General features: G+C 31.9%; 7 protein-coding genes and 1 long non-coding RNA gene across 12 annotated transcripts; 4 read left to right on the top strand and 4 right to left on the bottom strand.

Moving 5' to 3' along the window:
- The first annotated feature begins 3,765 nt into the window (after window positions 1-3,765).
- On the top strand, window positions 3,766-11,081 carry B73 (molybdopterin biosynthesis CNX1 protein / molybdenum cofactor biosynthesis enzyme CNX1 (CNX1)). Its single transcript, XM_028084738.2, has 12 exons — window positions 3,766-4,232; window positions 4,547-4,677; window positions 4,861-4,962; window positions 5,103-5,186; window positions 5,755-5,982; window positions 6,167-6,345; window positions 6,429-6,533; window positions 6,744-7,052; window positions 9,075-9,232; window positions 9,328-9,434; window positions 10,032-10,088; window positions 10,717-11,081. The coding sequence occupies exons 1-12, from the start codon at window positions 3,953-3,955 to the stop codon at window positions 10,927-10,929; spliced, it is 1,953 nt and encodes a 650-aa protein (XP_027940539.2). The 5' UTR covers window positions 3,766-3,952; the 3' UTR covers window positions 10,930-11,081.
- Window positions 11,082-12,918: 1,837 nt separating this feature from the next.
- On the bottom strand, window positions 12,919-14,135 carry LOC114193797 (uncharacterized). The gene is made up of 2 exons (XM_028083738.2): window positions 13,963-14,135; window positions 12,919-13,667 (listed from the first exon to the last, which is right to left on the bottom strand). Exons 1-2 carry the CDS (start codon window positions 14,063-14,065, stop codon window positions 13,039-13,041), a joined length of 732 nt encoding a protein of 243 aa, XP_027939539.2. The 5' UTR covers window positions 14,066-14,135; the 3' UTR covers window positions 12,919-13,038.
- Window positions 14,136-16,009: 1,874 nt separating this feature from the next.
- On the bottom strand, window positions 16,010-17,299 carry LOC114195153 (HSP20-like chaperones superfamily protein). The gene is made up of 2 exons (XM_028085544.2): window positions 17,136-17,299; window positions 16,010-16,912 (listed from the first exon to the last, which is right to left on the bottom strand). Exons 1-2 carry the CDS (start codon window positions 17,233-17,235, stop codon window positions 16,182-16,184), a joined length of 831 nt encoding a protein of 276 aa, XP_027941345.2. The 5' UTR covers window positions 17,236-17,299; the 3' UTR covers window positions 16,010-16,181.
- A 2,876-nt stretch (window positions 17,300-20,175) lies between these two features.
- On the top strand, window positions 20,176-27,483 carry LOC114193305 (abscisic-aldehyde oxidase-like). 2 transcript variants are annotated; one of them, XM_028083038.2, is made up of 10 exons: window positions 20,180-20,539; window positions 21,156-22,850; window positions 23,322-23,581; window positions 23,692-23,901; window positions 24,061-24,279; window positions 24,399-25,364; window positions 25,543-25,638; window positions 25,831-25,929; window positions 26,658-26,847; window positions 26,966-27,483. In XM_028083038.2, the coding sequence occupies exons 1-10, from the start codon at window positions 20,392-20,394 to the stop codon at window positions 27,190-27,192; spliced, it is 4,110 nt and encodes a 1,369-aa protein (XP_027938839.2). In that variant the 5' UTR covers window positions 20,180-20,391; the 3' UTR covers window positions 27,193-27,483. The 2 variants fall into 2 exon arrangements, with proteins under 2 accessions (XP_085521463.1, XP_027938839.2); XM_085665337.1 differs by lacking the exons at window positions 26,658-26,847; window positions 26,966-27,483 and having other exon boundaries at window positions 20,176-20,539; window positions 25,831-25,938.
- Window positions 27,484-31,608: 4,125 nt separating this feature from the next.
- On the top strand, window positions 31,609-39,697 carry LOC114194658 (abscisic-aldehyde oxidase-like). 2 transcript variants are annotated; one of them, XM_028085010.2, is made up of 10 exons: window positions 31,609-31,932; window positions 32,303-33,997; window positions 34,660-34,919; window positions 35,029-35,238; window positions 35,350-35,568; window positions 36,515-37,480; window positions 37,871-37,966; window positions 38,154-38,252; window positions 38,640-38,829; window positions 39,282-39,697. In XM_028085010.2, exons 1-10 carry the CDS (start codon window positions 31,785-31,787, stop codon window positions 39,497-39,499), a joined length of 4,101 nt encoding a protein of 1,366 aa, XP_027940811.2. In that variant the 5' UTR covers window positions 31,609-31,784; the 3' UTR covers window positions 39,500-39,697. The 2 variants fall into 2 exon arrangements, with proteins under 2 accessions (XP_027940811.2, XP_085521464.1); XM_085665338.1 differs by having other exon boundaries at window positions 31,617-31,932; window positions 32,217-33,997.
- A 1,875-nt stretch (window positions 39,698-41,572) lies between these two features.
- On the top strand, window positions 41,573-45,582 carry LOC114193047 (uncharacterized). The gene is made up of 10 exons (XM_028082743.2): window positions 41,573-41,727; window positions 41,878-42,117; window positions 42,298-42,502; window positions 42,803-42,893; window positions 42,979-43,124; window positions 43,474-43,717; window positions 43,873-43,977; window positions 44,069-44,251; window positions 44,334-44,538; window positions 44,950-45,582. The coding sequence occupies exons 1-10, from the start codon at window positions 41,607-41,609 to the stop codon at window positions 45,432-45,434; spliced, it is 2,025 nt and encodes a 674-aa protein (XP_027938544.2). The 5' UTR covers window positions 41,573-41,606; the 3' UTR covers window positions 45,435-45,582.
- Window positions 44,011-48,645, bottom strand: LOC146884469 (uncharacterized). Its single transcript, XR_014984234.1, has 2 exons — window positions 48,479-48,645; window positions 44,011-46,080 (listed from the first exon to the last, which is right to left on the bottom strand). It is a non-coding gene; the product is annotated as an uncharacterized LOC146884469 (long non-coding RNA).
- Window positions 48,646-49,886: 1,241 nt separating this feature from the next.
- Window positions 49,887-58,296, bottom strand: TSL (Protein kinase superfamily protein). Of its 3 annotated transcripts, none has more exons than XM_085666010.1 (17): window positions 57,923-58,296; window positions 57,555-57,800; window positions 57,136-57,225; window positions 56,713-56,919; window positions 56,119-56,169; window positions 55,804-55,911; window positions 54,859-54,903; window positions 54,227-54,339; window positions 53,902-53,968; window positions 53,280-53,346; window positions 52,491-52,585; window positions 52,242-52,421; window positions 51,693-51,903; window positions 51,271-51,535; window positions 51,033-51,087; window positions 50,740-50,901; window positions 49,887-50,297 (listed from the first exon to the last, which is right to left on the bottom strand). In XM_085666010.1, exons 2-17 carry the CDS (start codon window positions 57,780-57,782, stop codon window positions 50,172-50,174), a joined length of 2,070 nt encoding a protein of 689 aa, XP_085522136.1. In that variant the 5' UTR covers window positions 57,783-57,800; window positions 57,923-58,296; the 3' UTR covers window positions 49,887-50,171. The 3 variants fall into 3 exon arrangements, with proteins under 3 accessions (XP_085522136.1, XP_027940922.1, XP_085522137.1); XM_028085121.2 differs by having other exon boundaries at window positions 49,887-50,267; window positions 57,923-58,284; XM_085666011.1 differs by lacking the exon at window positions 56,119-56,169 and having other exon boundaries at window positions 57,923-58,287.
- Window positions 58,297-60,948: the final 2,652 nt, after the last annotated feature.

Below are 60,948 nucleotides of genomic sequence, written 5' to 3'. Positions count from 1 at the left end.
ATGTTATTGTAACAATCGTTTAATCATTTGTTAAGGAGTTAAATTTTATTTTATAAATCAATTTTATTTTTTGAGTTAAAGTTTAAGTTAACTTTTTAAAGATATTATATTAAAATTATCCAAAATTTACTGTAAATAAAATATTGCATAGAAGATAATAGTAGGCATAACTATCCAAACAAGATATTTGATGTACAGAAGACTGAACAAGATACAACCAAGATTCTTCAACAACAATTGAACTTTGAGTTGTGTCAGAAACAGAACAAAAATATTACAAAAAACACAACAAAAAGAAAAAAAAAATTAACAAATCACAGAATGAAGGATCTTTTGTGATGGAAATGGAAAGAAATTGGGACCATAACAAAGATCAAGACCATGGGTTCTCTTATTTCAGTTTCCATTTATGAACACATGAAATTCGGGGCCGAAAACTACAAAGAAAGTTATTTGTAATACCTTATTTACATGCTTTATTCACAAATTTTACACTCTTCTTCCTCCTTTTCCTTATTCTTCCAGAAGTTTTGTTTATCTCTGTGTTTGGAAATATGATCTGAATTGGGGTAGTAGAGTCTAACAAAATCTTCCCACACATTGTGCAAGACCTGCAAATAGCACATTACAAATTCAGTATGATGGATTAATTGTAAAAAAAAAAGTAATATTTTTTTTTGCCAAAAGCTTTGAGAAGAAGGAGAATAGAAAAAAAATAGTAAGAGTGGACCTGCAAAATTTGCCAGAAAAGTCATCCATTATGCTTTCTACATTGATTTGGCAAAACCTGCAACAATGATCGCACCACTCCATCACAGTTTTTTCAATCAATTCAGAAAGTCTTATATACGTACTCTTCTTTCTTGGGAACCAAGTATTCAACTTTGACCACGTATCAACACGTTTATACATACATACACACAACACAACATATATCTATGTCTATATCTATATGTCTTTTATATATATATATATATATATATATATATATATATATATATATATACTAGTGTAAACACAGGCGCTATCGCGCCTGTGTGTATGCATCTTTTAAACTTAAATGTTATTAAGTTAATATATAAGCTAAAATTATAATATTAGTAGATGATAATATTGTAATGTTATTAAGTTAATATATAAACTAAAATTATATTTATTAAAAATAAAGTGAAGTATATCAGAACAGATGAAAAAAATAACCATTGATAAATAAAGAAGAAGAAAAGAAGCATAGATAGCCGATTTTATAAAAAACTTGTAAAAGTAATGGTCAATTTTAAAAAATTTAATAAATTATTATATTTAAAGGGTAAACTTGGTATTTTGAAATGTGGACACAAAAAGGAGAATCCCCTTTATATATTGTTATAGATATATATATATATATATATATATATATATATATATATATATATATATATATATATATTAATTTTGTATACAAACAACATTTTGTTATAGAATATTTAAAACTTTTCATAAAAGTAAATTTTCTTTCTAAAATTTTATATTCGAATACCCTATAAAAAGATTTAAAATAAAAAAAGACTATGAGAATAAATTACGCGAAACAGTATAGAAAAAATAAATTATAAATCGATGAACATAAAATAATCTTCCACTTGTTCGATCACAAACCACTGTGATAAGTTAATAAAACAGATTATAAGATTTAATTACCTGTATTTATAAAGCATTTAGTGGAAGAAACTAAGCAGTAACAACATAAAAGGAAATGGTAGACGATAAGGGTAACTTTGTCTTTTACTCTTGTCATGGAGGTGGAGAAAGAAACCATGGCTTGCAAGAAGAAAAAGCCTACACAGGTCACCCAGTTCTCTCACGCTGCCAAAAAAGTCTATTTGAACACACACTTCATGCTTTTTATTGCAATGAAATTCCGTAAGAACTTTTTGGAGACATTCTTTACTAACATTGCGTAAACACTGAAACCATCTGGCCGTGAAAATCCCTTGTTTCAACGATTTTTGTTTTTGCATTAAATATAATTTTGTTTATTCAATTTTTAGTAGAAATTAAAATTAGTTATTAAAACATTTTATTAAATTTATTAATTTATAAGTTTCAAATATATTTTATTATAATATTTAGTTTATTTATATTGTTCGTTTTCGTATTAATATATTAGTTAAGAAACACATTTAAAATATTAAATAAATTTAACAAAATTAAACTCAATTTAAATATTTTTAAATATGAAGGACAAAAATATATCAATTTTCTGTTTTTGTTAATTTATGTTATTTCATGTCATTTTTCTATTTCATTGAGTGCAGGAACGATTTGTAAAATGGAGAAAACATCTCAATTCTTCCACCTTAATATGCTATTGTTTAAAATTTGAGTTTTGTAGCATTGGAAATGATCCTTTGTAATTAGGTAATTTTGACTCTTACTTCGTTGTTTAGTAATACTATTGTTGTATGAGGTTTCTATTGTTCTTCTCATTCTGTGATGGAGATGAGTGCGTGTCATTTTGTATGGTAGCAGACTCTAACATGTGCGCGTGGTCCTTCTACATCTCTTCAAAATCATTGTCCACCACCACTCACATGATTTGGCTTCATGACTTGATGCCATCAATCGCATGTTTCAATTGCTAAATTTGGTTTCTCCCAGAAAAGAATCGAATTTACTCAAAATTTAAATTGTTTGTTGGAATTTTTTTATTGACTGTCGTGGTTTTAAAATACATCGATATGTATTAATTTTAATATTTTAAAATATATTAAAAAGATTTATACTAATATAAATGTAATGTTAATGTTTCAATAAATCCAATAAAAAATTTGGTTATCTATTCGAGTTTTCAAATTAGTTCATTCATCTTACGAATGTAAAATGACGTGAATATTTATCTTCCGAGAAATGTACATGAATATTCTTCTATTTCTCGATATCAATAAATTGAAAGTTGAAGAAATAATCCAAATTTCTGTTTATTCTTTCTCACTTTTTTAATTGTGTCTTCATCTGTCCCTATTTAGAAGTGGACATTTATCTTTTATAATTTTTTAAAATCTTTAACTACAGAAATTTTGTAAATGATTAAAATTTTGATCGAATCTCAGCGTAAGGTAGATTTTTTTTTTATTTAAATTATCAACTTTCACATCTCAAATTAAGATAATCTGATTATTATAAATTTTTTAATTAAAAGATAAGTACTAGAATGCATAGTCCAGTCAGAGAAAGTCGAAAGCTAACATTACAACCTTGCATTTGTATGATTAGTCGGCAAAAACACTTACAATTAAAAGAAAGATTAATGAAAAGAGTCATAGATATATGACAAAAGAAAAAGTTCTCACGGCCAAAAACATAAGTTATTAAAAGTAAAACAAAGATAAAAGACATTTCAACGTTATTAATAATTTAAATATACTTTTCTTGTTCAACTTTTAAATTCTAGAACTCAATACCTCATAATTTCAAATCACTATACTATAGTGTGAGACACGATGGTGTAATGTGACATGCATGAGTGTGGTCGTTGACGAAGATATGACTAGACCCCGATCTACACCATTCTGATGCTAGTGCTCTAATTATAATATTTAATGAATCCTAGTATATTATTTTAAATAATGACACGTGGTTTAACTATTTTGGATAGGATTTATTTGTTTCTTAATTAGTATCGAAAATAAAAAAACATCACCGCTTTATTTTGTCTTAATTACTATCGAAAATAAAGGTAGGTACCTCTCTGTATTTGTAGTGTAGTTAGTATATAACTAGGCTACAGAAGCACATGGTGTGATGAGTTGGGTGGTGGTGTGTTCATCCGCGACCCTTTGCGCCGTCAAGGGACACTGCTCAATTGGCTGCTATACCTCACAATCCAATTGAATAAGTGGATGAATATAAAACTCTATCTGGTCACATACACCAGTGTTCCCTGTTGAACATAAATCTACTATACGAAACAATGATCCCCGTCACTGACGCCATCCAAATAGTCCTTAACGCATCTAAACGTCTTCCTCCACTCACTGTGCCTCTTCACGATGCCCTAGGCAAGGTCCTCGCGCAAGACGTTCGCGCTCCCGATCCTCACCCGCCCTACGCCGCCTCCGTCAAGGACGGTTACGCGGTCATCGCCGCCGATGGCCCCGGCGAGTATCCGGTCGTTGCCGAATCCAGAGCTGGAGACGACGCTCTTGGCGTCACTCTCTCCCCTGGAACTGTCGCTTACGTTACTACCGGAGGTTCGCCTTTTCCTCTTTTCATTACCTCGTTTTCAAGAAAAAAAATGTAAAATAAGTTGAGCTTCTCTCGCCACTGTAATTTAGTTTCTGAGGAAATTAGATTCTAGAGTTTTAAGTTAATTTAATGGAAGTCAATTGGAGAAATTGATACTAGCTTGCACGACAAGTTCAGTTCAGTTCGTTTTTGTTTTTTTTTTCTCTATTGTTAATGCTTCCAGTATAGTTAATTGGAATAGAGCTTTATATATTTATATCGTGGATTAGTGATTTACGGCTAATCTTCTCTGTCTCGTTTTTTTTTTCTCTTGATTTAGGACCGATACCTGAAGGTGCTGATGCGGTTGTTCAGGTTGAGAATACGGAACTTGTGAACGATGCCTCAGATGGGACTAAGCGGGTCAGGATATTGGTACAAACCACCAAAGGCAATGATATACGCCCTGTGGTATGCTCTTGTCGCTTCTATGATGTAACTCTCATCATAATGTTGAGTGTATATGTTTTATATTGGGTGTCATTTTTAGTGTCGCCAAATTCGACAGGATTCGTTGTTTATAATTTTAAGTTCTGTATAATATCGATGTTTACTAGCTGTTTTTGTTCACTGCTTTTTGGTATTCATTGACAGGGAGTTGATATTGAGAAAGATGCAATAGTGTTGACATCTGGAGAAAGGCTTGGTGCTTCGGAAATTGGCTTGCTTGCTACGGTTGGTGTGACAACGGTTAAGGTATTCTTTTAGCGAGTTCCTGGATTCTGTAACCAAGCAAGCTTCTCCCTGTATTGGCTAATACTTTCTGAACTTTGGTATGTTCTGTCTAATATTGAGTATTGATACATGTAATGATGGGAAATAATGCTTTAGTGCAGGTTTATCCTGCTCCAACAGTTGCTGTTCTTTCTACTGGAGATGAGCTTGTAGAGCCAACTACTGGGCATCTGAGTCGTGGTCAGGTATTGCTATTTTCTGCTAGGGTCCAAGGACTAGTGAAACTAGTTTATGAAAAATGTTTAGCAGAACATTAATGTTTTCAGTTATTAAAACTATCATATGGATGAAAGCTGGTGGTTGTAACTTATAATAGACTAAAAATGCATGTCAGTTTCAGGTGTTTTCTGAAAGGATTATTATATTTGGAATAGATTACTAAGTTCTTATATGAATCAACCTATAGGTAATACCAACATTATATAGGCTGCTTTCTTTGATTTTAGCATTAGTAGTGTCTTGAAGAATGAAGGTTCAGCCAGGCATTATAGTGGACCTATAATGCTCAGTCTGCTCATTTGCAGGGGCTTAAAACATACTACATGAATTCTAGTAAATGTGGTTTTGGATGTAAATTTCTTACTCTGCTGCATAGATGGTGTTTAAGATTTCTTGGGCAATCCAGCACCTTTTTTTTTTACCCCATTATTCAATTAATTTGTAGACTATGTATTTGGGTTTGTGCCATAATTCTCAAGAGTTGCTTGGTAAATGTATTTAAAATGGATGTAAGCTAATGTAGTTGCTTTGCAGATTAGGGACTCTAATCGTGCCATGCTCCTGGCAGCTGCAGTACAACTTCAGTGCAAAGTTTTGGACCTTGGAATTGCTAAGGACGACGAAGAATGTCTAGGAAGGATCTTGGATAAAGCTTTTGCTTCTGGAATTAATATTCTTATAACTTCAGGTGGTGTTTCAATGGGAGACAAAGATTTTATCAAGCCTTTACTTGAAAAGCGAGGAAAAGTACATTTTGACAAGGTTATGCCATTCTTCTATTTGATTATCTATTAATTAAAAATGTTATGATATCCTGTAATTCGTGCCATGGATGCTATGTGTTTGTTGTAGTTGTGGAAGTAGTACTTTTCTGTACAGCCTTTGTATGAGTATAATTTTGTAAATCATGTTTTCTGAATTTAGATTTTTTTTTTTTATCTTTCAGGTGTTTATTAAACCAGGCAAGCCATTTACATTTGCAGAAATTGACTTTCAATCATCAGAAAGTAAAATTCTAGCTTTTGGGCTACCTGGAAATCCTGCCAGTTCTTTAGTTTGCTTCCATCTCTTTGTGGTCCCTGCAATACGCCTCCTTGCAGGGTGGACAGATCCTCATCATTTGAGGTTACTTAATTTCAAAGTAAAATTATTTTTTATGATGATTTACTTGCTTTTTGAGTTGATTCATTTAATTAGTTCGTGTGCAGGGTACAAGCTCGACTTCATCAGCCCATAAAGACAGATTCATTTAGACCTGAATATCATCGCGCTTCTGTTGTATGGACAGACAATGATGGAACAGGCAATCCAGGGTAAGTCGATGATGAATTGTTTGTTTTGGTCTGGGTCTTACTGAGTCTACTGCATATCTGTAGTCTACATGCAGATCCGTTCTCTCTATTGTGTTTGTTTATTAATTTAATGTAGGGAGGGAGGTTGTTATATGGAGGGTCAGAGGTGTTGTTATCTTTGATCTGTTATCTCTTAATGAATGAAATTTTTATCGTGTCCCTGAATCTCAGTTTTGTTGCTGTGAGCACTGGTCATCAGGTAAGCAGTCGGCTACTAAGTATGAAGTCAGCTAATGCTTTGTTGGAGTTTCCAGCAACAGGAAGAGTAGTTCCTGCAGGGACCGCTGTTTCAGCTATCATAATTTCTGACCTAAGAAACATGGCTTTTGATGAGAATCATATGTCATCAGGTGCAGCATTTGCTTTGCCAGGAATTAAATCACAAAAAGTAACTACTGATTCTTCAGGGGATGCTGAAGTCAGAGTGGCTATTCTTACAGTTAGTGATACAGTTGCTATGGGGGGTGGTCCAGATAGAAGGTATTGATATTATATTTTATAGGTGTATGCAAACAAAGAGACATACATACATTTGAAGATCAAAATGACAGTTTTTTTTTTTTTTTTTTTTTTTTTTTTATCTATCTGGATTTGTTTTTTGAATCAGAAGAGCCCTGTAATTGATTTTTCTGCATTTGATCAATCTATGAAGAATTCTCTAGACTAAAGTAGTTTCTGTACTTTCTAGATAAAGCAGCTTCTGGATGCTTCTAACGAAATCTTTCAAAAGCAGAACTGTGACACCACACTTTTTTTTTTTTTTTTTGAAACTTCTACAATACAATACTATAAAAAAATGGTTAATGAAGTGCTGGCCATATTCATCATATCTGTTCTTGATTGCCAATATCAACTAGTAATTTTTTGTTATCAATTGAATGCATCTAGTATACTCTTTATAACGAAAGAATTTTTCTGTAGATATGAGAACAATGGGCAGTGTGGCATTTTTTATTATTAAAGCTAGGTTTTAGTATGCTCAAATGCACAGCATTCACAAGCTGTTGAAAGAGTCAAATTAACCAATGTTGTAATACTATCTCTGTCACCACATATGTACTACTTTTAACCAATGAATGACATTATATTTGTAACATTTTATATTACTTTTCAAAATTACCCCTTAAGATTATTGGACCTCATCATCTCATTCTGTTCTCCTAGTTGGTTAATGTGCGTTTGTAATCTTTTCACATCTGCACAAGAGAGAGAATGAATTTATCTTATCAATCTGTAACTTTTATTCTTTATTGACTACACAAATTATAAAGTAAATAAGTTAAAAAAATAATTAATGCAGGAGACAATTTGAATGCCTTGTAAAAAGGGAAAAACAAATTTCTTAAAAGGCTCTTATATATGGGCACAAAGGTAATAATTGTTGAATCATATTCCCAGTTGGATAATGCTGAAAGGCATCTAGATACACCTCTTTGAATCATTGTTTGAAAGGGGTCACAAAGTTGATGCAAAACTAAAGAGCGAGCTTGATGTTAGTCAATGTCAAAAGGGGCATTAGAACTACTGAGGGTCTTGCAACAGTCCCAAACTTTTAAGTGTTTAAAGATAACATTTCTGTTTTGGGAACTGATCTGTCATAGTGTGGAAGTGTGTTCAGTTGACTGCATAACCTTATCTGCAGTATATCTGGCTGAGGATCATATTATTGATTTTTCACACATGCTTCGTTGGGGTTTGTAGTATTTTATTCATGTAAGGCTTGTACATTTTTTGTGTTGTCTTGTTTATTTCTTCATTCTCTTAATTTGTTGTTTGTTCACTGCCTTTTGAATGAGTTGAGGAGTTGTGAAACCTGGAACTAAAATTCACTCAAATCACAATGAAAGAAAATGGCTGTCCCATTTTTATTTAGTTAGTTCAATAACAAATAGAAATAAAGGGTTTGACCTACCAAGTTGCTCTAGGCATAGTTGGAAAGTGGAAACTTTCTCAGCCATCCTTGGGGTTAGACATTCTTCCTTCTCTGTTCTTCTAGCTGTGCATGTCACTACTTGATTAAAATAGAGTATCCCTCTCTGCTGGGAACACTTAGGTTCAGGTTGAACCCAAAAGAAAAAATGCAGTCAACTTAGAGCTTTGGCCTGTGATTTTATTATCTATGAATTTCTGTACTTAATAAATGAAGTTTTTGTAATAGTTTGTTCCTTCTATGTTATAATAATGTTATTTAAATTTAAGTTACCTGACTTTATGCGGAATGACCAGTTTTTTTAGAGAAGATATTGTTGACATGCATATCTGGTAATGTTTTTAAAACCAAACTGAATGTCAAACTGGCAAGATCTCTAGGTCATGATTTGATGACCTCAATTGATTAAATTAGTGGTTGAACCATGATTGAACTTCCTAATATAATAAGGATAAATCTGTCCAGAGACGTGTCTGGTTCTTGATTCACTTAGTTAAATCAGGCAGTTCAGTTGTGTTTTTAAAACATTGGTGTTAGTGTCAAAATGTGCTGACTCCTTTACAAATAAACAGTGGTCCCAGGGCAGTTTCTGTTATTAATTCTTCATCAGAAAAGCTAGGAGGAGCAAGAGTTGTAGCAACTGCTGTCGTTCCAGATAATGTAGCAAAGATTCAGGACATTCTAAGAAGATGGAGTGATATTGAACAGATGGATCTTATAATTACTCTTGGTGCGTTTTTATCTTACTGTCAGCCTCCCTAAAGTATTTGAAAATTTGTAGTTCTGTTGAGTTGACTTCAGCTTTATTTTTGCTTTTCAATCCAGGGGGGACTGGCTTTACTCCACGGGATTTAACGCCAGAAGCTACAAAACCATTGATTGAGAAAGAAACACCTGGTCTTCTGTATGTAATGATGCAAGAGAGTTTAAAGGTATTGCAACTATTTTTATACCAGTTAGATGAGTAATTCTTGTGTTGTGTTTTGCATTTTTGTGGTTTCTTGTTTTTTTGCTTGTTTAGTTTTTTTTTTTTTAAAACCCTTAATTTTTTTCAAATAAGTGTTAAAAGAGCCTCGACCTAACTGATTTTCCTGGACTGGTCAGTCTGCCGTCAGACTCTGCTATATAGAGGCTATATATGACCTTAACCAGAAGGCAATATATTAGGGTAATGCAATTTTTCAAACTTCTATACACAAGCTTCTTGCTTTGTTATTTGGATGAGAATAATAACCAAAAACATTCATTTGATAACAAAGTAAAGAAATGAGTCGGTAATTAAGTAAACAATGAGTCTGTGAAGAGCTTGCGCGTAGAAGTTTGAGAGTAGCATAACAGTACTCACATTTCTTATATCTATATGTTTAAAGGAAGATCGATTTTTTTAATTTTAATTTTCCCTTTAGACTGTTTGATTAATTATATTTTCTGCATACATAGCTATGCTGATATCAGCTCTGCTTCCTAGGAAAGTCTATAGTTAGTTTTTGTTGATTTCTAAAGGCCATAATTGATTAATGTTTAAATAGGTGACCCCGTTTGCAATGCTTTCTCGCTCCGCAGCTGGAATCAGAGGATCAACCTTGGTAAGGGAAAAATGCCAATCATATTAATATCTACTTTTAAAGACCGTATGAAAGCTGTGCTGTGCTTTGTCTCCTGGAGTTTTTGCTCCTCATTTTAATGTTATAATGGGATTTGCTTTGTGACCGTATCTTTTCATGCATCGTACAACTTTTTTCACAGAACAGTATTCCATGTACGAATGCTTGTCAATCTTCTCTTACTCTTGTCATATGAAAAAAGTAAAATGAAAGCTCACTGGTTTATTAAAAGGGATAAAACTTCCATGCTTTGTTAGATTTTAGACATGAGTTTGATGGTACCAATTGTTTTCATTTCAGTCTTCATTTTTACAGTGTGGTTGTTTTACTTGAATAATTACTATTTTCAGGAAACTCAAATCATCATGTAGATTTTAAAGCATTTTTTCATACGGTCATCTGTTTTTATTTCCAGTTACTTGGGTTTCATTTACTTAGTTTTCATATGCAAGTGCTCTTGGCTTCTAAATGATGCCCCATTAGGATTTGAGGTAAATCTTGCATTAATTTGTTGCTGAAACTAGTACACCCTGAGTCCAGCATGTAATCTCTGTTTCTTCTAGATTTGTACTTACTGGCTCTTTATGGTGATTGATCTGTTGACATTCAGATCATTAACATGCCTGGAAACCCTAATGCTGTTGCCGAGTGTATGGGAGCTTTATTGCCAGCGCTTAAGCATGGTCTTAAGCAGATCAGGGGAGACAAGAAAGAAAAGCATCCTCGTCACGTTCCACATGTCGATGCAGTTCCTGCAGATGTTTGGGAACAGAGTTATAGGCTAGCCACTGCCGATGACGTCTCTTGTTCCTGTTGCAACTAAAGTCAGTTATATTTTCTTCTCTGTTTCAACGTTGTGCCCCGAATGTATTTTTTTTTAACGGAGAAGATGGTTCAGTTAGCAATCAATGTTTGAAAATACTATTTTATCAGAAAACTAAAATTTTGATGGGTGACAATCCAAATTAACTCAAAGATCATTGAAAAATACAGGTACGAAACACGACGAGGAGAATTGAATTATGTTCCGCAGGAAAAATAATTTGGTAGAAAATTTGTTTTTCTTTTACAACATGTGAAAATAACTTAACGACTTAAGCTCTCCTTTTACTAAAAAGATTATAAACACATGCAAGGGAGAAAATGGTCACCACAATATTTGATACTGTTTAACCGTACTATTATTCAATTCTGCGTCGAGTCTTGACACAGACAAGATTTCTTTTGGGACAATTGATAGATTATTGCAGTCTTCTGTGTTTTTGTCTCCTTTCTTTTTATGTGTTTTTAAGATTGTTTTTCAGCAACTAAGAACTACAAAAATGTGATCTTAAACTTCGGAAATAATACTTTCTTTGTTTATTTTTATCTAATTTATAAGATTGTTTTGTAAGAAAGTAATGAGTTACATTTTATTGGTTGTAATGAAATAATTGTGTAATATCTTATTTTACCGTTTTCATCTAGGCAGTAAGTATTTGTAAATTATTTAGAAATTAAGGCAGATAAGATATTACTTTAATTACTGTATTAATTAAAATTGTAACCTTGAATGGTTTTTTATTTACAAGCCATGTTTCAACTGAGTTTCCACTTGTACTGAAATAAATTGTATTACTACCAATTTCGTGCTGCACACATTAAACAAGAATGGGAAGTTAATGCTTTACAATTTTAGAGAACTTAAATGTTTGAAATATAAATTGTTTTGATTATTTTATTATTTAAATGGTTTATTAAGGTAAATCGATTTGAGTTTTTTTTTTCTTTTTAAATTCTTAGTTATGACAAGGTAATTTAAATTCTACTATAAGTAAACAACATATATCTAAAGTTAAAATGTTAACATTAAACATGACTTGGTTTTAAATATTTTAAATAATTAAAATTTAAAATAAGATAATATTTAAATATATATATATATATATATATATATATATATATATATATATATATATATAGAGAGAGAGAGAGAGAGAGAGAGAGAGAGAGAGAGAACTTTGATATCAATTGATGGCGAGAAAATATATAGAAGTGAATGAAGGAAGAGGGAGAAAGAGAAGAAAACAATAAAGAGAGAGACAGGAAAACAAACAAGAGACAGACAAACTGAACAAAATCAGAGAACAGTTAAACAAAAGAGGACAAAAAAAAAGAGTGAAACAAAAGAAGGGAGAGTATCAGAAGGAAATATAAAATGAGAGAATATAAAGAATTTTATGTTCTAAGTTAAAAAAATAAAATAAAGTTCTGTATTTTAAATAATCAAAATACTTATAATTTTATACAATTTCAATGTTTTCTTAATCTTTCTATGTAAACAACATTTTATAGTAAATTATTCTAAATTCTAGAAAAGGTAAACTATTTTATTAAATTTCTCATTAAAACACACGAGGAATGATTTGGTAACACATCATTAAAATTAAATGACACTGTCAATTTTTAAGGACTGAATTTTTTACACGATAAATGTTTAATAGTTTAAGATATACAATAGAAAAATCATATATACTTACACTGCAGGATATATATTATAAAATTCTACCTTTTCTCATTGGATTTTAATAAGCATTTTTAACGGGTATGAAATTAGATTTGTCATCAAAAACCAAAAGATATTCATTATCAATTAATCTTCTTTCATTCGCAACTTCCTTGTGCTCCTCAATCTTTGAAGAGAATTTTGAAGAAGCCAAACCATGGAAAATTAAATTATACGACAACAAAATAGGTGTGCTATATTTAATTGCTGGTGAATTCACGTAAAAGAAACAAAACATAATGAATACAACACAACATACAGCAGATATTTATGAGAAGTCGTATAATGTTTTTGTTTATTAATCATTTATTGAAAGAAATTATGCATTTACACGCAAACGAACACAGTGTTCTCTTTACGTGTACAAGTACTCGATGAAGAAGAAAATCACAGGTCTTGGAAGAATGATTCTGTATCTGATTCTCCATTGGATATGAATGCATTTTTAGCATAAAGGGCAAGTGCTACAATGGCCACAACCGCATAAATCAGCACCATCCATTTCACAATTTTCTTGCGCTTGTTATTCCCTGCGTCAGAATCTCCAGCCACTTCATCATCAACCTGATTTCCAGAACCCAGTGCAAAATCTATGAGCCTAGTTTTGGTTCTCGAAACAGGCCTTGCTTTAGGGGCTGGTGTTTCTTCTTTTTTTGTCTCACTTGAGCCATTATTAGTGTTGGCTTCCTCCTTCTGGGGTGTCTTCTGGTCTGCTGCAGAGACTTCATCACCATTGGTCTTTGTTTCTGGTTTTGGGGTATCTTGTTTCTGCTGTTCGATCTTTTGTGGTGGAGTTGTTGCTGATTCAGTGGGCTTATTGAGTGAGCGTTTTCCAAATTTGATCGATAGAGTGGAACCCTCAAACTTGGCAGTGACATCATCGGTGTCATAATCAGATTGAATCGGCAATTCTAAACTGAAACGACGATATCTGTTCTGATAGATCAGTCGTTCACCTGTTACCCTAAGGGTAGGCTTTGAGGTCACCTGAACCCTCAATTGATCCCTCCTAAAACCTGCTCATAATTCAAAAGCATATCACAGAAAATCATTTAGAAAAAGTGTATTTTAAACCTAACTTGTCTATCTTAATGTTAAGGTGTATAAGTTTCGAGTAATTTGAAAGATCCACGTCAATTAGAGATAAAATAATTTCATAATATATAAGTGGGATGCAAATGTCACTTTACAAACTGATTCGCGGAGATTGAGTTAGACTTAAAAACTTATGATTTTATGATTCTATTGAAAGCATAAGTTGGTGTGATTCTACTGGGTATAAGGTTTGAGAAGATGAGAATGGACATTTACCTGGTAGCATTACATTGACAAGCCTTTCGTCTCTAACCCATTCATAGAGAGGTTCGAAGTCTTCATAGACAAAATCAGATGCTGGCTGTGTCCTTGAAGCCATGTTTCAGCCCTTGTTTACTTCCTCTTTTGGTTCTGATTTTGATTTATGTTTGGGTGTTGTTGATGTTGTTTGCACCTAGTGGTTCTTTTATAGTGATAGGTGATGAGGTAATAAGGAACAATTTGCACGCAAAATGTAGCATTTTGTTTGCTTTTTTAGTTTCTTTTCGTAGGTGCAAAACAGTGTTTGGTTTGTGTGGTGCAAGGAAAATATTATGCTTTAGTAATGAGAGGAGGTGACCTCGTTCCTTGGTGATGCTAAAACCTAAAAGCAAAATTTTGTTCCCACACCAAATCTTTTACCCACAAATTCCAGCTTTTTCCCTGCTCAAGATATACTATTCGCACGTGTAATTCCAATCTAATTTCACTTCTTTTTTGTTTCCCTCTAAAACATGAACAATAAAACTAAAAAACACCTTAGATATCATTCTCTAGATTAACTCAAAGTTTCAAATTTAATCATCAATTTGGATCTGGAAAATACCATTTTTTCTTACAATGCAACAAAATTTGTTGAGTGACAAATACTTTTACATTGATGAAAAGTAGAAATGGAATTTTTTTTCCTACTTGTTTTTTATGTGAAATAATTTTCTTTTTGTTTATAATAATAAGTAAAAGATAATTTAATGTAAATTTTTTTTAAACGTTTTAAGTACTATATTATTTTTCTTAGTTAGTTATTTATTATAAGGTTAAGTTACAAAAAAAAAAACAATCAAGTTTTAAACAATAAAAAAAATTTAACATATTTTCCTTATTCAAATTTATGCATATGGATCTACCCATAATCTTACACTTTAAAAAATGCCATATTTTGGGGGGAGACTCCAATTATATTGAAACTTGATATTTACACTTTATAAAATGTGATCTTAAAGTGCAATATCTTATAAAGTACGCTTTTATATATACTCACACCTATGTAGACATTGAGAAGTACACTTATATAAACTTTATATTAAAATCACTCGATAATATACTTAATTTAGTGGAAATACTGCAATTGTGTGATGATTTTTGGTGGGAGTAACTGAAATTTATCATGTATTCTAATTCTAGAGCACCACAATATAGAAGATCAAGTACAATAATATTATATTATATGTTAATAATTATTTTAATAATAAAATAAATATAAAAGGAAGATTTTTCTCTCAATGTAAAAATCTTTATAGATGATAAAACATATCTCTCTTAATATTTCAATAAATTTTTACATCTTGATTAATTTAGAAAAGAGTATAAACTTCTTTATTTACATTACTACCAAAAATATTTTAACCAAACTTGAATACAACCCCAAATGAATGAGTTGAAGCAGCATTCCCATTGTAATAAGTGAAGTTATTAACTTATATATAAGCCTTATTATGAGTTATTTATTTATATTATATATAAATAACTTTTGAAATATATTGAAAGTTATCTGTCTTCTAACTTTTGTATATTTTTTATTAAATTATATGATATTTTTATAACTAAATAATATGTTGAAAATAATTTTGGAATTAGCATATATCTTTAATTACTTGAATTGCTATCTTAATAACTCCTATGTAATGTTATTGACCTGAATACTTTTTGGTAAGCATTTATCAGTATAGTAATTCACTGTGTATCAAAGAGTTTATACTTTTATTCAGATTCAAGTTATTATACTTCATCTGTTACTTGTAACAGTGGTTTAAGATTTGTTTACTCAAATCAGGGAAATATTTAATTATTGAGTTTACGTATTTATAGGCCCTACTTTCCTACTTCGTACTTTCGTAGTATTGTGCTAAAGCATCTTATAATTTGTCACGTGTTCTCTGACATTATTATATGAACAACCTTTTTGTTAGTTTCATGAAATCTATAAAAGGTGTGTATATTTAGAATACTGCATATTTTCTTTTGTGTATATCACAGGAAACAAACATTGACATCTTCACATACGTAAGGAATAAAAAGGATTTCGTGAGATATACCAATTGTGTGATTAACACCTCTTATTTTACACAGGGAAAATTGGTCCATTTGAATCCAGAGTTATTCAAACCAGACCAGTTTCACACTCCTTTATTCAATCCAATCATGATTTCACAAGCATGAACACATGAACATGAGAATTAAAATTCCTTGAATTTCTCAAAGTCTGTTCCTCCCTCAGATGATGAATACTTGAATGCATTTTTCACATACAACCCTAGCACAATCACCAATAACATCACCAAACCAATGTTCATCAATATCTTTGGCCTCTTAATCAGGTTAACATACTTGTTACCACCAAACCCTTGCTTAACATCCTGGTCTTCCACTGATCTCAAACTCACTGTGAAATCTAAAACCCTTGTTTTCAGTCTCTGAGTTATCTTAGCTTTTGGCTTCTGATCTTGTGCTGTTAATTCTGCCACATTAGTCCTCACCTTTTTCTCAGCAATTTCTTTAGGTACCTCTTCTTCTTCTTTCGTCTCACCCTTTTCTTTTTCATCACTTTTTTCTTCATTCTCTTCAGCCCCTTCTGTTTTCTTCTCTTCTTTTTCATCACTGGTTGGTTCTTTTTCTTTCTGCACTGACTCTTGCTTTTCTGCATGATCTTCTTGTGCTTGTTCTTTCTCTTTCTGAGGAATTGGAGCTATCTGTGGCTGTGCCCTAGCTAGGGTGATCAGCTTTGGAAACTTGATGGTTAGAACACCACCCTCAAACTTAGCACTCACATCATTGGTGTCACAGTATGGAGGAATCGAGAACTCTCTAGAAAAACGACGACGCTTGTTCTCAAGAATCTGTCGCTCACCATTGATCCTTAGCATAGGAGCTGAAGTCACTTGAACCCTCAGTTGTTCCTTTGTGAATCCTTTTCATTTCCAAAGTATATACATACATAGAACAAAACTTAGCATTTTTACATCATGTTCATCCTTTTTAATCAGAATTATATATATATATATATATATATATATATATATATATATATATATATATATATATATATAACTATTTGTGAACATTTTGATCCTTGAGTGACATATTTAAATGTTTACAGAAAATATTTTACAGAAAAAGAAGTTAATTTTTACCTGGCAGCATTACAATGAGGGTGGCACTTCCTTCATCTTCAGACCATTCAAAATAAGGATCAAAATCTTGGTAATCAAAATTAGCTGTTGATTGTGCCATGGTGATTGTTTTTAGTTGATGTTTTTGCTTTTGGGTTCTCTTGTTTTTCTGTCTTTTGTTGCAGAAGTGTGGTTTTATATATGCAGAGATGGAAGATTGTTATGCATTTTTACACGCAAATTCTAGTTCCTGTTATTTCTCTTTTGCTTTATTACTTTCTTTTCGTGCAAACAATATTGTGTCTCTGTTATTAGGGCACTGATGCACGAAAAACTATATGCTTTGGTATGAGAGAAGAGGTAAGTGATACTAAACCTGCAAATATGTTGATTTCACAAAAGTTAAGCATTTTCGTTTCTTTATTGCTTTTTCAAACAAAGATTTGAAAAATACTATATTTTAAGAAACCGACTTCTTCAAAAGAATGATTATGTATCACCAGAAAGAAAAAAAAATTATATGTATATACGATCATTATAATTTACAACACAACACACAGTGCATAAAAGATAAAAGAGAGTAATTTCAAAATATCAAATACATGTATATCAAAATCACATACAAATGTTTTCACAGTTCATTCAAATATTATATATATATATATATATTATATATATATATATATATATATATATATATATTATTTTATGGATACATATGTTCAATTCATTGTACATATACAAAAATAAATAAAGTGTTTAACTCTTAACCGATCTATTTCTCATGTCATCAATCACTAACATATAACATACACTTTAGCACACAACTTTCAGTAAGTTGTCTAACATAACAAAAGCTAAAAAAAAACACATTCACTCATATGACATGGTGAATTTCTGACTTACCAGACACAACCATTTTTTTATAAAGCGAACTAGGTCATAGAAATTTTATTTGATGCTCACCACATTATATTTTCTTCTATGTGAATTTAATATCTGAATAGTTGATCAAACTATCTCCTTTATAATCTCAAATTCAATTAGAGATGTTAAAATGGGTCTTAACCCGTAAACTAAACTAATTTACCACAGGTTTGAACTGACCTTTAGCTTATCAATTTAGTGGGTTAGGCGAGTCAGGCCAAAAGAGGTTAGTGCGTTGAAAATTCTAATTTGACATGTTTTGTTTTGACTGGTCGTCAAACACAACACATTTAGCCACCCATATGTATAGGAGTGACAAAAAAAATTAGCTTCACACGTTTTGCCTGACTTGCCCTTGGCCCACCAATAACGAATTGGGCCGGGTTGACCCGCCAATTGAAAATGGGTCAGGAGTTGCATCTTGCCCCACCATAGGCTGGCGGGCTGGCCTACCACTTTTTTGTTTATTTTTTAATTTTTTTAATTTTTTTAATTTTAATTTTAATTTTTTTAAACTTTTTATTTATAAAATTAGTTTGTATGTATACTTATAAATGAATATTTTTGATTGGATAAATTAAAATAATTATCACATTTACATGTTAAACTCTATTATAACTAATAATTGGAACTTAATTTATAAGTGTTAATTATTAAAATTATAATATTGTTGTATATTTACATCATTACAAAAATATAATGTAAAAAAAAATTAATTTAAAAAATAAGAAAAAATTAAAATAAATAAATAAAAACGGACTAGTAGGCTAGGGACAAGCTAGATGGGCCGAGCCAAAACGAGCTAAGAAGTTGAAAATTTCAACCTGGTCCGTCCTGTTTTGGCAAACTGGTTTATCGAGTTCGACCCACTTTGTCTTCCAAATGTGTAAGGGTGATAAAACAGGTTTGTCCCACTCGTTTTGGTCAGGCTCTCCCTTGGCCCACAAAAAATGGATTGTGTGGGCTGACCTACCAATTAAAAATGAGTGAGGAATTGCATCTTGTTCTGTTATAGGGCAAGCTAACCCACCACTTTTTTCTTTTTAGTTTTTTATTTGCAAAATTTATTTGTAACAGTATTTTATATTTACATTTACACAAAATATCATATAAAAAATAATTTTTTTTAATTTAAAAAATAGAAAATTAAATAAATAAAAATGTACTAACGGACAAAAACAAACTAAAGAGACTAACGGGTTAAAATTTCAAGTGACTCTCTCCATTTTGCGGACTGGTAGACTAGCTCAACCTACCTTTCCACCCATCATATGTACTTGGTTATAAAAATTATGTGAAATTAAATTGGATTATTTTGTTATTCCAAATTCCTATATAAATTTTGTAGTAATATGTTCGGCCATGATCCCTTTGACAGTAACTACAATGCCTACTACAGTTGTTCTACCAGTCACTCAATTATTAATTACATTAATTACTTACATAATCCTCTAAACAATGTTATTTCAATGGTGTAGTTGTATGTAATTAAGAATAATAAATACAATATCATTTATTAAGTTGAAAATAAATATAAGAAAAGTCAGTGTAAAAAAGTAGGAGTAATTTTAACTAAATCCTAATAATCGATGGTAACCTTTAAAATTTTCATCTTATTATTAATAAGAAGAAAAAATAAATTTATAAATATTTTATAAAAAAAAGGGTTAAATATGATTTTAGTCCCTCAAGTTTTAGCGAAATTTGAAATTAGTCCATCATCAAACCTTTTGACCAGTTTAGTCTTTCATCTTTCAAAATGGATGAATTTAGTCCTTTTAACCAAATTTTGTTAAGTTTATCTGACGTTTGAAGCGCATTTCATGATAGTATTTAAATTATTTACACTATTTGACACATTTTTGTTTCAATGTTAATTAAATACTTTTAACCAAACATTTTTGTGTTTGAAACGTCATATAAACTTAATAAAATTTGGTTAAAAGGACTAAATTCACGCATTTTAAAAAATGAAAGATTAAATTAGTATAAAGTTTTGATGAGGGACTAATTTCAAAATTCACTTAAACTTTAGGCACCAAAAACATATTTAACCCTCCAATAATGAAGAATAGTTGTTGTGGTATATTTTATTTTGGGATAATAATTCGAACTTGATCGATGTGGTCCAGAACCTGAGTGCAAGATATGGTAGCATATGTTTCCACGGCAGTGCAGTGTTTTGATAAAGAGAAGAAAGAGGAAGGTCAACAATACTGAATGTTCTCCAACATTTTCGAATTTTACACTGCGATGTGAAGAAAGATATACAGTTACCGACACACACATCATAAGAGTTTAAAGTTCTCTTGTCTTGCTGAAAACTATCTGAAATAGCAGTTGCTGAATTATGGAACTGCAGAAGACTCCAACAAGTTTGGTTTTTGGTGTCAATGGTGAGAGGTTTGAGCTCTCCCACGTGGACCCGTCAACTACCTTGCTCCAGTTCTTGCGCACTCGCACTCGTTTTAAGAGTGTCAAACTCGGTTGTGGTGAAGGTATATCTATCTATATATCTATCTATATATACATATATGGTTATATCAATCTTTCCTTTTTTGTTTTTCAATGGTTTAGTTGAAAGTTGCCGTGCCCTTGTAGGATGCATGCTGTTTCAGTTTTGTGCTTTGTTCTTCCTTTCTGCTTACTGTCACTTTAAGATGAAGAAACAATGGAAGAGTTAACATGTCACTATATAGATTACACTTTAGCTATATCAATTACTTTTCATATTCATTTATATATTAAGTTCCTCAGATCCTAACTCTTTAGTTCAACCATTCAGAGTCTTATAATTCTTTCAACCATTATCAAACATTTGTAATTAAGTAATTTTATAATCAAGGTTTACTTGTGTTCTTCAGAAAGTTATAATAAACGCCAATTTGTATATGATTTAACTAAGTATCAAATACCAGCTTTCAAACTATATAAAATTGTAAACTAGAGCTTTTATTAGTATGAATGCTTGAAATATAATAAATACAAAGAATGACTTTCAAGAGTTATGTGAGAGTAATTTGATATACTCTGTTTATGCACTAGAGTGGCTTTTAGCAGTGCTATTTGTTCTTTTCAACTTGGCAGTTGATGTTTTTGAATTGTTGGTTTCAGGGGGTTGTGGTGCTTGTGTAGTTTTAATCTCAAGATACGATCCTGTGCTTGAACAAGTTGAGGATTTCACAGCGAGCTCTTGTCTCACACTACTTTGCAGCATACACGGTTGTTCAATAACAACCAGTGAGGGAATTGGAAATTCTAAAGAAGGATTCCACCCAATTCACGAAAGATTTGCAGGATTCCATGCCACTCAATGTGGCTTTTGTACTCCTGGAATGTGTGTTTCCCTCTTTGGAACTCTTGTCAATGCTGAAAAGACCGATCGTGCAGAGCCACCAGATGGCTTCTCAAAGGTAACTGTTAGTGAGGCTGAGAAGGCTATTGCAGGGAATCTTTGTCGCTGCACTGGGTACAGACCAATTGCTGATGTCTGCAAAAGCTTTGCAGCTGATGTTGATATGGAGGATTTGGGGTTTAACTCGTTTTGGAGAAAGGGAGATAACAACGACTTAAAGGTTAGTATGTTGCCTCGATATGATCGTAATCAACTGAGTAATAAATTTCCTACGTTTTTGAAGGAAATCAAGCATGATGTGTTCTTGGCTTCTGAGAAACACAGTTGGCACCGACCCATTAGTCTAACTGAGCTTCAGAGTTTGTTAAAATCAAACAATTCTAATGGAACACGGATAAAAATTGTAGTTAGTAATACAGGTATGGGATATTACAAAGATAAAGAAGACTATGATAAGTACATTGATCTAAGGGGAATTTCTGAGCTTTCAAAGATCAGAAAGGACCGAACAGGGATTGAAATTGGAGCAGCAGTGGCAATATCTAAAGCTATTGAAGTTCTGAGAGAATATATCAGAGGTGAGATTCTCTCAGATTATGCAATGATACTTGAAAAGATTGCTGATCATATGAGCAAAGTTGCCTCAGGATTTATTCGGAACACAGCTAGTGTAGGTGGCAATTTAGTCATGGCTCAAAAGAATAATTTTCCCTCGGATATTGCTGTAATACTTCTTGCTGCAGATGCAATGGTTCACATTATGACTGGCACACAATTTGAGTGGCTGACACTGGAAGAATTTCTGGAAAGACCAGCGTTGGGCTTGGAAAGTGTACTTTTAAGCATTAAAATTCCTAGCTTGGAACTCAATCAAAGTGAATCCTCAGAACCAAGAAGTAGATTCCTCTTTGAAACATACCGAGCTTCTCCACGGCCTCTTGGAAATGCCCTTCCCTACTTAAATGCTGCTTTCCTGGTTAAGGTGTCTCCATGCAAGGATTCTGGTGGAACTGTGATAGATACTTGTAGGTTGTCTTTTGGTGCTTACGGGAGTAAGCATGCAATCAGAGCCAAAAAAGTTGAAGAACTTTTAGCTGGAAAACTTTTAAGTGCTAGCGTTCTGTACGATGCTGTCAACTTGACTACAGCCACTATTGTATCTCAAGATGATAACGCATTAACAGCTTATCGTTCAAGTTTGGCTGCTGGTTTTATTTTTCAGTTCTTTAACCCTCTTATTGACAGTCCTGAAAGAATAAGCAATGGTTATTTGAATGGTAATGGTAAAAATTCTTCTGCTGAGGAATTTGAATTAAAAGTAAGTCAGAAGAAGGTGCCTCATGACAAAGTTCCAACTTTACTAATATCTGGCAAGCAAGTGCTTGAAGCAGGCCATGAGTATCATCCTGTCGGCGAGCCAATCGTGAAATCAGGAGCTGCACTACAAGCTTCAGGTGTGTTTTCTATCATTATGTCTTATAATGTATGATGGTTAATTTGTATACATGTGAGCCTCTCTAGATCCTATAAATGGATGAGACTCTGAAAACAACTAAGTTAAAGAAATAACTGTTCTCCATGCTCTTGGTTCTGATGATGAACTGTGTATCCATATTTTGCATCTTATAGTCTCTGGGTACCTTGTAAATGTTGTCGAGATAACTATGCTAAAGGGTCCAATTTCAAGGTCATAAAAACTTGTTCCAAATGCTTTTGGTTACGATGAATTCTGCATCCATATTTTGCATCTTGAAGTCTCTGGTTTCCTTCTAACTATGCTCAAAATTTCACCTTCATGGTCACAGACTAGTTTTTATGTGTCTTATATTCTCCTGTTTTGATGCCTGTGAAATATGACTTTTCATGTTTAGTTGTTTAAATTTATGTTCAGTAGCAATTATATATTTGTGAATAATCAAATATAGGTGAGGCTGTGTTCGTGGATGACATTCCATCACCATCAAATTGCTTACATGGAGCATACATTTATAGTGCAAAACCTTTAGCAAGGATAAAGAGTATAAAACTCACGCCTGAGTTGCAACTGGATGGAGTGAGGGATATCATTTCATGTAAAGACATTCCCAATGGTGGGGAAAACATTGGATCCAAGAGTATATTTGGGATCGCACCTCTATTTGCAGAAGAAAAAGCTAGATGTGTTGGTGATCGCCTTGCATTTGTGGTGAGTTCTTAATCCCTCGTTGTGATCCAACAATGTATAAGCATATTTTTCATTTCTTTGGAGATTGATATGATAATACTACCATTTTAGTCACTGAATGGCTTCTTTAGGTTGCAGATACTCAGAAAGTTGCAGATATTGCTGCAAACTCAGCTGTTGTTGATTATGATACCGAAAATCTTGAGCCACCTATTCTATCAGTTGAAGATGCTGTTGAAAGATCTAGCTTTTTTCAAGTTCCTCCATATCTCGATCCAAAACATGTTGGTGATATATCAAAAGGAATGGCTGAAGCAGAGCACAAGATTCTTTCTGCTGAGGTACATTGCTATATTTTTTTGCTTTTATTTGTTTTCCCTCATTCTCTCATTTCACAACTTTATGCGCCCTGGTTTTCATACAATGCTTAAGCTTGCTCCTGAATAGTTAATGTTCAAATAACATTCATTGTTATCCATCTAATTTAATGTGAAATTCAGATGAAACTTGGGTCTCAATACTATTTCTACATGGAGACACAAACTGCACTTGCTGTTCCAGATGAAGACAATTGCATCACAGTTTACTCCTCGAGTCAATTGCCCGAGTCTGTTCATTCTACAATAGCAACATGCCTAGGAATTCCCGAAAATAATGTTCGTGTAATTACGAGAAGGGTTGGGGGTGGTTTTGGTGGAAAGGCCTTGAAATCCATACCTGTAAGTATTTAGTTATGTTTTAATGTTTTGAAAATCTTATTCATTACTACATCTCTCTCACTTTTTTTCATTATAATTTACCAACAACTATGTATAATACTAACAATTTGATCTTGCAGATTGCCACATCATGTGCACTGGCAGCACATAAATTACAGCGTCCAGTTAGGATGTATCTAAATCGAAAGACAGACATGATAATGGCTGGAGGAAGACATCCTATGAAGATAACATACAGTGTTGGATTTAGGAATGATGGTAAGATTACTGCACTGGAACTTCAGATTTTGATCAATGCTGGAATCGATGTGGATGTAAGTGCAGTTTTGCCACATAATACAGTTTCTGCACTTGAAAAGTACAATTGGGGTGCACTAGCTTTTGATATAAAGGTATGCAGAACAAATCATCCTAGTAGATCTGCTATGAGAGGTCCTGGGGATGTGCAGGGATCACATATTGCTGAAGCTATTTTAGAAAACGTTGCAGCTACACTTTCAATGGATGTAGATTCTGTGAGAAGCATTAATCTTCACACGCACAAAAGCCTTCAGTTGTTCTATGAGAACTATAGTGGTGAACCTTATGAGTATACCTTGCCTTCAATATGGAGTAAGTTAGCAGTTTCTTCGAACTATGACCAGAGAACCAAAATGGTGAAAGAGTTTAACAGGATCAACAGTTGGAAGAAAAGGGGAATTGCTCGAGTACCGGTTGTGATGAAAGTGATTCTGAGACCAACCCCTGGAAAAGTAAGTATTTTTTCAGATGGGTCTGTGGTTGTTGAAGTTGGAGGAATTGAAATAGGTCAAGGTCTTTGGACAAAGGTGAAACAGATGGCTGCATATGCTCTCAGTGCTGTTGAATGTGAAGGAACTGAAGATCTCTTTGATAAAGTAAGAGTTGTACAAGCTGATACTGTGAGCATGATTCAAGGAGGCTTCACTGCTGGGAGCACTACATCAGAGTCAAGTTGCGAAGCAGTTAGGCTTAGCTGCAACATCTTGGTGGAGAGACTAAAGCCTCTTAAAGAAAAACTGCTGGAGAAGATGGGTTCTATCAAGTGGGAGACCCTTGTTCTTCAGGTAGGTGTATTTAAATCGCCTTAGGCCTCAACTGATAAACCAGATGGACGTGGTAGGAACATAAGTTAACACCTTTTAATTAAGAAAAATGTTCAGAGAATTAATTGGAAATGAAGTTGAGAGAAAAGAATATCTTCTTATTTAATTACCATGTCACTGACAATTTATTAACATACAGGCATACATGCAAGCTGTGAACTTATCAGCCTCTTCATTGTACACACCCGGTAATGACAGTCACGGTTACCTTAATTACGGTGCTGCAGTAAGTGAAGTAAGTTGTCTTTTTTCCTATGCATATCTCAGATCAAAATGGTATTTTCTTGAGTACACTTGTAGTTACTACTTCTCTAGAATGTTAAGTGTTTGTTTGTGTCATATTTACGCACAAACCAAGTTACTGAAGTAAATGAACCAACTTGTCTCGTATGTATGCCATGCTAAATAATGGACATTTTTTTCTCAGGTGGAAATTGATCTTCTGAATGGAGAAACCAGATTTTTGCAAACAGATATTATTTATGATTGTGGACAGAGTCTAAACCCTGCTGTGGATTTAGGACAGGTAAGTTGACTACATAAGGAATAAACAGGAAGGCCCAAAATAAGTTTTTAACACAGCCTACCACATCAAGGCTCTCTGGGAGTGGAAAAAGCAGAAAGAATGGGCAAACAATTACCTATGCTATAAGTTTAAAAGGCTAAATATGATTTCACTTCGTAAATTTGGATTCAAAATTGAAATTTGTCCATATTTCAAACTTTAATACATTTTGATCTTCAAAAAATAATAGATATAATCTTTCTAACTAACGAAGTTAATATTTTTTACGTGTTAAACGGTATTTTAAGTTGACATTTGAACTAAAACGTGTCAAATGATGGTGTAAAAAGCTCAAACGTCAACCTTAAATGTTTTACGTGTCAAAGAAATTTAACCTAGTTGAATTAAGAGAAATATATCTAATTCTTTTAAAGTTTTGGATCAAAATATATAAAAGTACATAAACAATTTTTTACTTTGCATCAAAATTAAAAAATTAAAAACATATTTAACTCTAAATTAAATTCTAAATAAGCTCCGATTGATATTTTGTTAACAACCAAGGTAAGAGGTTGAGGAGCCTTGTTAAGAACCAAAGATGCATCAATTCCTTATGCTAAAAATATCTTGCCAAGAACCAACTCAACCAAAAACCAGTTGGAGGTCCTATTAAATTTCTGTGGTCTCTTCCAAGTTACAGTTATTTCATTATGAATGTTTATCCTTCTTAACAAACTTATTTTCTGCAGATTGAAGGAGCTTTCATCCAGGGCTTAGGATTTTTCATGCTTGAAGAATACGAAACAAATCTCGATGGTTTGGTGTTGCAAGACGGCACTTGGAACTATAAAATTCCTACTGTAGACACCATACCTATGCAGTTTAATGTTGAAATCCTCAACAGTGGGCACCACCAGCATCGTGTTCTCTCTTCCAAAGGTATGACAATGAGAAAAAACTGTTCTTGCATTGGTCTTATTTATTGTTCCTCGTGAATTCACGTCACTCATGCATGAAAAGCTTCAGTGTTAAAAAATGAAATTTGTTGTTGGTCCAGCATCTGGGGAGCCACCATTAATTCTAGCATCTTCCATTCACTGTGCCACAAGAGGAGCAGTGAAAGAAGCAAGGAAACAGCTTCTTTCATGGAGCAACCAAGATGGAGCAGATTCAACATTTGAGTTGGGGGTCCCTGCAACCATGCCTGTGGTGAAGGAACTCTGTGGACTTGACATTGTGCAAACATACCTCAAATGGAAAATCACCAAACAAGTAAAAAGGTAAGGAAAATCATAATTTGGACTCCCAACTCTCATCATTTATTTATTCACGTAATTTAGTGTGGGTCCTTAATTTAAAAAAAAAATAATAATAATGATACATTAATCAATGATTTACAATAAAGTTGTGTTTGTATGGTAAGATAGATTTGGGAGAGAGTCTGAAGATAGATTTGTAAGAGAGTGTGAAGATGAATTTGTGTGGATTTAAGAAGATGAATATGTGTGTTTTTTTTGAATAAATTTAAAGGATAATGGAATGGATTTGAAGATAAATTTTATAAAAGTTAATGAATGATTTGATTGATATGATAAATTAAAAAAAAGTTATAGTAGATAAATTTTAAAATTTACTAAAATACCCTTCATAATAAAAATTTAATAAAATTACAATTGAATGAATTAAAAAAAATTAAAATTTAATAATATTTTAATAATATTTTTATATATTAATTATATATATATATATATATATATATATATATATATATAAATTAATAATAATAATTACATATATTATTATTAGTTTTTAACAATATTATAATTATTATTAATTAATAATAGTAATCATTTTATATACATTATTAGTTATTATAAATTAATATATTAATTCTTATATTTTAAATAATATTTTAATTATTAATTATATATATATATATATATATAATAATTAATATAACAATTATTATTAATAATTGAAATATGATGATAAAATAGGAGGATAAAAGAGTAAAATATAAATTTTTGTATTTGTGGTGAGATTTATTTGTGAGATATTCTTTTGAATTTGCCTGCGTCTTTTCATTCTTATTCATTGAAATAAACATGATCTTTTAATTTATTTATCTCTTCAAATCAGTTTAAATAGTGTAATCCGCATAAAAGAACACTAAGTAAATTACGCAGAAAGTAAACGATAAGAATATAAAAATGAAAAGTTATATTATCATTGTTCGAAAAGGTAAAAGGGTTTGAAAGAATTTTTTTCCATGACAAAATCCAAACACGGAATTCTATGTTAATATTAATTTTTACTTTAATAAATATATTTATGAAAAATCAAATACATATTTAATTTATTTAAATCACTAATCAAATTTAATTAAATTAATAAAATAAAATTTTGTACAATTGTTTTTTATTAAACTAAACATGAAATATGACAATGTTACTATTGAACCTAGTTACGAAAGAAATAAAATAAAATTTAATGGAATCATTTAGCCATTATTCGGGGTTAAAAACTCATTCACAATCTTTCATGTTTCTCAAATTTGACTAACCTTGGAAATCACCACCGTTAACTAGCAAAGGTTACATGATACTGTGAATTTGTCTAAAGTTTTTAAACTTCTGGATCTGCTGGGGTTATATATCCGTTAAAATAAACATTATTTCTGGATATTTGTAACCATCGATAATAATAAATCTATTGTCAAAATTAAATTAGTGTATTTATTGAACACGAAGAATAGAAAATAATATTTTTTTAGTTATTAATTTTAATATCGAACAATTTTAGAATTAAAAGCTTATTTTAATCGTATAAAATGGTAAAAAATAAAATAATTAACATTTGGTGTTGACTTGTTCACATTACTAGAAAAATATTAATGATTGATATTAGTGTTAAATAAATGATAATCATGGCAACCTATGGTTAACGAACGTGCTACTAATTAATGATAGACGTTTCTTAAAATTTATATTTAGACACAACTCATTTAAATTTATTTTAAAAAAGAAAAGTTCATTTGCATTATAATTTGGTTGAGTAATTTAATTTGAATTGTATTTGAAAATTAATTTTTGTATCTTAGTTTATATTTCAAATATTTGTTTTTAAATAATTTTATTTATAAAATTTAAGAATAAAATTTAAAATATTCATGGATATCTATAGATATTATGAAGATAAAAAAAATATACAAAAATATTTTTATGATATCCAACTAGCAATGAACGGGTGAGCAAATTTTCTTTTTAAATGAGCAATAAACTTTTGCTATTGATTCGTTGTCATTCATATACACAGATAACATTCTCTCAAATTTAAATATAAAAAAAAACTTTTATACTAATTAAGAAAGTTTCTTAATGTGTGTAATTCTAATAATGATAATTTTTTAAATCTTCTCTTTAAATTATAACGTGATGTAAAGACAAAAGAAGAAATCTCAATTAATTGAAAATGAGTGGTGAAAATATTTAAATTTTGATCACATATGATAGATTAATTGAGAACTCTACTTAGATAGATTAATTGATACTACAAATGTGTTAATTAAGGTGGGGGAGAGAATGAGATTTTTTTCTTCTTTTTTCTTTTTTCTTTATCTGTTTTATAATCCCAAATCCTAATTTCATATGCACGAATTGAACTATAACCACCTCCATCACAAATTTTTCACCAAGGAATTTTTGTATTCAATTTTTTATTTAATTTTGTTTCACATTATTTTTAAAATATTTCGTAATTTTACTTTAATATAAGAGTTTTGTAATATTTCGTAATTTTATTTATAGGATATAGAAAAATAATTTGTATATTTATGATTTAGATCTTATTTAAGATTGGATTTCTTTTATCTCACGTCTATATATTTCGATGGAAATATCTTGTAAGACTTAAATCTTAATTTCACAATTCAACATATGATTCAATGGAAATCGTTTAATCACTCAAACTTTATAAATAAATTTTATTAGAAATAATTAATAATATTTCGATAGGAAGTAGCGCTTAAAGCTAATAAATACTTTACATTTATAACATGATTACAAATAAAAAAGTACTAATGATTCTAAAAACATCTTTATATTGTTTACACTAATTTCTTTTTTTACTTAAAAGAATCTTAAATGACTCCACGTAGTTAACATAGGACCGACCTTTTTTACCTAATATTTTCTTAAAAATTAAATATCTGATAAATTAAATTTTGTAATAAAATTATTTAATATTATCTTTGTCGGTGTCAATGTGTTCTTTTTAAATTGAAACACGTGTTACTATATAAGTGATTTAAAAATATTCACTTAAAACATTAAATTAAATATATTAACATAATAAGAAATATTTCTTTTATGATCTTAATTTTATAATGACTATTAAAAGTAAAAGGATAAGCAATAAAATAATACTCGATTATATAAAATGATTCACGATAAATATGAATAGCGGTTGAGATCAACCAACTTAATTCGAATTTAGTATCTTAAAATCACCTGTAGACTTTTGAATTACAACATACTTACACTTTGATTGATTATATTTAATTCATACTAAACTAATTTCTTTTCTAATTTTGAATAAATAAGATAAAAATATGGATCATTAATAAAAAAAACTTGTGCGTAATTTTAAAATTATTTTTACAATAAACTATAATTTCATGTAATTTATTACAAAATTTTGAAAAAGTTATTATACCAAAAATAGAATTTAAATTTAAAATTTCTTTCAACTTAAATTAAAAAAAAAGTTACTAAGATAATAACATCTTTACTTAGTCGAATAGCAATGAGGTTCAAAATTTAATTCAAAATTAATAATAATATAGTATCTTTAAAAGAATAAAATTTATTTAAGTTTTAAATACTTTATGAATATTAATATTTTTAATTAAGTTTTCAATAAATGTTTAAAATATTTCCACTCTAGTATAAATATATTATTATATAATTTTATTATTTTGTCTTTTGTTTACTGTTAAGTTTATTATTATTTTTTTAATACCTTTGTAGTTGTTAACGCTTAACTCCTTTAGAAAGAGCGAAAAATAATTAATTAGTAATAAAAATATTTATCTGTCGAGCTATTTAATTACTCAATCAATTTAAATAAATTGAGTTGAGTTTCATTTATGATTAAATTAAATTTAATGTAATAAATTGAATGAGTCCTTCTATACTCATTTTAATACTTGTTATGCACACACACTTTGTTTTATTTTTATTTTCTATTAATTTGAACTAAATTATCATAACTTGATTTATTATTGAAATCTTAAACAAACTTTAATATATATTGCGCTATTTCTTCTAATTAGGATAATACTTAAAAGGTCCAAATTTTCAACTTAATTGATTGAACCTAATCCAACTCGTTTAAGAACAAGTTTGTTTGGTTAGAAACAATTTAACATTAAAAAGAAGTATACCGGTCAATATTTTTTTTATGGGTTGAATAATAAATTTATTTAAATTTGACGTAATTCAACTCACGAACACCTCTAGTTCAAGAAATTGAATAACATTGAAAAAATTAATTAATTAAAAAAAATCTTATGATATACAAAATCAAATCTAGAAAAAAATAAAAAATATTTTAAATGAAAATATTTAACGGATAGCGAATGAAAAATACTTAATTTTAATTTTAAGACATATTTAAAATTTATTTAATGAAAAAAAAAACAGGGCATCATAATGAAAAATCCAATGTTGTCACGTCACTCTCAATAGTTGATTATGTTATAAAAGAAAGGTTGATCACCTCGGAATGTTTACTCGCACGACATACGCAGACACTGTAATAGTTTAAGCTTCTCTTCTCTTCTGTTACTGAAAACTGAAACACCAGCACCTGAAATTATGGAACCGCAGAAGACTCCAACAAGTTTGGTTTTTGGTGTTAATGGTGAGAGGTTTGAGCTCTCCCATGTTCACCCGTCGACCACTTTACTCCAATTCTTGCGTACTCACACTCGTTTCAAGAGTGTCAAGCTTGGCTGTGGTGAAGGTACATGCATGACTGTCTTTCTTTGTGTTCAACCATTTTTATATCTTTTGGAGATTGTTGATTCGTTTGTTTCATTGCTGAATTAGTTTTTATAGTTGTTCCCCTTCATGGGTGTTTTTGAATTTCCGATCTTTTTTATTTTTTGCTTTTGCCTTTCAATTTCAGTAAGCTTGGTATTTACTGTAGGGATTCATCTTTTCCCTTTTTTTTTACTCTGTGAGATTAATCTCGGACAACTGTGGTTTTCATTTTCGTCTTATTTTTCTAGTGGTCTACTCATGCAGATGAAGGAGGAGAAGGTGTTGGCTTTAAGTAGTCCTAATTTTATTTTTCAACTTGGTACTTGATGTTTTGAAATGGTTGGTTTCAGGGGGTTGTGGTGCTTGTGTAGTTTTAATCTCAAGATACGATCCTGTGCTTGAGCAAGTTGAGGATTTTACAGCGAGCTCTTGTCTCACACTACTTTGCAGCATACATGGCTGCTCAATAACAACTAGTGAAGGAATTGGAAATTCTAAAGAAGGATTCCACCCAATTCATGAAAGATTTGCAGGATTCCATGCCACTCAATGTGGCTTTTGTACTCCTGGAATGTGTGTTTCCCTCTTTGGAACTCTTGTCAATGCTGAAAAGACCGATCGTGCAGAGCCACCAGATGGCTTCTCAAAGGTAACTGTTAGTGAGGCTGAGAAGGCTATTGCAGGGAATCTTTGCCGCTGTACTGGGTACAGACCAATTGCTGATGTCTGCAAAAGCTTTGCAGCTGATGTTGATATGGAGGATTTGGGGTTTAACTCGTTTTGGAGAAAGGGAGAGAACAAGGATTTAAAGGTTAGTAGGTTGCCTCGATATGATCGTAATCAGTTGAGTAGTAGATTTCCTACGTTTTTGAAGGAAATCAAGCATGATGTGTTCTTGGCTTCTGAGAAGCACAGTTGGCATCGACCTATTAGTCTAACTGAGCTTCAGAGTTCATTAAATTTAAACAATTCCAATGGAACACGGATGAAAATTGTAGTTAGTAATACGGGTATGGGATATTACAAAGATAAAGAAGACTATGGTTATTACATTGATCTAAGGGGAATTTCTGAGCTTTCAATGATCAGAAAGGACCGAACAGGGATTGAAATTGGAGCAGCAGTGACAATATCTAAAGCTATTGATGCACTGAGGGAAAATATCAGATGTGACTTTCTCTCAGATTATGTAATGATACTTGAAAAGATTGCTGATCATATGAGCAAAGTTGCCTCTGGATTTATTAGGAACACAGCTAGTGTAGGTGGTAATTTAGTCATGGCACAAAGGAATAATTTTCCCTCAGATATTACTGTAATACTTCTTGCTGCAGATGCAATGGTTCACATTATGACTGGCACACAATTTGAGTGGCTGACACTGGAAGAATTTCTGGAAAGACCACCGTTAGCTTTGGAAAGTGTGCTTTTAAGCATTAAAATTCCTAGTTTGGAACTCAATCAAAGTGAATCCTCAGAACCAAGAAGTAGATTCCTCTTTGAAACATATCGAGTATCTCCCCGGCCCCTTGGAAATGCCCTTCCCTACTTAAATGCTGCTTTCCTGGTTAAGGTGTCTCCATGCAAGGATTCTGGTGGAACTGTGATAGATACTTGTAGGTTGTCTTTTGGTGTTTACGGGAGGAAACATGCAATCAGAGGGAATAAAGTTGAGGAATTTCTGGCTGGAAAAATTTTAAGTGCTAGCGTTCTGTACGATGCTGTCAACTTGATTACAGCCACTATTGCATCTCAAGATGATAACGCAATAACAGCTTATCGTTCAAGTTTGGCTGCTGGTTTTATTTTTCAGTTCTTTAACCCTCTTATTGACAATCCTGAAAGAATAAGTAATGGTTATTTGAATGGAAATAATAATAATCCTTTTGCTCGTGATTTTGAATTAAAAGTCAGTCAGAAGAAGGTACTTCATGACAAAGTTCCAACTTTACTTACATCTGGTAAACAAGTCCTTGAAGCAGGTTGTGAGCATCGTCCTGTTGGTGAGCCAATCGTAAAATCTGGAGCTGAACTACAAGCTTCAGGTGTGTTTTCTATCATTAAGTTTTAAGTTGATTCACACACTGCTGTCTTTTCTTTGCATTTCTATCAACGTTTCAGGGCAGTAAACTAGAACATTTACCCAACAAAGTTGGTGCCTTTTTGTATTAAATTTCATTTCCTATAAAATGGTCCTTAGTGCTATCATAAGATTATAAGCTTGTGACCCTGGTGATGAAATTTTATGTCTTGGAAACAGCCTCTCTGCTTATGATGGTTAATTTGTATACATCTGAGCCTCTTTTGGTCCTATAAATGGATAAGACTCTCAAAATCAGTAAGTTAAAAAAATAACCGTTCTCCATGGTCTTGGTTCTGATGAATTGGGTATCCATATTTGCCTCTTATAGTCTCCAGTTACCTTATAACTATTGTGGAGATAACAATGCTAAAAGGTCCAATTTCCAGGTCATAAAAACTTCCTCCAAATGCTTTTGATTCTGATGAATTTCGGCATCCATATTTTTGCATCTTGAAGTTTCTGGTTTCCTTTTAACTATGATCAAAAGTTCACTTTCATAGTCACAAACTAGTTTGTATGTGTCTTGTTTTATGCTGTTTGATGCCTGTGAATTATGCCTTTCATGTTTAGTTATTTAAATTTATGTTCCGTAACAAGTACATACTTGTGAATAATCAAATATAGGTGAGGCTGTGTTCGTGGATGACATTCCATCACCATCAAATTGCTTACATGGAGCATACATTTATAGTGCTAAACCTTTAGCAAGGGTAAGGAGTATAAAACTCACGCCTGAGTTGCAACTGGATAGTGTAAGGGATATCATTTCAAGTAAAGACATTCCCAATGGCGGGGAAAACATTGGATCTAAGACTATGTTTGGGATTGAACCTCTATTTGCAGAGGAAGAAGCCCGATGTGTTGGTGAACGCCTTGCCTTTGTTGTGAGTTCTTAATCCCTATTGTGATCCAACAATGTATGAGCTTATTTTTCATTTCTTTGTAGATGGATATGATAATACTACCATTTTAGTCATGGAATGTCTTCTTTAGGTTGCAGATACCCAGAAAGTTGCAGATATGGCTGCAAACTCAGCTGTTGTTGATTATGATACTGAAAATCTTGAACTGCCAATTCTATCCGTTGAAGATGCTGTTGAAAGATCTAGCTTTTTCGAAGTTCCTCCTATTGTCTCTCCAAAACATGTTGGTGATATATCAAAAGGAATGGCTGAAGCAGATCACAAGATTGTTTCTGCTGAGGTACATCAGAATTTATTTATTTATCTCCTTTGTTTCCTGTGCAATGTGGAAGTTTGCTCCTGAATAATTAGTGTTTAAATGGTTATGCTGAATAAAATATGTGAAATACAGATGAAACTTGGGTCTCAATACTATTTTTATATGGAGCCACAAACTGCACTTGCTGTTCCAGATGAAGATAATTGCATTACGGTTTACTCTTCAAACCAATGCCCTGAGAATACGCATTCTGTTATAGCAAGATGCCTAGGCATTCCAGAAAGTAATGTTCGTGTAATTACAAGAAGAGTTGGGGGTGGTTTTGGTGGAAAGTCCATAAAAGCCATACCTGTAAGTATTTATAATTTTTTGAAAATATAATTTTTTATTTTATGCCTGTCATTTTTTTCATTGAATTCCAAGCCCCTTGGCACACCTATGGATTCTAATGCAAAAGCTCAAATATTTACCTAAAGAACTAAGATTCAGGAAGGTTACTCGAATGTCTCTCATTTGTGATAACTAAGTTGCCCTTTATATTTTCTCAAATCTACTGTTCCACGAGATGATCAAACATATTGGAATGTATTGTCACTTCATCCGTTAAAAGGTTTATTTGAAGACATTACTACTCAATTTGTTATAACTCCAATGATCAATTGACAAATTTCTTCACCAAATCAATATGAGAGTCCTAGAATCGATTATATTTGCAATAAGCTTAGTGCGTGTGATTTATATACAATAGCTGGAGGGGGAGTGTTAAATGTATTTCATTGAATAGGCAATGTACATAATATACATAATATGTTCTTTTTGTTGTTTTTAAGATAAACAAGGATTCTATCATTTATTTCTGCACAAATTATTAGGGTAAATTCACTACCAAAGACTAAAAAGGCTTATTTGTATGCAGCCTTACCATCACAAGCAGAGAGGTTTTTTTCAAATTTGAATCTATGGCCTATGGAAATTTCATGTCCAAATACTGCTTGGTTGTTAGGAATTATAGCTACTTCCCCCAAACTTATTCCTAAGTAACCAAGAACAAAGGATGCAATGAAATCTTTATTACCAAATAGGAAGTATAGTATCCTTACCCAGGGAAATCTCCTTCCACTGAGCCTGAGGTCCAGGTTCTCATTTTTACAAAATTTCTAAGTAATGTACAACTGTTTCTCTCTTATTTTTTTAACAGTAGCTACCCCACTTCCTTACTAATTCACTCAAAGTTTCTCTTACATACAAAAGTTTATGTGTCTGCATTGTGTATAGTACTAACAATTGGATCTTGCAGGTTGCCACATCATGTGCACTGGCCGCACATAAATTACAGCGCCCAGTTAGAATATATCTAAATCGAAAGACAGATATGATAATGGCTGGAGGAAGGCATCCTATGAAGATAACATACAGTGTAGGATTTAGAAATGATGGTAAGATTACGGCACTCGAACTTCAAATTCTGGTAAATGCAGGGATATACGTGGATATAAGTGCAGTAATTCCACATAATGTAGTTTGTGCACTAAAAAAGTATGATTGGGGTACGCTAGCTTGTGATATAAAGGTATGCAGAACAAACCATCCCAGTAGATCTGCTATGAGAGGTCCCGGGGAAGTGCAGGGATCATTTATTGCTGAAGCTATTATAGAAAATGTAGCAGCTACACTTTCAAAGGATGTAGACTCCGTCAGAAGCATTAATCTTCACACATACAATAGTCTTCAGTCATTCTATGAGTACTCTCATGGTGAACCTAATGACTATACCTTGCCTATAATATGGAATGAGTTAGCTGTTTCTGCAAACTATGACCAGAGAACCAAAATGGTGGAAGAGTTTAACAGGATTAACACATGGAAGAAAAGGGGAATCTGTCGAGTACCAGTTGTGATTCAATTGATGCAAAGACCGACTCCTGGAAAAGTAAGTATTTTTTCAGACGGGTCTATCGTTGTTGAAGTTGGAGGAATTGAAGTGGGTCAGGGTCTCTGGACGAAGGTGAAACAGATGGCTGCATATGCTCTTGGAGCTATTCAATGTGATGGAATTGGAGGTCTCTTGGACAAAATACGGGTTATACAAGCTGATACTGTGAGCTTGATTCAAGGAGGATTCACTGCTGGGAGCACTACATCAGAATCAAGCTGTGAAGCAGTTAGGCTTTGCTGTGATATTTTGGTAGAGAGGCTAAAGCCTCTTAAGGAAAACCTGCAGAAGGAAATGGGCTCTATCAACTGGGAGACCCTTATTCTTCAGGTAGCTACTGTAACATTCATAGGTTTTCCTCTCAAGGAATTCTCTTTCTGATCATCTTAACTGTTTTTGTCTTTATGATCCACATTGACAGATTATTTATGCTTGAATTTAACTACTGTTTGGTGTGAGGTTTAGAAATATGTTTTTTTATTTTAATTTACATCAATGAATGTATATTGGTATTTGTAATTGTGCATAAGATGTATTATATGGTCTTGTAAGTACCTAGTGTTCTCAGATTTTATGGGATCATAAACTCCTTTCAATTAAGAAAATATTAGGGGAGTAAACTGTGTAAATGGAATTGAGTGTAGAGAATTTCTTCTTACTTTCCTAGTCCATAAGCATAAATATTAATTGCCACATTGCTGACAATTTATTGAAATACAGGCATACATGCAAGCTGTGAACTTATCAGCATCTGCATTTTATGTACCCAGCATGAGTTCCATGAGCTACCTTAATTATGGTGCTGCAATAAGTGAGGTACGTTGGTTTTACTTTTGGTTTTCTATGCACATTTCAAATCTAACTGATATTTTTCAAGTTCACTGATAGTTACTTCTCTTGAATGTAAGCACAAATGTCATATTTTCACATAAGCCATGTTATAGAAGTAATCGAGACAACTTATCTTGTACTGATATTTTAAATGATGCAAATTATTTCTCAGGTGGAAATAGATATTCTGAGTGGTGAAACCAGATTTTTGCAAACAGATATTATTTATGATTGTGGACAGAGTCTCAACCCTGCTGTGGATTTAGGACAGGTAAGCTCACTGCATATTTTGTCATGCAGACTCAACTCTAATCAAGGAATAAAACAATACAATAGTTTGAGGTCCAATAAAGGCCCTCTGCGGGTCAAGGAGAGACTAAGAACTGGCACACTATTCCTTACTAATAAATTACATCAATTATTAGAAATGGAAAAGACACGAATCAACTCCTCATAACTTTCTGATATCTTGTTAAGAACCAAGAGGCTTTGATTCCCTTAGCTAAAAACATCTTGTTAAGAACCAACTCAACCAAAGAGCTTGAGATTTTAGTTGGAGGTCTTGGAATGTTTATGGTCTCTATCAAGTTACAAATACTGTACAGTTATTCAACTATGTATATGTATTCTCCTGATTATATAATCACACATCCTGCAGATTGAAGGAGCTTTTGTCCAGGGATTGGGGTATTTCATGCTTGAAGAATACCAAACAAATCTTGATGGTTTGGTGTTGCAAGACGGCACTTGGAACTACAAAATCCCTACAGTAGACACTATACCATTACAGTTTAATGTTCAAATCCTCAACAGTGGTCACAACCAGCATCGAGTTCTCTCTTCAAAAGGTATGACTTAGTCACAAAAAATCTTTGTGTGCACATCACTTGTCATGAATTTTGTATCATCTTCCATTGATTCATAACAGGTTTATTCTATCTATCAATTCCAAAATATTGGGATGAAGTGAGGAAATATTTGTTAACTATATACTTTCTGTGGCTTAAACTAACTATTTAATTAGTGTAGTGGCTTGAATATGAGATGTATGTTATAGTAATACTTCTAGAACAGGAAACAAAAAAAAGGTTCGGTATCAAAGCTATGGTGGAAGTGGATGATGGAACAGAAACAATCAATTCAATTTCTTCTGCATAATAGTTTGGGGGGAAATTGTGGTTATAACTTGTAGGCATGTTGCAGCTTATTTTTATGTTAGAATGCTAATAAGATTGAGAAAGCTTCACCTAATCCTGTTTGAAAATCTAAAATGAAAAATATTGAAAATTTGTTGCTGCAGCATCTGGGGAGCCACCATTACTTCTAGCAGCTTCAATTCACTGTGCCACAAGAGCAGCAGTGAAAGAAGCAAGGAAACAGCTTCTTTCATGGAGCAACCAAGATGGAGAAGATTCAACATTTCAGTTGGAGGTCCCTGCTACCATGCCTGTGGTGAAGGCACTCTGTGGACTTGACAATGTTGAAAGATACTTGAAATGGAAAATGGGAAGAACATAATACTGTTCACTGGCCTAGATTAGTTAGCAGAATGATTTTGTTCTATCCAATTTTCAGTCTTTCTGGTAAAAAATTAAAATAAGTTGAACTTTTATTATTTTTTTTTTACATGATGATGATGCTAGTGCAAAACTTCCAATTTTTTCATGTGTTTACAATAAGAAACACTGGCTAATAAGAATAAGGTATTTCTGGACAGTAATGTTCTTTAGTTATCCATAAAGTGCTTAAAGTGGTGTTCATCTTACTTTACTATCAACATGAACATGTTTTAATTTATAAAAACTAATTTATGTTGAAAGTAATTTTATTTGAGAAACGGTCTGTTTGTTAAAAGGAACACATTTGCGGACAAAAAGATTATTCTGCAATATGTTATTTTGTAAGGACTAACTTTTTATCACATGTACCAAGTTCACCAAATTCTGCATGATGAGATTCATCCATATTAATTTGAATATAGATGCTGCATATAAATGATAAGCAATGTGTCAAATGCTAGTAAAGATAGTGTTTCTTTTAGTTTATATTAGATGTTTAAAGAGTAATATATAAAATATTACATAATATTCACATACTTTAAACATCCTTTTATCCAATTTTTATCTCAAATATGGGGATTCAAATCGAATTCACCCTAGATCTATGGTTTGGTTATATTTTTAATTATTTAAATCTAAATTATGTGATAGGGTAGTTTTCAAGTTTTTAGTTAATGAAATTTTCATTTTTAAAATTTAAGTAAGTTTATACACTAATCTAAAAGGTGTATTTAAATTTTTTTAACTTATTTTGAACAGATATTACAAATTAAACTATTTAAATTATCATATATTCAAAACTCATCGATGTTATAAATATTTTTATTGAAAGCAGTTAATTTTATAAATATAATCATTTTTTTGTGAGCTTTTTATGATAATTTTAAAAGAATATGTTTATTGCATACTTTTATGTTATTACGAATAAAAGAATTGCGATATAAGCATGCAAATATTGTTAGAATGTGAGTTTAGTTGAGATGAGTTGTTAATGACGTTTAACGTGTGACACTATTCATAATTAAATAATAAATATTAGTTGAAACAAGAAAGATTATTGGACAATGATATTTCAACTAATCAACTTTTAATTTTATTATTTCAATCATCATTAAATTATCTATTTTAATTTTTTTTTAATAATATGATATAATTATTTAATAATGATTAAAATAATATCATTAAATTATCTATTTTAATATTTTTTTAATAATGTGATATAATTATTTAATAATAATTGAAATAATAGATTAAAAATAGATTAAAACATTCGACCGAAATTATTTTCATAAAAAGTACCATTTTTATGTTGTACTTACTGTGAGTAGTTAAGATCGGAATAATATGATTGGCGTAGTATCAGAAACACAGCCTGTAATTGTACTGCAATCAATCACTCACAGCTGCTCTGCAATATCACTTCCTCTCATTTGCCTCTTTTACATCTTTTACAGACAGAAAAAAAAATCATATGCAAATAAAAAAATAAGTAAAAGTAGATAAATAAATAAATGAAAGAGAAATTAAAATTTTTGGACTAAGCAAAGTGTAAAAAGAAGAGAAATAAATAAATAAATGAGAAATAAATATTGATTTTTATCAATTTCAAAATTATTTTTCTTCTTGACTCCCTAAATCAAATTATCTTATCTTACTTCTAGTTACACAAAAATTATTCAATCTCGTAAACCAAACAAAATTTTAGTCTCGAAAAATTATTAAATTATTAAGTGATCCATTATGTTAATATTACTATTTCTATACACTCTCAGTCTACAATAATAGCAGTTTAAAATATTTCAAGAATAACAATAAATATGCGTATTTTATAGAAACAATTTTATTAAAATAATCTCATTGTCTAAGTAAATTATTTTTAAAAAAAACACAAACATTGAGAAATAAAATTAATATTTTATTGAAAATGGGAATATAAGTTAATTTTGAAGGTTAGAAAAATAAAACTACTACTATTTTAGGATAGAAAGAATGATATATTTGAGAGTTTATGTTAATAACATTTAGCTAAGTATCATAAAAAATAAATATCAAATTTATGTGACTATATGATTCCTGAGCCCATGATAATTTATCCTCGGAAGTACACAATACGCACTAAAACACCTCACTCTCAAACCCACTCTGTTATCTGCATTCAACTTCTTCACTTCAGTACCTGGAGTAGAGGTAACCTTTCTTAATGCCATTAACTATGCTCTCATTTCATGTGTTTTGAAAGTTACTTGCTTTTCTCTTGCTTGATATTCATGTCAAATAATGGAATTCATACCTGATGGCTATTGTGAAAATATCTCACTACATGAAAATTACATATAGGTTCAACTTCAAGTGTTGAAATGGGGGCAATTTCAGCACCCCTTTTGGTTGTTCTGGTGTTTTGTTGCCTAGTTTCTGTTTCACAAGCAGAATACTTGAAGTACAAAGACCCAACACAGTCACTGGATGTTAGAATCAAGGACTTGCTGCAGCGGATGACCCTGGAGGAGAAGATAGGTCAAATGGTGCAGATTGAACGAAGTATTGCCACCCCTGAAGTGATGAAGAAGTACTTCATTGGTAAGCTCTCACCCAGACCAAAACTAGTACCTTATATGCTACTACACTATGCATTGTAGTTAGTAATGTTTTTCTTTTCCTTATACAAGTGTATGATTTGTTTGATACAATGGGTATAATCGTGTTTGCAATTAGGGAGGTGACATTAGAAAGAAATGTGATGTGATGATTGATGGGCAGGGAGTGTGCTGAGTGGGGGAGGCAGTGTTCCAGAAACAAATGCATCTGCTGAGACTTGGATCCAAATGGTGAATGGAATTCAGAATGGATCTTTGTCTACACGCCTTGGGATTCCTATGATTTATGGCATAGATGCAGTTCATGGCCATAACAATGTCTACAAGGCCACCATCTTTCCTCATAATGTTGGGCTAGGAGTTACCAGGCAAGTATGCATTGCTTAATGAGTAATCATGGTCATTTTCTTTTGTTATGTTCTGTTTGTAATTTGAGGACCTAGGTTTTCAAATGTTAATGGTGTCGTGTGCAGTTCAAAGACATATTTCAACATGTTGACATTTTCACCACACCCTTCAAATATTATCCTCCATTCAATGATAAACCTAATTGAACTATAGGATTTTATTATTCAGACCTTTTAGATCTTTAAAATGAGCTACAATTTCATTTTTATCTGACCTTGCTGCATAACTGAGTGCATAACCTAATTATATAATGCTAATAGGGATCCAGTGCTGATAAAGAAGATTGGAGATGCAACTGCCCTTGAAGTTAGAGCTACTGGAATTCAGTATGTTTTTGCTCCATGCATTGCGGTAATGTTGATGATTCCGTTCCTTTTAGATCAAGTAAAAGTTTAACACTTTGTCCTAATATGTTGGTAGCCTTTTTCTTCCATAGGTGTGCAGAGATCCTAGATGGGGGCGTTGCTATGAAAGCTACAGTGAAGACCCTAAGATTGTTGAAGCAATGACTGAAATTATTCCTGGTTTGCAAGGAGACATCAGTGGAAATTCCATAAAGGGGGTTCCCTATGTTGCTGGAAAGTAAGATTCTTAACAGGAGCTTGAGTTCAGTGTGAACCATTAGATTAATTGGTCATCCTTAACTTTTTAAATATTTCCATAGTTCCATGCACATATGTTGGATGGTAATAATCACTCAGTTCCTTCTCACCTCTTGTTTATAATTTATTGTCGTTAGAAGATTTGCTGTATTTGTAAATTATGTTGTGTTTTTAATGCAATAGCATTGTATTGTATTTATTTGTTTTTATGCAATTTTCTTTGAGATTTTGGGTTCTGAAATTTCTGTGTAAAATTTTGTGAGTTTTGGAAAAAGGGTCACATTATTAAACTTGAATATTGTTTCAACATTTTAATTAATTTGACACAGGAACAAGGTTGCGGCTTGTGCTAAGCATTATGTAGGAGATGGTGGCACATCCAGGGGCATTAACGAGAACAATACTTTGATCAATTATAGAGGTTTGCTTAACATTCACATGCCTGCATATCATGACTCCATTGTCAAGGGGGTTTCAACAGTAATGGTCTCCTACTCTAGCTGGAATGGCAAGAAGATGCATGCTAATCATTTTCTTGTCACTGATTACCTCAAGAACAAACTGAATTTCAGGGTAACAAATAAAGCTTATTTGATTAGTTCTCTAACAAAGCAATTGAAGGGGAATTTTGGGTTCTTTTAATTTAGATTACATGCGGTTTTGGTTTTTCAAGTTTCTTTTTTGAGTAAACATGCAGTTTGTGATGTAATCCTTTTGGCATTTAGCAGGGTTTTGTCATATCAGATTGGCTAGGCATTGACAAAATTACTTCTCCTCCTCATTCTAACTATTCATACTCTATTCAAGCTGGTGTTGGTGCTGGAATTGATATGGTAAACAAAACAAAGAAATTTGATGACTTTTGTGACTGAAATTTATTATCATGACTTTTCATTTTATTACTACATTTACATTATTTTACAGATCATGGTTCCTTTTAATTTCACTGAATTCATTGATGTGCTGCATTATCAAGTAAAGAACGATATTATCCCTGAAAGTAGGATTGATGATGCTGTGGAAAGAATCTTAAGAGTAAAATTTGTCATGGGCCTATTTGAGAATCCACTTGCTGATCCAAGCCTGGTGAATCAACTTGGTAGTGAGGTATATTTCCAGAAGGATGTACTTTTAATATCTTTCAAATGAAAAGAGTTTTGGTTTTTATGAACTACTGTGCCTTGAACAGGAGCATAGACAGTTAGCAAGAGAAGCTGTAAGGAAATCTCTTGTGTTGCTAAAGAATGGTAAATCTGCTGAGAAGCCTCTACTTCCCCTTCCCAAGAAAGCTGCAAATATACTGGTGGCAGGAACTCATGCTGACAACTTGGGTTATCAATGTGGAGGATGGACAATTACCTGGCAAGGGCTTGGTGGCAATAATCTCACAGTTGGTAAGCCACCGCATTTAATTTTGGTGTAGGACAAAATAAACTCTTCATCTCCTTTCTGTTTCTTCAAAAATTGGCATAACCTTGATTTTCAATGCATAGAGTAACCTATTACAAGGATAACAATGTAATATATTCTTTTGGGTAAGAGGGCATAGGTATACAATGTAATGTGTTTCAAATAATCAACAAGGGTTACTTTGGGTGTTAAAAAGGTAAGAGTGTGGTGTGAAGTTTCAAAAAACCACTGGTGTCAATGTAATTTGGCCAAAACATTAACTCTGAACCATCTAAAAACTGCATGGATTAGGATGTAAAACATTCGAACACACTGCAACTTGGATGTCTGATTACGGTTTTCTTTTTGTAGGATAAGTTAGGTTTATCTGACAAAAAATATCATTTTCCTAACAGGTACAACAGTTCTTGATGCTGTAAAACAAACAATTGATCCTGCTACTAAAGTTTTCTACGAGGAAAGTCCTGACCCCGCCTTTGTCAAGTCTAACAACTTTTCTTATGCCATAGTCATTGTAGGGGAACTCCCTTATGCAGAAACATTTGGTGATAGCTTAAATCTAACTATACCTGAGCCAGGTCCAAGCACCATTACCAATGTATGTGAATCTATCCAATGCGTGGTAGTTCTAATCACTGGCCGTCCAGTAGTGATTCAGCCTTATCTATCAAAAATAGACGCTCTTGTGGCTGCATGGCTTCCAGGAACCGAAGGCCAGGGTGTCGCTGATCTTCTATTTGGTGATTATGGATTCACTGGCAAGCTGGGAAGAACATGGTTCAAGACAGTTAACCAACTTCCAATGAATGTTGGTGATAAAAATTATGATCCTCTATTTCCATTTGGATTTGGGTTAACTACAAACCCCACCAAGCACTAAAACAATATTTGAGATTACTACTCGGTCTCACTGTTCCTTTTCAGCAAGGAGATTCGCAACGTGTATGTTTGTAATGAAAACCTTAGAGAAACTTAGCACTAAAAAAGAAGCCTGTCATTTAAAATAAAATTTACTGTTCTGAATTTAACATTCTAGTGTGTTCGGATAATTAAATAATAGTGTTGATTGCTAAGGATAGAGATGAAACAAATAAATAAATAAATAGCTGTGATTTTTTAACTTAATAGATTTAAGGTTCAGAGTTCTAAGAAGAAGAAAACCTAGGAGACACAACTGCTCATCACAATTTTAACATGTATAGAAAATCTTGCAATTTTCGGTAGAGGTTAATGGCAGCAAATGATTAATAAAATGTGGGATCAAGGATTACTATTGCACAACATATCTGAGATACCAAACCAATTGGAGGAGGAAGATCATATGAATAAAGTGCATAATGAATTCGTTAATTACAGGCATACAAAATTGAATGGAAGTGTAAGAAACCAAAATCCTCAAAATTTGTTAAGGGTTCTAACATAAACTACCACTAAATGTTTGCTAAAGTGCCACGTCCCTAAAAGACGAGCTTTCTAGGAGGAATCACCACATTCTTTGTTTCCTGGAAATGCATGTCGTGATATATCTACCAAGAAAAAAAGAAAGAACTAAGAAAGAAAGGAAGCAAGAAAGAAAGCAAAAATCCAGGAAACCAAGAAAAAACATTAAAATAAAGCAACACAGTAAAGAAAGAAAAATGCAAGAAAGCAAGCAAAAAAACAATAAAGAACGAAAAAAGAAAGTAAGAAAGGAAACAAAGAAATCAAAAAAGGAAGCAAACAAGCAAGTAAGAAACCAAAAAAGAAAGAGAAAAGAAACAAGAAAGAAAAAGAAAGAAAAGAAGAAAGAAACAAAAAAGTAAGCAAACATGAAAGAAAGCAAACAAAAAAGACAAAAAGAAATAAGGAAAAAAAAATAAGAAACGAAAGCAAATAAGAAAGCGAGAAAACAAGCAAGAAAAAAATAAAAAAATAAACGAAAAAAGAAAGGAAACAAGAAAGAACCCCTTTGCTAACTTATCTTATTCTTGTTCAATTTCTCTTCTTTGTTCTTTCTACAATGAAAAACGCGTATTCATCAAATTCCAAACTAATGATGAAGTAAAAAGAAAACCCCCAACCCCTATCATTATGTATCAGACACTGCTCTAACCACCGTGCTTACTCCAACCGTAGATACAAAATTTGATAGATCATTTTTAATCACAAAGCATCTCAAAGTTGTAAACTAGTAAAAAACTGAAGACTAATATGCGCTCGGGCGTTACCTCCACTGACCAAACATTACTTTTACAGACCATGACAAAACATATGTTCTCTCGGTGGCTCGATTTATACAATTTTCAGTCTCTTCCCTACCGTTCACGCAGTTCAAACTTTAAATCGTTAATCAAGTATGAAAAAAAGACATAAATAAATCAATCAAATATGTAAGCCATCACTGCCAGTCTCCCAAAATAGGCACAAGACACACAATGAAGCAAAATTTATTGAAAAAAATTTAAAAAAAAAAATAAATTAAAAACCAGATTGAAAAATAAAAAATCATACCTGTGAAGTATTTATGTTAGATAAAGTTCTAATTTAGTTCAAAAAAGTATTTAGAAGGAGTAGTCAAATTCTAAGGCAGTTTAGAACAATTCACTTACATTCTTCAACCAACTGAACTAGATTTTTTTAAAATAACTTAGTCAAATTCAAGTATTTGTCTTGTAACTAAAAATTTATACTGTTAAAAAAATTAACAAAGTAATTGATATTTTAGTAAGAACGTAAAAGCAAGTGATAAATGTAAAACGGGTCTATATGATTAAAAAAAAACTCTAATATCATCTATCTCAATCTAAAAAAATATGTCGGTTTTAAAAATGAAACTAAATTATTAAATGAAGTTTATTTAAATTTACTATGTAAAGATCCCACGAACTGAACCATTAAATAAAAAAACAGATATGCATATTTAAAAGTTAAAATTCCTAAAATCATAATTCCAATATACCACAAAATAAAAGGAGAGGAAATCATAATTATTAAGTATACAAGATAATCTAACATATTTAAAGTAATAAAACATTTCTAAGATTTTTTAAAATGTAATGTATAATCATTATTCAATTAAATTTATCCAACTAGGTGTTTACAAAAAAAAATTAAAAAAAAAAAAAATATATATATATATATATATATATATATATATATATATATATATATAAGACTCAATTACTTTTGAAAGACTATACTACCATTTGAAACATAACTAATGATGAAAGTTTTTCCAACTTTCATCTTCAACCATAACCAAGATCACTTCAAAACATAACTTCAGTTTCTATTCAATCTCAATGCCCCAAATTTTATAATTTTGTAACATATCATTTTAACAAATAAAAAGAACCCAATTTAACTTATCAAAACAATTTCTATATACACTCCTCACTCAAAATTTCATTCACACCCATGTAATTTACCGAGCAAAAGGCAATCCAGTACAGCAACTTAATCACCAAGAAATTTCAACCGCAATAAGTTACCATTCCAACTCTACAAGGTCCCCCCCTCTCATTCATATGCAAAGATCCCAACATCATCCAAAAATCACGATATGTACTTCTAATTTTATAAATAATATAATTTCCTTCAGAAAACCAAAACCAATCCAATATTTCTGACATGTTATTTCAAGTATCAAAGATGCATCGAGTTGCCTCTAATTTCCTACCCTAATTTTATTGAAATCAACTTTCAAAATTGAATTAGTTTCCCACACCTTAAGTTTCTTGTACCCCACGGAACTAAAATGGTAAGGATATGTTAAGCACACACCCTCGCCAGCTTCTAAATCAATCCAAACCAATTCGCTAAACATCAATCACCACCAAAACAAAACATATAATCAATTTCTCGCGAATCTTCTGAAACCCCAGACACTTGCATGCAAGTCTTTGAAGAGATGTAAGAATAGAAGAAAAGAAGAAAGAAGTTTACCCTAAGCAAGGATACCTCCGACTTATGCTTTAGCTTTCTTTTTGAATGAAAGTATGGAAGAAAATCTCAATTGGGGAAAAGAAGGAGATTTGGTGCTTTTTCACGGGTAAGGGAGAAGAAACGATGAAAGAAGAATGAAAGTTATAAATGTTTCTGTTCAAATTTTGTTGGAGAGGACATCAAAGAAGATTTCGAGTTACACCAGTTTTTTCTCTAAGTTTCACTTTCATCTTTCCCATTGTTTTTAAACTAATAACTCGTTTAGCCCACAGATAGCCCAATTAAATATAAAGACTCAACTCTATCTGCTAACTACACCCTTATTCTTACACATACACATATCCTGAATGAATTAAAATCACTCTTAAAATGAATTTAATTAAAAAATATTTCGTATTTAAACTCACCCACCTATTAATAACGTAAAAAACACAAATTTTGATACGTATACAATTATAAGTGTCATCTTATATAAAAATTTTCATTATTTAAAAATCATTTAGATATGACAAACTTCAAAAAAAAAATGTAATTGTTTAAATATTTATACTCATTAATATAAAGGATTTTTTTTAAACATTTTACATTAGTATACACATGTTATTGTCAATTCTATTTTATTATACCTCATTTCTTATTTTATCCTATAAAATTTATAGTTAATTTTTTAAAACTCAATTACTTATAATAAAAAAAATTATGTATGACAAAATTATCTATTTTGTAATTATTTTTTATGAACATATGAAATCTAATACTGTTTTGGTTTTAATAATTATAATAAAATTGTTTTTAACTTTTGTTATCATAATGAAAAAAAAAATATACACATACACATATTTCCACTGATATAGATATTTATAAATATTCAAATATTTATAAGAAATAAACTCTCAACACAATCAGTTATAAAAAAAAAAATTATGGAACCTTGATTTTCCTAATTTCCAGTTATTAAAAGCTTTTGGCATCAAAATCTATAAATTTTCATTCTCCGGTAAATATTTTTATAAATATTCTTTTCTAACCGAGTAACAAATGACAAATAGTTTAATTTAAAGGGAATATAAATATTTCGAAAAATTAAATTAATTTCACATATTTAACTTAAAACGAAATGTTTTAAGATATGAACGCCATCTTCCCTGTAATCTACCCAATAGACCTAAATTTGATTTTAAAAACCATTTCTTTTTGTGTAATTTTTCTTTATAAGTTAGCTAACAACTCGTCAATTTTTCTTTTAAGATTTTCGTCATCCCATCTAATCAAATCCTAAAAGAGCTATCAGAATCTTCAGGAATCATTATGCCCCCACATTCTTTTGTTTTCTTTTAGATAGTAAGAAAACCAAAAGGATAAAGAAGCCACCAAAAACTGCAGTAAAATTCTATATTGGGGAGCAAAATGTCAAAAAAATAAAAAAAGCTTTATCACTTTCCTGTATACTTCCTGACCCTTTTGAAGGTCAAAAACAAATACACATCCATTTGCTCCCCCCATATCTTAAACCAAAATATGATGTATGAAAACAATACAACTTTCTTTCAGACTGGGGAAAACCCCTTCTCTGCCTCGTTGATAAGGTTACAAAATCTTTACAACCTATACAAAATTTAACAGAACCAGTAACTGACATTAGAAGATGAGATCTTCCAACCTTACTTTGTGGAGTCTGAATAATGAATGCCATTTACTTCTTTGAGAAAGTGAGATATGGGTCTTGAGCAATGGTCAACACATCTGGTCTCTCAGCCTGGTTATATGTTAGACACCGTCGGATAAAATCCTGACAGAAAAGGTGTAGATACAGTACAGACTATTGTCAGGTTGGACAGTATTGTAGATAGTAGGTACATGATACTATAATCTTTCTACAGCAAACCGGATATAAGAAAGTGTATGCATTGAGGTCTTCAAAGGAAACCACAACCTTCCTAGTTCCTTGGGGTCATGTTTGAATATTTTGTTTTGTGAAAATGAACATAACATACATACAACCTTAGAAGAAGCATAGTTGTGTTGTGTTCATCACTGAATAATAGAACAAAATGAAGGCAAATGTGCAAGCTAAGAAGTTAAAAGAGAAGTTTTATTGAGAAATATGATGATACAATTCTTCTGCGATTTTTAATGCACCTCAATGCTGATTCCTCAATCAGTGCATGGCATTCATTTGAAAAATACCCTTAAAAAATTACGCAAGGCAAAAAGGAGAATCAACTATGGACAGAAATTATCAGTAAAAGGGTGCAACTCACCTTTGCCTCGTTAGAAATGGTAGGTTTAGAAGGAAAGTCAACCTTTCGAGCCTTAATAATTGTGTCCTCACGAAGTATTCTCTCTTGAGTTTGATGATGCCCGAAAGGTCGTCGGCCAAAAAGCATTTGATAATACAAAATACCAGCAGACCAGACATCAACCTGTCTTCCACATGCCAGAAAATATGAGCCAAATGATAAAAATATGTCACGTGATTTTCAAAGAGTTGGTTGTTTGCATTGCATATAAAATAAAAATTATCTACATATTCACAACTTAGAAAGTCATTGACCTTTGATGATATAAGAGGTGTCTTGCTGAGCTCAAAGCATTCAGGAGGCAAGTACCTGCAAATTGGAAAAAAAAAAAAAAAAAGAGCGGATAAAGAGGTTTTACCAAAGTAAATATGGAATCTAAAATAAACATAAAAAGGACAACCAAAGTTTAAGCCAGATTGAGGAGAGTGAAGCCTAAAACCTACAAATTTGAACTACACATTTTGGATTCTAACGAAGATTGGCACCACTTACCAATATGTTCCAGCTCCCTGGGATGTAAGTTCCATACCTTGGGATCCAACATCATCCTCCACTATCTTACTAAGACCAAAATCAGTAACTTTGGCAACACCAAGTTCATCAAAAAGAACATTTCCAGGCTTCAAATCATAATGGATAATCTTCTGTGTTCTTTTATTCATGTAAACAAGACCTTGAAAAATCTGAACTATGATGACCTTAGCCTCCCTCTCAGATAATATAGGCGTTGCTTTAAGAACAGCATCAAGATCCTTCCCTGAAAGAATTAAGGAAAGTCAAGGGCAAAAGGGTAGATTAAACAGGAAATCAAACAAAGACAGTGAATTCATTCGGGTTCAAGATCCAAAGAAATATTTGGAGCCTGCAAAATTAATAAAAATAATGAACTTCATAAAATAATTAACAGTATATACCACTGCAATACTCTAGAACGGTGCAGAATGTGTTTTGATCAATCTCAAAGATGTCCCACAAACGAACAATGTGACGATGTACAAGAGTCTTGTGAATATTATACTCTCGAATTGCATGTCGTATGTAGCTCTGCTTCTTCTCTTCACTCCATTGAGCATTTAAACCATGAAGTTTGCAAGCAACATATCTATGGTCCACCAAATCGAAAGCCTGCTGGAAATTTCTTACTTCAAATCACTGCAAAAAGGTATTTATTTACAATTGCCAAATGTAGGCCATGTAAATGTCTAGACACTGGTTTTAGTTTTCTGAAAGCCGTGTATAATATTTGCTAAATGAGTAGAATACCAAGACACTTTGTGTTAAAATTTATTGAAAAGTACAAAATCATTTGTGGAAATGTTAAATGTCGATACAGAATTTGTGATATCTAATCATTTTGCCAATGATAAATAGATTATAGAAGTGTGTTTAGAGAGTGTCTTGCTAGCATTTTTCCAGAGAAAACAATATCAATATGATCAAATGATTATTATTTCTGATCTGACCTTGTACACCTCGCTGAATCCTCCCTTCCCAAGAAGGTTAAGAAGGGCATAACGATGATTTAGAATCTGAAAGTTGTTAAACCGTGAACCATCTTCATCCCGTATGCGTTTCATCTCACGAATTAACCTCCCCTTCTCTATTTCATACCGATCCCTCTCTCGTAAAACAATTTCCTCTTCCTGAACATTTTCATACTATTAGAAACATAAAGAAAGAAAATAGTTGGACCAGCAGAAATAGCAACTTACTCTTTTAAGGCTAGCTAATCGACATTTGTAAATTTCATCGTGAATTAGAATATCTTCTGGCAATGCAGCCTCTGCATCAGTACCATCACCCTTATCTTCAACAAAAGAAGAAGAACAACAAAACACATTATTAACACAGGGAGCAGAGTAATATAGTACAACACATAGTCGAGAGATTTGTGATTGTGTGAAACAGATACTTTTTATATCAAACTATCCATTTGAACATCAGATAGGTACCCCAGCACTCAGGGAATCCACCCTCAAAAGCTATCTATTAAGGGGGAAGAACCAATCACTTAAATATTCCACGGAGTATTCCATTCTACTTTATGAGACTTAAGGCACTCTATAATACCCCAAGTTCCTACTATAGCACTGCCCCTAAGACACAGGCAACCAGCTTTACACCAATCACTTGGGGAACCCACCCTCAAAGGCTAGCTATCAAGGGGGGAAACAAAACACTTAAATATATCACCGGACATCCCATACTACTCGATGAAGGACTTAAGCACCCATAATATCCAAGTTCCTATCAACATCCTAAAGGAGCGTATGGTTTATCATGATTTGTATAATATCTAGCGAAGTTATTGAAATTCAATATATACAAAGAACCTAACATAGAGATTTAACAACATGCATGGAATGTTCATACCAATGGCTGGTATAAACTAAGAGGAGGATGAGGAAGTCATAACAACTGTCCCAAATTTGGTCCCATCAACCTCTCTACCCCAATATTACAAGGATAGGTGCTGAAAGAGAAAAGGAAACAGAATTTACCAGATTGCTTTTTCTTAAACAATTTGCGCTGTCGTTCTATTGCCTCCTTTGTTTCTACTAGTTGTTTCTGCGAAAAAAACAAAAGAATAAGAAGGAAAAAGAATTCTTGGTCACTAATGTAAACTATCAACATAGGCAAGCTTTAAATTGCAAAAAATAAAATTAAAATAAAAAATAGAAGTTGACGTGAAATTGACATGATACACCCACTATTATAGCCAAAAGATACTGAGATGGAAAACACTTAACATTTCAAAAACACTATCCTATAATTTTATTCACTAAAGTGAAGCAAATGAGTTCAGGTTTGGTAGTATTTATAATCTAGGGTTTTTTAAAACTATGTAATTTCACTGCACAATTGAACATGAGAGTGTCTTCAGATAATGACAATTTAATTGCATATGAAACGTTCAATCAGAAACAATCAAATTGAATGATATTGATCACAGACAAGTAGGAAAGAACCAGAATCCTAAAAAGTGTTATAATAATTCCTAAATCAGCAAATCTCACAACAAATCCTAGTTGAATCTGATAAACTAATCACAATCAGTAATAATCTCCAGTACAAAAATTAAAAAGAAAAGTCATGAAGAAGGAGAAAGGAAATGGGACATACAAGCTGGGCATTCAGATCCTTTAAAGCTTGACCATCTTCCCAGGTCTCAGATATGACAGTTCCAGCTCTACAATTCATTACTTAACTAATAAGAAACTTAGTAAAAAAGAGATCATACGAAATATAATTTCCCAGATTCATTTCTGTTGCCAGAATATGAATGCCTCTAGTTTTGGTTAAATATATGTATATTATAAATTATTAACTTGTATTCTTAAAATTTCACATTAGCAACTACCCCGCTGCAGCAGTTTTGGTGTCAGCAGCTCCACACTGCTATCCGGGATTGATAATTATGTAATTTCTTAAAATGCTCCATGCCTACCTGATTACACCAACATTTCCAAGTCTCAATGAATCTTGCCGTACTTTCAGCCTTGCTTCTTGTCTTTCGGCCTTTGATACGGATATCAACAAGTCAGATATTACTTTCATTCTCTGCAAAATAGAAAGATCAAATGTGAATATGATGCCTAATTGATTCATGATACAAAGAATGGTAATTAACTATTTCGTTGGGGGGGAGGTAATGGGGATTAACTCCAGGAAAGTGAGTAAAGGTTAAAAAAGTAATCTTACTGAAAAAATAATTGTTTAATATTCCCACACATGCATGATTTACTATATATTGCACTTAATATCAACTCTTGATTTCCTCATCAATGATTCATATTACTTGATGCTTACAATACTCCCTAAAGTAAATAGCTTTTAGAGAAGCCAGAACCTGGCATCACCCCATTTATTGTGTATCAACAAGGAGCTGTCTAAGATTTCTAGCTCACTTTTGCATACAGAATTCAAACAGACAAGATTTAGTGTCTGCACTCAGTTTCATGCACTGTAAGGACAGCCAGTGCTCATTATTCAAATAAAAGTACATAATTAGTGATGAAGTGTTTTGATCGACTCAAGAAGAAAGCTTTCATTGCAATCAAAAAGCTGAAAATATCACACCTTAGGCTTCATTTGTTGTTCATGATCAGTCATCTCCTTCAGTTCCTGCATGTGCCAAAATCAAGCAATAACACAATAAGAACAACAAATCAGCACATCAACTTCAATAATTCTCAATTCTCTTAGTTTAAAATATATTTTGCAACTCAGTATATATTCCTTGTTATTTTGTCCCTAAAATTGGGAGTATTAGTCAATGGTATCAAAATCATGCAAATTGCAAATAGAATCACAGATTTGGTCCTTTTCACTAGCATCTAGTATTTTTCAGAAAACAACAGCCCCAGTTTAGATCTCTGTGGCCAAAATACCAAAAGATAAGAAAATTTTAAACTCTGTACCTTCTTAAAAAACGTGTATATGAAAAAAACTGTGTCTGAGCCTATTATGGTACTATTATAAAATGCAATTGCACAGAATATTTAACTGTGTTTTGGTTTGGCTGTCAGATTGCAACAAAGCAGTCCAAATCTGCATGACCCAAACAAAAAAAATACATACTAATTTCAATCAAAACAACTTTTTTTCAACGAACAACAAATAAAGTAGAATCCAGCGTTTTATTGAACATAAGAGGAAGACCTTTCTTAGATCCAAAAACAGAAAGATGCCATAATAGCAATTGCCCAGCTTTACCTCCTAGTGGAAATGTATCATGAATCAATTTTTTATACTCATGTCTGGACTTTATCTTTGAATCTGAGATTTATGTAAGACATATGATTGATTTTTATAACAAATTAAGTGCCATATTTGGTATTGATATGCTTAAATTTGGGAGGGAAACCTCGGCACAAAAGTAAGTGTGTTTATAGCCTAAAAGAGCCTTCTTAATTTACAGGGGTAAGGCTGTTTATGTCAATCCCCCCCCCCCCCAAAGACTCGTACAATTCAAGATTCGGAAAACATCCTTCTGATTGTGATAAGCTGATGGCATTCATATACCTTTTCTAATTGTTGAGTAAGATTCTGATAATCAACTGCTTCTTGCTTTGATTTCCGCAATTCCTCCTCCAGAGCAACAACTTTAGCTTGCAAAGATGCAACCTCATCCTAATTTAAGATATAGATGAAATAAAATGAGAAAGTTTGAAAATTACAAGCTTCTGCTAGCTTAATAAAACAACAATGAAGAGTTAAAGTATCATCAATGTCATGGATATGGTCGAAGGAGGTAGAAATGAAAGAAGTCATACAAACTTCTATTTATTTTAAAATAAAGCCACACATTTTACAAGTGTAATTAGGCAAAAGCCATACCTCTAATGAAACACAATTATCACTATGAAACTGATAACTGGGTTTGCCACCCTGCAAATAAATATAAGCTCTATAGGGTACAATCGAGGAGTGAAAAATAAATTATTAACATGTAAATTAATTGCTTAAGCAATATGACATTCCTAAACTTATGAATCTTCCATTCGTAGGAATCAGAAAAGATTCCAATTTGCATAACAGGCAAGAAGACGCAACCAGACAACAATATCAAATAAGCATTGCAGATTACACAAAACAGAGAGTGATTTATAGGACATTAAACTGATACTTAGTAACCATTAAAAAAACAAGCAAGAAAAAAGGGCACCCAAAACCAATGCAATCAAATTTCCTTTCAGCTACAGACTATAGATGATACAATGAACCCTTCCTGCTGTAATCCTTTAAGCCAAGAAGTTTAAACTTCAGAACTACATTAATATCAGTTAAAGAAGACACGGTGTGCAACTATGCTTCCAATCATGTATAAACAACAGATAGGATCATAATTAATAAGACCAGTTTAGAAAAAACCAATAGGGACAGTTGAAAAATTACAATTGCAAAAACAAATATTCATGGCAATGAGCATACTTTATGGTATACATTGTCGATCTGACCATTTGAAGCCAAAGCAGTTGGAGAAGAAATTAGTGTTTTGGTCTGATCATTAACTCTGGAACCCCGGCCTCTACCCGAACCAGAACTCCCTCTTCCACGACCATGTTTCTTTCTATTCATTTCAATGTGCATTTTTGTCTCCACGGCATCCAAACTAGTTTGCTTTCCATCAGTAACAACCTAATATGTAAATTATTTTCAGTTGGATTAGAAATCACTAGATGACCAATTTCTAAGACAAAATGTACACATTTTACGCGTGGCTGTAAAAGTTACCAAAATACTAGATACCGAAGATGATGACACCAATGCTTTTATAAAGGATGAAATTTAAGTAGCTGTATTGTCAACAACAGATGCAGTTATTGTATAAAATCAAAGATCATAAAAACCAACCTCAACGCTTTCAAAAACACTAGTGTTGCCATCTTCTTGAACTTTTTGTCGCTTCGATGTGTTGGCTTGTATCAAGAATGCCCCACCATTCTGGAACAGAAAAACAAAGATACCAACAATCTAATCACTGAAGTTATCATAGAGACATGTTTCCTTACATCTACCGGTTTTCCAGATTATTAAATCATCAACATAGAAACAGCGGCAACGAACACAAAACATACCGCCTACATCTATTATATATTGAACCATAGATAAATACTCAAGCAATAAACCACCAAAATAAACAAAAAAGAAGCTATAAAAATTAACATTGAAAACCACCAGCAACAAAAGAAAAAAGCCAAACCTAAAAGTACTAGTTCTCACAAATGCAGTCAAAGTACCAAACCCACGCACTGAATGAGGATTAAACTTACATCATCATCAGAATCACTTGAAGTGGATGCTTCAGCCGAATTTTCAACAGCTCGACCAAATTTCCCAGCTGAAGGAACAGACACAGAGGACCAACCTGGTTGCTGAGAAGAGGTTGAGGAACCCTTACCAACCATACGAGCTTCCAACTTTGCAATCTTTGTAGGCAGAGAATGATCAGATTGGTTTGAAGAGTTGGACGAGAAATGAATGAGCATGTCATCTGACATTGTTGCTGTAACTGCACACTGTTCGGCAACAAAGAAAAAAAAAATCGTCTCAACTCAAGATAAACCAACAACCTTGAAAATTCAACCGATTTAGGGAAAAAATGTGGAAAAGGAAAATGGTGAATAGAACTAGGACATACCCATTCGTGACTAAAGATGCCAATTTTCCACAGACCCACGTGAAAGAATTGAGGTTTATGAAAAGGGAAAACGGCAGAAACAGTTGAAGAAATAAGGTAATCAGAGAACTGCGACGGCGATGTGATTGATAGAAAAAATAAAAATAAACTTTGGGAAATTTTGAGTATCTTCTGCCTTTTGGGTGTAGAACTAGAGAATTAAGCGAAATAGAGAATCTAGGGTTTTGCTGTTTGGGAAAGTGGTGAAAGAATCAAAAGATTAGGAGGGAAGAATGAACACAGGGGAAGTGAAAGAAAAAGTCATGACTGCAAATAACAGGCGAGAGAGTAGAGAGTAATTCAGTGACTTCAACCCAGAAACTACGCCATGCAATTGAGACACTGTGAACCATTTGATTTTACATAAATGCTTCAGATTTTGCCATGTGTCCATAGATACTTTTTACCTACAATTACTTCCATTTTATCAACTTCAAGTCAACCTTTTGATCTTCTTCAAGAAATTCAACATTTTCATTTGAGAAATGTAATGATTTAGTTGCTGTGTTTTAACATCAAATTCAAATTCGCTGATTATTTTGTCGGTATGTTCCGGGAGTAAAGAAGTGCATTGACCGTTACATATATTTGAAGGACACGTGGCATGATCTAAAGCATGTATACAATCAAACGGTTCACAATGCCTCAACTGAGCGGTACATCAAAGACACTGAATCCATCCGGCCTAGAGTAACAAATAATTTTTTTTTCCTTAATAATATTTTTTTCTAATATTTAAAGGAAAAATTCATTTTTTTTTTGTTTTTAAATTTTTTAAAAAACTTTAATGTATTATTTCAGTTAAATCAGCATTAAGATAGTTTAGAAGATGATGAGTTAGTATAAGTTTATCTATCTTTTTTACGTGTTTATTATCAAATAACAAAAAAAAAATGGAAGAAAACAGAATGGATCAGATTAAATTTTTTAAAAATATATAATAACCACATTCAATAAATAAATAAATAAAAATATATTAAATCATGTATTATAAATATAGTGAAAAAATATTATTAAACATTTTTTTTTGTTTTCTGAATTTGTTGCTTTTATTTAGAGTTGTTGTGGTGAAAAAAAAAACATAGGACATAAGAATAATACAAGTTAAAAGAGACGAGGACTACAAAACTGTGTTTGAATGTGATGAGAGATTATTGGTGCTTCTTAAATCTAGTGATGTATTATTGTGATGAATGATGGTAGTTTTTTCTTACCCATTTTGTTGTCATATGATAATATATAGTATTTTAAATTTAATTTTGTTGAGATCTTATACATTTATAGTGAATAATTAAGTGAAAATATTTAGGTGTTAGATTGAAAGAAGGTCATGTTTTTTATTTGGATAAGATACTTTTCCATGTTGGTTTAATATATTGAGATTTATGAAAGTAACTTGGTTGTTAAATAGGAAGATTAAGATACGTTCAATGGAAAATCCATTTTATATGAAAACGAAAGTATAGTTATCGAAAGTGCTTTTAATAACATATTTTTCTTTTGGATCTTGCACAAGTTATATCTTTACATGTAAATAATAGTAAATTCATTGTTTCAAAGTTTTTTAGAGATGTTGAGGACAAAGTTTTTGCATGTCCACTATCTCGAATTATATTTGAGTTAGCAAAGTTGGTTGGTGTTCTGATTCTGACCAAATTTCGTTCAACCATTCTCGTTAGGAATAACTACCGTCGAGGTATTATCTGATTTGGAATGTTTGAGCTCCGTCACGGTTTTATCCTTAAAAGACGTTTCAGAGGGTGAAGGGGGATGACTTCGACTCCTAATCGATATGAGACTTATTGGGTGTATAACGGAGAGTCAACAATTGAAATAGATTCCTCTTGGGAGAATATTTTTCATTAAATTAATTTATTTTAAGTTAATAAACTAAAATAAAGCATATATGGTATTATTTCATAGATAACTAAATGAAATACAAGTTGCACGAATGATCACCCACTCAAATTTCAACTTCACTAAGCAAAACAATAAAACAATTATCAAATAAGCCTCAGTTTCATTATCGTAGGAATTAACATGAAAGCACCAAACTAACTTTTTAAATGGAACCATACCGACTCAAATTAAATGTGTTGCTACATGTCCAAATTATTACGTGATAAACTTTAAGTGCATGTAATGACAATGAAGGTTTCGAAACTCAAATTATTTCAACAATGCATTTGTATATAAAATATAAGCATGCAAGGCTCTCGGCTAGAAATACATTATCTAATATCAACCGTAATCTCATTTGAAAATTATAATTAAACTAGTTTTTCCTATTTTTTAATTTTCTCAGCGTTATAAATAAAGACAAAATATGAAACAATACACTACACAAACTCATTTGTCATATTCAAAACTCAAATTCCAAGCCATAAATTCTCAAAATAAACTCAACCTCATAAAATTTTGTCTTCTAAAAAGAATAAAATGCATGTTGTTATAGAAAAAGATATATATACTTTTAAAAGTCTCTCACAATAACTAAAAAGTCAAATTACAAATATAAGTAGACGCATATCTCATCTTATAAATTGGTTTATTAAGTTTAAGTTAGGTTTAAAATTTACTTTTTAATATAATATTGCAATTATGAATTAAAATTTATTTCAATAAAATTTGTTGTTTATTAAATCTATTGTTTCAGTTGCTATTAAGTTACTATCAAACATCATCTTATAAATTTATGTAAAGTTGAATTAGATTCAAAATCAAATTTTTAACAAAAATTAAAGGATGTAAGGAGAAGAGACTCACCCAAAGGTGATGTGGTAATCCGAAATTTTTTACGGAAATTTTGACAATGGACATGCATTAGTTAGAAAAATGGTAAACTTTATGTTAAACTATGAGTTTTCAATATACTTTTCAAAGTGGTTTAAAAGGAAATATTAGTGAAATTGTTTTAGGAAATATTGATGACCGAAGTTTGTTATGTCATAAACTCGAGTAAACCTTTTAGGAGTTTGTAAATGAAA

This window comes from Vigna unguiculata, chromosome 8 (assembly GCF_037176805.1).
Source record: "Vigna unguiculata cultivar grain cowpea cultivar isolate G323 ecotype 2 chromosome 8, ASM3717680v1, whole genome shotgun sequence".
Classification (NCBI taxonomy): Eukaryota; Viridiplantae; Streptophyta; class Magnoliopsida; order Fabales; family Fabaceae; genus Vigna; species Vigna unguiculata.
Note: the sequence above shows the minus strand (reverse complement) of the source record. Positions and strands in the feature narration are given on the sequence as shown.

Bases quoted from the DNA above. Each gene is read 5' to 3' on its own strand.
- B73 (XM_028084738.2), top strand. From the start codon at position 3,953: ATGATCCCCGTCACTGACGCCATCCAAATAGTCCTTAACGCATCTAAA. The intron at 4,678-4,860 runs GTATGCTCTTGT...ATTCATTGACAG, and splicing joins GCAATGATATACGCCCTGTG to GGAGTTGATATTGAGAAAGA. The intron at 5,187-5,754 runs GTATTGCTATTT...GTTGCTTTGCAG, and splicing joins GGCATCTGAGTCGTGGTCAG to ATTAGGGACTCTAATCGTGC.
- LOC114193797 (XM_028083738.2), bottom strand. From the start codon at position 14,065: ATGGCTTCAAGGACACAGCCAGCATCTGATTTTGTCTATGAAGACTTC. The intron at 13,668-13,962 runs GTAAATGTCCAT...AATTATGAGCAG, and splicing joins TGTCAATGTAATGCTACCAG to GTTTTAGGAGGGATCAATTG.
- LOC114195153 (XM_028085544.2), bottom strand. From the start codon at position 17,235: ATGGCACAATCAACAGCTAATTTTGATTACCAAGATTTTGATCCTTAT. The intron at 16,913-17,135 runs GTAAAAATTAAC...GGAAATGAAAAG, and splicing joins CCTCATTGTAATGCTGCCAG to GATTCACAAAGGAACAACTG.
- LOC114193305 (XM_028083038.2), top strand. From the start codon at position 20,392: ATGGAACTGCAGAAGACTCCAACAAGTTTGGTTTTTGGTGTCAATGGT. The intron at 23,582-23,691 runs GTGAGTTCTTAA...TGGCTTCTTTAG, and splicing joins GTGATCGCCTTGCATTTGTG to GTTGCAGATACTCAGAAAGT. The intron at 25,930-26,657 runs GTAAGTTGACTA...TATTTTCTGCAG, and splicing joins CTGCTGTGGATTTAGGACAG to ATTGAAGGAGCTTTCATCCA.
- LOC114194658 (XM_028085010.2), top strand. From the start codon at position 31,785: ATGGAACCGCAGAAGACTCCAACAAGTTTGGTTTTTGGTGTTAATGGT. The intron at 34,920-35,028 runs GTGAGTTCTTAA...TGTCTTCTTTAG, and splicing joins GTGAACGCCTTGCCTTTGTT to GTTGCAGATACCCAGAAAGT. The intron at 37,967-38,153 runs GTACGTTGGTTT...ATTATTTCTCAG, and splicing joins ATGGTGCTGCAATAAGTGAG to GTGGAAATAGATATTCTGAG.
- LOC114193047 (XM_028082743.2), top strand. From the start codon at position 41,607: ATGATTCCTGAGCCCATGATAATTTATCCTCGGAAGTACACAATACGC. The intron at 42,503-42,802 runs GCAAGTATGCAT...TAATGCTAATAG, and splicing joins GTTGGGCTAGGAGTTACCAG to GGATCCAGTGCTGATAAAGA. The intron at 44,252-44,333 runs GTATATTTCCAG...TGCCTTGAACAG, and splicing joins TGAATCAACTTGGTAGTGAG to GAGCATAGACAGTTAGCAAG.
- TSL (XM_085666010.1), bottom strand. From the start codon at position 57,782: ATGTCAGATGACATGCTCATTCATTTCTCGTCCAACTCTTCAAACCAA. The intron at 57,226-57,554 runs GTAAGTTTAATC...TTTCTGTTCCAG, and splicing joins CAAGTGATTCTGATGATGAT to AATGGTGGGGCATTCTTGAT. The intron at 54,340-54,858 runs GTGTGATATTTT...TCTATTTTGCAG, and splicing joins AACAACAAATGAAGCCTAAG to AGAATGAAAGTAATATCTGA.